Source organism: Medicago sativa, chromosome 7, assembly GCF_051527215.1.
Source record: "Medicago sativa cultivar Bolivia chromosome 7, Bolivia_mono, whole genome shotgun sequence".
NCBI lineage: Eukaryota > Viridiplantae > Streptophyta > Magnoliopsida > Fabales > Fabaceae > Medicago > Medicago sativa.
In genome coordinates this window covers 55,144,792-55,216,880 of record NC_140755.1, presented here as the reverse complement: position 1 = coordinate 55,216,880, position 72,089 = coordinate 55,144,792, and the positions used below count along the sequence as shown (strand labels likewise).

Sequence of the window (72,089 nt, the reverse complement as noted above, 5' to 3'; positions counted from 1 at the left end):
TAAAGTAGATCAGAAGCTGTATAGAGGTATGATTGGTTCTTTGTTATACCTCACTGCATCTAGGCCTGATATTTTATTCAGTGTATGCTTGTGTGCAAGATTCCAATCAGAACCTAGAGAATCTCATATGACTGCTGTCAAGAGAATCTTCAGGTATTTGAAAGGAACAACTAATCTTGGACTCCTTTATAGGAAATCCTTAGATTATAAGCTAATTGGATTCTGTGATGCTGATTATGCTGGTGATAGGATTGAAAGAAAGTCAACCAGTGGCAATTGTCAATTTCTGGGTGATAATCTTATATCCTGGGCTAGCAAAAGACAAACAACTATTGCTATGTCTACAGCAGAAGCAGAATACATTTCAGCTGCAAGTTGTTGTACACAACTACTTTGGATGAAACATCAGTTGGAAGATTATCAGATAACTGCTAACAGTATTCCCATTTATTGTGATAATACTGCTGCTATTTGTTTGTCTAAAAATCCAATTTTGCATTCAAGAGCCAAGCACATTGAAATCAAACACCATTTTATCAGAGATTATGTTCAAAAAGGAATTTTAGATATATAATTCATTGATACTGAAAATCAATGGGCTGATATATTTACTAAGCCTTTAACTGTTGAAAGATTTGATTTTATAAAGAAAAATTTGAACATGCATTACGTGTCTGATTAGATGTTTGCTTGCTCCTGAATAGGATTTTAGGTTCTGAAGTTAGTTCAGAAGCAGTAGTCCATCAGAAGCTCTTTATTGAGGTTCTGAGGAAAACTCGCTTCTGATGACGTCAGCATCTGAAGTCCAGAAGCTGGATTTATTGCTTCTGAATAGTTGAATTAGTGGAAACGTTGGGAGTTACCTTTTAAAAAGTAACTTCTGGCCCACTAACTTGGTAGTTACTCTGTGAACTTCTCACGTGGCCTGTATGTGTTGGTGTATAACTAAAAGGGCAATGATGATTTAATAGCTTTGAAAGTACTTTTCACGCGCCCCCAATTTTGTCATTAATGTTATGTTTGTTTGTCTCTTTTGAATTGCAATCGTTTTACTTTTAACACTTTGACAATTCACACACTACTCACTCACAACAAACACATTTGCTCTCAAACCTCTTGCGAAGTAAGCGCATTCTCTCAAACCTTAGAACCCTAAAATCTTCATCTTCTTCAAATCTTCGTCAATCATCAAATGGCATCATCAAGCTCAAAAGTTTCAGAATCTACATCAAACAAGCAAAGCATATCAGAATCTGGGTCCATCTACAAAGAGAAGACTATGGATATTCCATGGAAATCCTTAATCGTCCAAGTAGAATCACCAGTGGACTTCACTTCACTCAAGAAGTACGAAGTGGACATGGAAGGCTACGTAGAAACTCAGAAACTGTCTGGCTACTTCAACATGCTAAATGGGCCAACATATGTGAACTTGGTCAAAGATTTCTGGTTAAGGGCTGAAATTGTCAATAGAAAGCCTGTGAAGGCAGCAGATAAACCAGCTGGGTCGAAGAAAGGAAAGAAGGAGATTGAGTTGAATCCCACTTCCTTCAGTAGCCTTGAGATAAGGTCTGAAGTGATGGGTATTCCCGTAATCATCACAGAGGAGATAGTTGCTAAAGCTTGTAGAATGGATGCAGAAGGAAGGTTTCAAGAAATTGTTAAGAAGGATGATGTCCTGCTGCAAAACTACTACAACACTCTTCTGGGTGGTAACAAAGATGCTAAGCCTTCTGAAATGGAGATTCACAATAGAATGTTGGTGAAATTCAGCAACGATTGCTTCTTTCAAAGAGCAGGTGGGTCTGATCAACCCAACAACCAACAGAAGCTAGCAATCTATTTCATGACCAATCTGGAAAAGATAAACTTTCCAAGATATGTATTGGATCATCTCTGCTGGGCTATTAATGAAAGCACAGTCAAAGGAAGGAAACAAGTGCCCTATGGAAGATTGCTCTCTGAGATCTTTTATCAAGGGAAAGTGCTGGATTTGTTGAGAAGAACAAGGGATGCTTCTGATAAATGCTTCGAAGTTTCTACTGCAGAGAAGACTATCAGTAGCAAGACTTTGCATTCAATGCACTTTTTCAAGACAGCTCCTAAAGATGAGAAATGGTTGGAGTTGACCACAGAAGAATCTGAGATTATCAGGGACTTTCCTTCCATAGTTAAGGAAAGTAATCCTGAACACTTAGCTAGATTAGTAGCTGAGTACGTCTTGGAGGAAGATGCGAGGTCTCAGGAGGAAGCTGCTCTTGCTAAAGGGAAAGGCAAGAAGGCCAAAGCAGTTGCTGTGTCAGAAGCTGCTGTTTCTGATGCACCTAAAGGGAAAAGGGCCAGAACTAGTTCTGAATCTGATGCTGCTCCTACTAAAGGAAAGAAGGCCAGAACCAGTACTGAGTCAGAAGCTGCTATTGCTAAAGTTGCTAAGTCTGAAGCTAAACCTGTTTCTATCAAGGATAAAGGAAAGATGCAGAAGATTGGTGCTGCTTCTATTCCTCAGAAGAGAAGAAAAGGTAAGGCAGACTTGGTAATCACTCAAGAGCAGCTGGAGGAAGCTCTTGAAGAAATGGAGAAAGAAGAGGCTGATCCCAAGCTGAAGAAGAAGAAGGCTCCCCTTCAACTTGTGAGTCCTATGGTTGAGATGACTCCAATAAGGAAAAGGATGGCAGATGAACGTGCTTCTGAACTTATTTCAGACAAAAAGGATCTAAAAGCACAATACACTCATCAAAGAGATGAAAAGCTCAAGGCTTTGGGATTGGAAGACTGTGATAGGTTCTACAAAGATAAATTGGCTGAAGTAAGAGCCATTGCTGGTAAGCCCACTGAAGACAATGAGGAAGACGATATGATGCTCATTTGTGAAAATGCTCCAGAAGAGGGAACTTCAGAAGTAGTTCCTCAAGCTGCTGATCCACAGAAGATCACTTCTGAAGCTGGCCCTGCAGATCAGGTAATTCAGATTCCAGTCACCTCTATCCCCATTTCACCTTCTTCACCATCAGTACCTGAACCAATAGAAGACACTTCTGTCTTAGACAATCTTGCTCTCCACTACTCAGGTGAGTTACCCATAGACAAATCTACTTCAGAAAAGGCCTCTGAAGCAACTCCAGAAGCAGCTGCTTCTGAAAATGTTGTTTCAGAAAACCCCCATCAACAAACACCTGAACCACATAAACCCACAACACCCCCACAATCACCAACAACTACCATTGACCCCCAACTCAACACTCAAACATCAACTTCACCACAACAACCATCAACAGAAACTGACTTTCAACCTTTACCTGAACACTCCCCAGAACCAACTCCCATGGATGTTGACATCTCTCTAGTCAATGTTCAAGCCTCAACCTCCACCACACACATTGCCTCTGACCAGCCTTCATCTTCAAACACACAAACACACTTTACCATCCCAGTTCCTAACCCTGTTCAAGATTTGGAAATCAGTGATTCTGATCTTGAAATCCTTGAACAACCACCCTCAAACATCCTGGAATCTGGATATATTAATTCTGAGCTTCTCACAATCCTGAGTCAGTTGCATAATCTTGTGGATCAACGAAGGACAATTGATCTCACAAGTGCATATGAAGACTCCTGGGCATCTCTTCAGAACCGAGCAACTGAGCTAATTGAAAGCATAAGGGCTAAGTGCATCAGAAGCAAGGAAGCTTCTGTCAGGAAATTAATGGAGCATCTGAATCAGAGTCTTAGAGTAAGAAGTTCTACACTGCTCCTGGCAAACCAGCCTTTCTTCTCAGAAACGGACTACTTGACCAGAGAAGCCAGGTTGTGTAAGCTTCTGAAGAAACAGATGGCACAGCAGCAGCAAGAAGCTAAGGAAAGGGAACAGGCTCTTCTCCAGAGGCAACAACAGCTTGAAGAACTGTTGCAGAAGAAGATTGAAGAAATGGAGGAGATGAAGAAACAACATCAAACCAACACTTAGTTGCACACCCTTGTGGTTTTCTTTTTGTTTGTTGTTTGTTTTAAATTCCTAGTCCTTGCTTCTGAAACCATTCTGTTTTAATTCTCTTTGCTTCTAAATGCTTACTGATTCTGACTGTTTAGCTGCTTCTGATATTTTTTTTGGATATTCATGTTCATATATTTTTGATCTGATTAATTTCTTGTATACTCTCTTTTGTTTGAGTTTTTTTCTCAAATCTTTTTGTCTTTTATGCTTATTTTTTTATCTTTTTTGATAATGACAAAAGGGGGAGTATATGTGACAAGTATTTAAAGGCTCTGAGCCCCATTAATGGCATTTGAAATTTTTTGAAAAACTTCTATCATTTTTTTTTACCTTATTGGTATAAGCTATGAACGAACGAAGGAGTATCAAAATTCAAGTAAAATTAATTGAACCATTCTTCTTATCTATAAGTTAATTCTTTCAATGATTCAATTTTGTTTTTAAGCTCTGATATTTTTTATTGTGCGAAAAATGAATTTAATTAACCTGGATAGAACTTAGGGGGAGCTTACAAACCTCACCTTAAAGACTATCAGACTCAGGGGGAGTTTGAGCTTACAAACCTCAGATTCTGAGCTTACAAACCTCAGAACCCCAAAGTCAACTTGTTAATTAGATTAACAACAATTGATCAATTTTAAATACTTTTGTTTGTCATCATCAAAAAGGGGGAGATTGTTGGAACAAAATGTGTTTAACAATGAACCTTAAAGAGTTTTGATGATAACAAGGTATTAAAAATTGTAAATTGGACTAGCTAATATTTGTTCAAGTGTACAGGACCATAATTATAAAGTTACATCATCATTGGTTCTGAATGAGCAAATAAAGAGCAAAAGAAATGAAGCTTAGATGATTCTGAAGGCAAAGCGCTCCTGAAGTCAAGCTGCTCCTGAAGAAATACCGCTCCTGAAGTAAAGCTGCTCCTGAAGAATAATGCTTCTGAAGACAAGAGGTCCAGAAGCCACATCATCAGAAGCTGCGTCATCAGAAGCTGCAGAAGTCATATCATCAGAAGCTGCATCATCAGAAGCTGCCTCATCAGAAGCTATTTCACCAGAAGCTGAATCTCAACTGGATTTGCAAAAGATTCAAGAATTGAAGAATTATCAATGCAAAAGCTGTCCATTGGATTCGAAAACACAAACAAAGGATTAGTGGAATTTTGCAACGGTCATTTCAAAGGTGTTTGAAGGCTTGTGCTTGCATTTTGGACGAAAGCGTTGACATTGTACTTTGTACGAATTGTACAACCACGTTCTCCACTACTCTGTTTTGTGTCCACGCTTCAAGACAAGAAAACAGCTCCAGAATACGGTCTCGCCTGCATATATGTTCCTTTGGATAAGGAATGGATTTCAAATTGGTTCTTTATAGGACAACAACCAAATCAAGCAAAAGATCATTGGTGAAAGATCAAGCTTCAACTAACGACTCTTTGGTGTGCTGGCAATTTCACAACGTCTCTTTCACACCTCTATATAAAGGAGTGAAGACCTAGAGATTTGGTAATGCAAGAACGCTGAACGAAAGACTCACAAGATTTTCACAAGTACCAAACCTCTGCTGAAATTGTTCTGCATTCACTTAGAATTTCTGTGTCTCAAAGTCATATCTTAGAAATTCTTAAGTCCATTGAGTCTGTATCTGATTTGTATTGTGAGCACCTCTGATTGTATATCAAGTGTTCAACCTTAAACAATTTTCTGTGTAATTTTGTTTAGTTAGGAAGTCTCTTGCAGTTGTGCTTGAGCAGGAAGTCTCTTGATTGTGTTCTTGAGCAAAGGAAGTCTCTTGCTTGTGTGCTTGAGCATTGGATGTCTCTTGCTTGTGTGCTTGAGCATTTGTAATCAGATATTACTCATAGTGAAATCTCCTTGGAAGTGCAAGGGGGACTGGACTACTTCCGGATTGTGGAAGGAACCAGTATAATTGCTTTGTGTCGTTCTTCTTCTCTCTCTCTGTTTTATTCCGCTGCATTTAGATTCTGATTATCACTTCAGAAGCTGTCTCACCTAGCTTCTGATCAGTGTGTTCAGTTTTTGGGAGAAACGAAGATTTTTTCAAAACACAATTCAACCCCCCTTCTTGTGTTTTTCTCACCTTCAGTAAGCTACTAGTCCGATACGTTTGAGTATCAAAAACGGTCCTATATATCTAGGACACAACTTCTTGGTCCTAAAGACTCCTCTTAAACCCAGTTTAGGCGTAACTTTCAGGAACACATGATCACCTTCTTCAAACTCTAAAGGTCTTCGTCTATTGTCCACATAACTTTTCTGACGACTCTCTGGGGCTGCTTGTGGGGGTGGGTGGGGTTGTATCTCCCCTTCCTTCCCGGTGTGGCTTTCGGGGTTTTTCTTGTGTTTCTTTGTTTCTTGCAGGTGTTGCTGGGCTTTCTGTTCTGATTGGCTCTCAGCTTTTTGGTGTTCCTTTTTTCGGCTGTTTCTTTTGGTGTTTTGCTCCTTGTGGGGTTCTTTGGGGTGTGCCTCTAGCTCCGTCTGTGGGGTCGGAGGTGTCCCGTTAGGTGGTGTTTTGTGGGGTCCCGTTTGATGACTCCCCTTTGTATCTTTTGTAACTCTATCTCTATTTTTATCTTTTTATTATATATAGTTTGCCATTCAAAAAAAAAATAATTTTCTAATATTGAATAGCTTCACCTGTTACTGACAGCGTGTTTGTTTAGAAGTCATGGTTAATAAAAATCAATTTTTAGGTTCATTGAATACTTAATGTATTTGGTATATATTATAGACCAAATACATTAGGTGTTGAATGAACCTAAAAAATATTTTTTTGCTTATAAATATGACCGGAGGGAGTACTTATAATACCAAATACATTAGATGTTGATTGAAACTAAAAAATGTTTTTTTGCTTATAAATGTGACCGGAGGGAGTACTTATAAAGAACCTTCGAGAATAAGAAACGTTTTATGTTGAAGCTTTGTACAGCAAAAAAGTAGACACGCAGATAATGTTTTCCTAGTATGTGTCGCAAGCTTATGCGTAGGTGACATGGAAAGGAACACAAACATGTGTTCATATGTGACACCTGTTAAAGCCAATTCCACTTTGTTCTCAAACAATTTAACAAAACACCAAACACGCACCCCTATCCAATCCACTCTTTTTCTTTAGAAAAAGCCAAAATTAATCATTAATTTATTTTTAAGTCATAAAAAATACAACACTCCAAATACACTTATTAATTGACACATGCTTAGACCTAAAAGACGACAAAATTTTGGATATAATTATGTGATATATCCACACCAAAATTAATTATGTGATAATATCTTAATTTCGAGCGTAGCTAGGAAGTATATCAACTCATTGATTTATTATGTGACTGCATTGATTTTCCAACTTTAGTGAATCACGTTCCCATTTTAGTACTGTTGTCTTTCATTGAATGATGGACTTCCTTAATTATTTTCCCCTTTATATACATGCAATTAAGTAGCTCACAATCTTGATGAATATTGTATTTGGTCTTTTTCACTTTCAATCTTTCTATCATTATTTCTTATAGATTTTTTTTTATTTTTTTCTTCGGGGGAGGTTGTGAATCTATGACTTGTGATTTAAATTGGCATGCTATAGCATTATTTAATGAACCATCAAACTATATAGTTGTGGTATAATTGATTGTATGAATGTGTTTAATTTGCTAATTTGAAAATATTTTCCAAATTGAAGTTACATTCAAAGTAGGCTATATACCATGCATTGTTGTTGATGAAATTATACCTTATTATTCATATCATATATTTGTTGTCTGGAATTTTGCAGGTGATGGAAGAATGAGTTTATTTTAACGATGAAATGTCTAAAAGCTTCTTGCATTTGATATATTACAGAGGTATTTTGTCAAGTTTAGTATGTATTTCTTTTTTTTTTTTTTTTTGTAATAGTATGAGTTTAAGGAGGTATTTTGTCAAGTTTAGTAAAATACATACTAAGCTTCATCATTTGATATATTCAAATGAATAAAAATACCTCTGTAAAATACAAAAGAACAATATATTCTGTAAAATACAAAAGAATATATCACTTAGTATTATTCAAATGATATAAGCTTATATCATTTGAATATATCACTTATGTACTTTGTCAAATCGTTTATGAAAATAAATCAGCTTATTTAATAAGCTTATTCAAATGATATTTATTTGAATATAAGCTTATTTTAATACTTATGTATTTTTAAAAAATATATCATTTGACACTTATTCATCGTTTACGATTTGACAAAATACCTCTGTAAAATACATACTAAGCTTATTCATTTGATATATTCAATAAGTGTTATTACAAAAGAACAATATTTTAAGGAGTTCTTGTGAAAATAATAATGGTCTAAAGGAAACGATTTGTTTTTTTTCAAATATTAACTCTCTATCCTCGTGAGCTTAACTCAGTTGGTATGGACAATGCATAAAGTAAAACCATCAATTTATTTCTATCTTGCCAATTCTACTTTCCCTCCTCATTTAGCTTTGATGGAGAATCTTGATTATTCGTCATTGGTGTGGGAGAGCTACGCACCATCAAAAGTGATAGTTTTCTCTTGATAATTGCTTCAAAAAGCTACCAACTAGGAAGAATATGTCTAACAATTTGTCAATGTAATGGTGTCTAATGAATGGTTGCGGGTAGAGTGGATTCAAGGTGTGTTTAGAGTGCGAAGAAGTAAATGAGTCGAAATCACGTCTTTTTATAACGTATGACCTTGCTAGTGCAATTTGATATGAGTGTTCAAGTGGATAGGTGTGATGGTGGTGCTTCTAGATAATCCTAAAACTTTGCTTCAATTTTTTGCGGGTTAGGGAAGAAAAGGGAAAGGGTTAAAAGGTTTTCTGTTGATATGGCACACAATTGTGTGGCAGATTTGGAAGGTAAGAAATTATTGAATCTTCAACTCAAAATTGACTTCGGAGGGAGAGGTTCCTGATGCAATTAATATCATATCTTCTTCTTCTTCTCCTTCTTCCCTTTCTCCTTCTCCTTCTCATCCTCATGCTTCTCCTTCTTCCCCTTCTCCTTTTCATTCTCATCCTCCTCCTTCTCCTTCTCCACCTTCTCCTTCTCCTTCCTCTTCCTGAAAAGCTTGGTTTTACAAAAAAAAAATCAATTGATAAAAGAAATGTTTCACCCCATTCTAATCCTTTGTTTTTTATAAGCTTGGAGAAAGGACAAGCATCAAGAGGTAGCACGTCATCCCAACTAGGTTGGCATCCCGATGGACCTCCATCCTATGCCGCCAAACAAAAAAAAATATTAAAAAAAAGGGGATTTGTAAAAAAAAAACTCAAGACAAGAAAGAAAAAGGAAAAGAAAACCAACAGACTTAGGGAATCTGTAATAGGCAGACCGCATCTGTCCCGAAAGAAATAAAAATTAATACTAATTTATGAAACCAAAATAAATCTTTTAAAGCAACTCTTGTGTTCGAGTTACCAATACCTCTAATTTTTTTTAGTAACTCGTGTCCGAGTTACTAATCCTTTGTCAAAGCTCATATATATTATTAAAAAAAGGGGGGAGTGTATGGACCCATCGTCGAAACGAATGGGGGGTGTGTACCTGCAGGCACTCCGACGCTCAAGTCAGTAGAGATCAGAGAGTGAGGGTTTAGAGGCCCCTATTTATAGAGGTGGAGGGCTGCAGAGCCGTTGTAATGGCACACCTGGCTCTGGCGGTTACGAAATCGTGGAAAGTGTAACCGCCGGAGAGTTTATTGCGGGAACGTGCAGAGAGACGTTGTGGCTCGTTTGAACCGGTCTCGCTCGCTCCGTGCACCCGCCTCGCGGAAAGGGGGTGTGTCGCAAGTAACGTTGCCAAACGTGGAGTTTGGGTTTTGGATTGTATTGGGCCTTAGAAATGGGCCAAAGATCCTTTTGGCCGGTCCAGAACAGTAGCTCCCCAAGTCGTTGCTCTTGATGAAGAGTGATGACTTAAGTGCGGGCGTTTTGATCTTTCGTGGTCGGCCACAGGAGGAGATTTGTCTCACGTGCTCTCTTGTCCGAAAGTGGAATGAGTCTTGCTTCGCCAGACATGAAGGTATCGCCGACTTAAGGAACTGTTTGCAGGGATGGTCGAGTGTTATGAGGACTGGGCGAGCAAGTGTGCGAACGGGCTTGCTATCCTCAAAACTCCACTTGTCCTCTAGCTGAGTAAGTTTGCCCGAGGGATGAGTCATGTTCGGTCTTTGAGTATTCGGTCGAAGCAAGATAAGACATGAAGATTCCCTCGCCAGGAAGTTTGGTCGAATGTCATTCCGCAATTAATGCCCACGTCTCGAGAGAAAAATTGAAGAGACATGACCTTTGGTTTCTGCGTGACACGTGTAAAGGCTTCATCGTAAGTGTTTTTGGTATATATTATAGACCAAATACATTAGGTGTTGAATGAACCTAAAAAGTGTTTTTTTTCTTATAAATATAACCGGAGGGAGTACTTATAATACCAAATACATTAGGTGTTGATTGAACCTAAAAAGTATTTTTTTGCTTATAAATATGACCGGAGGAAGTACTTATAAAAACCTTCGAGAATAAGAAACGTTTTATGTTGAAGCTTTGTACAGCAAAAAAGTAGACACGCAGATAATGTTTTCCTAGTATGTGTCGCAAGCTTATGCGTAGGTGACATGGAAAGGACCACAAACATGTGTTCATATGTGACACCTGTTAAAGCCAATTCCACTTTGTTCTCAAACAATTTAACAAAACACCAAACACGCACCCCTATCCAATCCACTCTATTTCTTTAGAAAAAGCCAAAATTAATCATTAATTTATTTTTAAGTCATAAAAAATACAACACTCCAAATACACTTATTAATTGACACATGCTTAGACCTAAAAGACGACAAAATTTTGGATATAATTATGTGATATATCCACACCAAAATTAATTATGTGATAATATCTTAATTTCGAGCGTAGCTAGGAAGTATATCAACTCATTGATTTATTATGTGACTGCATTGATTTTCCGACTTTAGTGAATCACGTTCCCATTTTAGTAAACAATAATTTTTATAACATAATTACAAAATACATACTAAACTTGACAAAATACCTCTGTAAAAATCATTTACGATGAAGCTAAACTTAGTATGTATTTTACTAAACTTGACAAAATACCACTTATTCATTTACGATTTGACAAAATACATAAGTGATATATTCAATAAGCTTATTCATCGTTTTTAAAAAAAATAAGCTTATTTAATATATCATTTGAATAAGCTTATTTAATAAGTTTATTCAAATGATATATTTTTTAAAATAAATATCACTTATGTATTTTACTTAGTATGTATTTTATTCAAATAAGCTTATTCAAATGAGTTTACTTAGTATGTAATAATTTGGTATTCTGTAATAACACTTATTGAATATATCAAATGAATAAGCTTAGTATGACTTTAATGAATAAGCTTATTGTAATTTTTTTGTAATAGTATGAGTTTATTTTGTCAAATCGTTTACGATGAAGCTAATGAATGGTTGCGGGTAGAGTGGATTCAAGGTGTGTTTAGAGTGCGAAGAAGTAAATGAGTCGAAATCACGTCTTTTTATAACGTATGACCTTGCTAGTGCAATTTGATATGAGTGTTCAAGTGGATAGGTGTGATGGTGGTGCTTCTAGATAATCCTAAAACTTTGCTTCAATTTTTTGCAGGTTAGGGAAGAAAAGGGAAAGGGTTAAAAGGTTTTCTGTTGATATGGCACACAGTTGTGTGGCAGATTTGGAAGGTAAGAAATTATTGAATCTTCAACTCAAAATTGACTTCGGAGGGAGAGGTTCCTGATGCAATTAATATCATATCTTCTTCTTCTTCTCCTTCTTCCCTTTCTCCTTCTCCTTCTCATCCTCATGCTTCTCCTTCTTCCCCTTCTCCTTTTCATTCTCATCCTCCTCCTTCTCCTTCTCCACCTTCTCCTTCTCCTTCCTCTTCCTGAAAAGCTTGGTTTTACAAAAAAAAAATCAATTGATAAAAGAAATGTTTCACCCCATTCTAATCCTTTGTTTTTTATAAGCTTGGAGAAAGGACAAGCATCAAGAGGTAGCACGTCATCCCAACTAGGTTGGCATCCCGATGGACCTCCATCCTATGCCGCCAAACAAAAAAAAATATTAAAAAAAAGGGGGATTTGTAAAAAAAAAAACTCAAGACAAGAAAGAAAAAGGAAAAGAAAACCAACAGACTTAGGGAATCTGTAATAGGCAGACCGCATCTGTCCCGAAAGAAATAAAAATTAATACTAATTTATGAAACCAAAATAAATCTTTTAAAGCAACTCTTGTGTTCGAGTTACCAATACCTCTAATTTTTTTTAGTAACTCTTGTGTCCGAGTTACTAATCCTTTGTCAAAGCTCATATATATTATTAAAAAAAGGGGGGAGTGTATGGACCCATCGTCGAAACGATGTCGAGAGGTTGTGAAAACGGCGAAGGCAATGATATAACAATAGGAACAACCGGAGAGAGCATCTAACTTTTCCGAGGGCGCATTGGACGTCGAATCCAACCTCGACGATTTCTTTATAGCCCCCAAACCTACTTCTTTGGACACAATAAATAAAAATATTATTTTTGCATTATAAAAAAAATATATTGTGGAAAGACAGACACATTAGTGTTCATCTTTTTCTTTTTTTTTAAGAACGTTAGTGTTCGTCTTGACTAAATATATTTTTTTTAGGGGAAAGAATAAAATATATTATTAATTATAAAATAAACGACAAATATGTATATTATTCTAAAAATATTATATGGCAATAATATATTTTAAAAGATATTTCTTATAGTTTTTCCATGACTAAAAATGATTAAAAACTCATTAATAATAATTGAAAGTGATCGTACCTGATCAGAAGGTGACTGCCGGTGCTTTGAATGCGGTGGTTGTGATGGTGGTGAAATACGTTAGAATGCTTCTTGGAGCGGATAGGGGGTGTGTACCTGCAGGCACTCCGACGCTCAAGTCAGTAGAGATCAGAGAGTGAGGGTTTAGAGGCCCCTATTTATAGAGGTGGAGGGCTGCAGAGCCGTTGTAATGGCACACCTGGCTCTGGCGGTTACGAAATCGTGGGAAGTGTAACCGCCGGAGAGTTTATTGCGGGAACGTGCAGAGAGACGTTGTGGCTCGTTTGAACCGGTCTCGCTCGCTCCGTGCACCCGCCTCACGGAAAGGGGGTGTGTCGCATGTAACGTTGCCCAACGTGGAGTTTGGGTTTTGGATTGTATTGGGCCTTAGAAATGGGCCAAAGATCCTTTTGGCCGGTCCAGAACAGTAGCCCCCCAAGTCGTTGCTCTTGATGAAGAGTGATGACTTAAGTGCGGGCGTTTTGATCTTTCGTGGTCGGCCACAGGAGGAGATTTGTCTCACGTGCTCTCTTCTCCGAAAGTGGAAAGAGTCTTGCTTCGCCAGACATGAAGGTATCGCCGACTTAAGGAACTGTTTGCAGGGATGGTCGAGTGTTATGAGGACTGGGCGAGCAAGTGTGCGAACGGGCTTGCTATCCTCAAAACTCCACTTGTCCTCTAACTGAGTAAGTTTGCCCGAGGGATGAGTCATGTTCGGTCTTCGAGTATTCGGTCGAAGCAAGAACAGACATGAAGATTCCCTCGCCAGGAAGTTTGGTCGAATGTCATTCCGCAATTAATGCCCACGTCTCGAGAGAAAAATTGAAGAGACATGACCTTTGGTTTCTGCGTGACACGTGTAAAGGCTATTATAGTACTTGAGTACCTATAATATGCAGGATGTTCTTGGTTTGTGTTTCCAAGGTGTCATCATTACCGTTGATTTAATCCTGACATTTAGAGAACCGCTACGAATGATCAGGACCCTTAGACGGATGGCTTGATTTAATCTGGACCGTAAAGGTGTCACTTGAAAAGAGAGTCGTACGTGAAGAGCTGTATTGGATAGAGCTTCGCGACTTTTGAGTGGTTTTATGAACGAGTATAAATAGTTCAAACGTTGTTTGGAACATCACTGTGTTTCATTTTCTCAGAAACTTGGAGATTTTTTCCCCAGAGTCATTTCAAAGGCGAAGTCTGTCCGAACCTTCAACTTCTCACTTTCAAGTCCAGTTCATCCATCGTAAGAGGTAATGCTCTGATGACTCCCTTTCTTCCGTTTTTGTGCTTTTGATTTTCTTAGTTTCTGTTTTTAGAAACTGTAGTAATGCATGCTTTTAGGGTAGAAGTTACTCCGACTCGGTGGTTTCCGCCGTTTGGCTACGGCGGTTTCCACCGTGCATCAGGAGTTTTTAAGATTTGCTGTCTGTTTTCTGTATGTGTTTAGAAAAATGTTGGCGACAGGTTTTAGCTTCCTTCATAAGCTTTGGGTCCGTTCGCCAGGAGTTGGTTCCCTCGATGCGTGAATTAGATATGTTGCTTCCTTTTACCCCTTAACTTTTAGCGGTGGCGCTCGACCCCTTCCTCGCCGTGGTTGACCTGATGGGTGAAGGAAGGGTGGAACTGAATGTTGAATTCACTTTTTTCCTTGCTTTTTCAGGTCTTTTATGGCGAACGAGGGAGCTGTTGCGCCTGCTGCTTCTTGGCTGGGAGAAGAGCCTTTGGAAACGGAATCCGTTTTTGCTGCTGATGTAGTGGGTGAGGTTCCTCTTGGGACCATCGGCGGAGTGGAAGATTGGGAGTTGATTCTTCCGAGCACGTCTGACCGGGTGTGTTCGGAGTACGAAAACTATGTCTTTCCCATGTATGAAGTAGTTTTCAAAGACATGGGTTTCCGGCTCCCTTTTTCTGACTTCCAGCGAGAGATGCTCCGTTGGACTAAGTTGTCCCCTTCTCAAATTCATCCCAACTCTTATGCCTTTATGAGGGTTTTTGAGTTGTTGTGTGACTACCTCCGCATTCCTGCTTCCAAAAATGTCTTTTTCTCCTTCTTCACCTTGCAACGGGGCGCATATTGGGTTTCCTTTCGTCAGACCCAGAAGATGTTTGAGATATTTGCCGGGAAAGTTCGGAGTTTCAAAGAGCGTTTCTTTTTGGTTCTGCCGAAGAGTGTGGCCGCTTTAGATAATCTTTTGGAAGTTGTGAAGAACGGTGTTCCGGAGCGCCGTCCTTTTTTCCATTTGTGTTGGTCTCAAGACCACTTTGCCTATGAGACGAGGGATTTTGGTCGAACCTTCGCCAATCTTACAGAAGAGGAAAAAGGCCTGCGTTAACAACTTTGGGCGTTTGTTTAGTCTCTTCCGCGGAGGATCAAGATTGACAAACGGGGAAACCCATTGATGAGCGCGGACGGGACCCAAGTAACAGAGGCCCGCCTCATCAATACCCATGAGTTGTTGACTTCTGAAGACTTTGAAGATTGCCTTGGTAGTTTATACTTTCTTTTCGTCTTTCATCTGCTTGCCCTCTTGCTTTATTCTTGTTTGTTTCCCCTATCTGATGAATTTTCCCTTTCAATGTTTTGTAGGAAAAATGAAAGATTTGGGGGCTCTTGTGAATGCAGCGAGCAAGAAGATCTCTGCCAAGAAGCGACATAAGAACGTTCAGTCCTTGGAGCACCTCATAGCTGGTTCTGGTCCCGGCTCAACCTCTAGTCCAGTGGTCGACTTGGAAGGAGAGGATCCTTCTGAAGAGCTGGTGCAGGAGTCTGTGAAGTGGCAGAAAGTAGGAACGCCCTCTGAGCAGCCGATGACGCCGATCAGAGCGGTTCCTGTTCGTTCCGAGAGAGGAGACTTCCACGGAAAAAAATTTCAAAATAAAAAAAAGGTCAGATTTTTTGAAAAAATTCAGATTTTTTATTCAAATTTTTTTTATAAAATATTGGGAAAAAAATCATTTTTCCACGACGATGGCAAACCCTCTATATTTGCATCCAGTTTTTTAAAAATTTAAATTTTTTCCATAATATTTTTTAAAAAAATCTGACCTTATATAATTTTTAAATTTTTTTTCTTCATATTTTAAAAATTAAATTCCAGAATTTTTTAAAATATTTTTAATTTTAAAAAAAAATCTGATTATATTTTCTAATTTTAAAATTTCAAAATAAATCATATGGTTTTTTTTTCTGATTTTTTAAATTTTTGAAAAAAAATAGATTTTTAAATTTTTTGGAAAGAATCCGACTACTTTTCTGTTTTTTTCTATTTAGGAAAAAATCTTAATAATTTTTCTTAATTTTTAATTTTTTTTCGATTTTTCAAATTTTTGAAAAAAAACATGAATATTTTTATGATTTTTTTATTTTTTAAAATTAATTTTCAAATATTTTAAAAATAAAATCTGATAGTTCTCCATCATTTTGCTTTGTGTGTGTAAGTTTATAATGGCTCTGCCATTTCGTCTATCTACCAAAAGAATAAATGTATTATGATCTAAATATAATGGCCACCGTTATGATTCTTAACAAAATGAAAGATATTAATCTTTCAACAGCCTAATAGTAAATATCTTCAGCCGAAGTCATCTGATACTTCATACACCCTCCGATCATTGTTATAAGAAAAAATTAAAAATTTAAATCCATTCAACTAATGATGTATATAGCGTGCTTTCATCTAGCATCGTTTAGCCAATCCAGTCGGTGATGAAATATCCTTTTCGCTTTGGCTCGGAACTTTGGGAATTAGTGGTAAGATTTGTTTCTTCTTATACAAAATGAACTATATTTCTTAAATTGTAGTAAATTGTCAAAATGCCTTTTTTACAAATAAAAATGCATATAACTTGGGTCAACCGGAGTGGTAGTTCTATCTGTTCAACAAGTATATTTGGGTCCATCTTAATGAATTTATGGTCATCTAAGCTACTCAATTTTTCTAACTACTCATCAAAGTCACAGAAAACTTCCTAATATTGTACATTATTTTATTGCAATTAATCGATTGCATTGCACACACATCATCAGAACGTAATTTTAAACTCAACATTTCTTGCATAACCATAAGTCATAAATGTAGGATAGAAGAAATTCACCATAAATTAGAAAAGAGAATTTCATAGACACTAATTGATGAACAAAGCTCAAACAATTTTACATTGCTTCACACTCAAGACACTTGTTCTTAAATCTTTTACCTAGCATCAAAAATTAGAGAAACTTCATACTATTTTCCAACTCCTGTTTCTTGAATTCAAACTCATCAATTTCTGCCAATTGGTTTCTGTCAAGCCATTCTATACTTTCCTCCACTGCCTTCTCAAGCTTCTTCACTCTCTCCCTCATTTCATAAACATAATTCTCAAACAAGTTCTTTGCTTTCACCTTCTTCCTAACCTCCTCATCCTCTACCTTATACTGCTCGGCATCCCTCATCATTCTTCTCATCTCTTCAGGACTAAGCCTTCCCTCAATGTTGGTGATAGTGATCTTCTTTTTCAACCCTTGTGTCTCATCTTCAGCAGTAACTTCCAAAATTCCATTAACATCAACATCAAAACAAACATTGATATTTGGAACCTTTCTTGGTACTACTAAAGAGCACCCTGCTGCTGAGAGCTCAAATTTACCGAGCAAAAAGTTGTCCTCGGTCTTGGCATGTTCTCCTTCATACACTTTGATCAATACACTATCTTGATTATCAGAGGCGATAGAGAATACATTCTCCTTTTTCGTAGGGATCATAGTATTCTTCGGAATCAAAACAGACATGACACCACCTTTAGTTTCAACACCAAGACTAAAAGGCATAACATCTAACAGCAACAAATCTTCAATTTTCTTGTCTCCTTCAGTATTCAATATTGCTGCTTGAACTGCGGCGCCATATGCTACAGCTTCATCGGGATTAATGCTTTTGCAAGGCTCTTTGACTTCGCCGTTGACTCTAAACATTTCCTTCAATAGTTGTTGAATCTTTGGAATTCTAGTAGACCCTCCTACAAGAACAAACTCATGAACTTGGCTTTTACTAATTTTTACCTCAACCAAACACTTTTCCACAGTTTCCATGCATTTTTTGAACAAATCCTTGTTTATTTCCTCAAAAAAAGCTCTAGTAACAGTGAAATGTAGATCAATCCCTCCACATAGTGAATCAAGCTCAATAACTGTTTGTGATGATGAAGAAAGTAACCTCTTTGCTTTCTCGCATGCTGATCTTAACCTCCCCAAAGCTTTGGAATTCTCACTGATCTTCAAATCCTTCTTGTACTTTCTATGAAATAATTCAACAAGACGGTTCACCAAATTGTTATCAAAATCAACACCACCCAAATGAGTATCTCCCAAAGTGGCCTTAACCTTGAACATTCCTTCGTCAACGGTCACTAAGGAAACATCAAAAGTTCCACCACCAAGATCAAAGACAAGAACATTCTTCTCGCCTTCTCTCCACATTTTCTTGTCCAAACCCATAACCTAATATACAAATTTTTATTTTTTTGAATTGATGTCGAGACTCATAACCTAATAAAAATTTGTACGAACGCATTGGTTGTATAATATATTCATTCGAAGTAGTTATTGTTGTAAATTTTTAATGTATTCAGTACTAAACTAATGCACATGCTAGACTTTCTAGATACGTCTAGTGTGGGTGTTACATTTGGTATCAGAGCAGGTCGATTCAGACCGTGCCTTGGGTCGATTCATATAATTTAATAGGACTCATATGTATGGACCCATTGTCGAAACGATGTCGAGAGGTTGTGAAAAAGGCGAAGGCAATGATATAACAATAGGAACGACTGGGGAGAGCATCTAAATTTGCCGAGGGCGCATTGGACGTCGAATCCAACCTCGACGATTTCTTTACAGCCCCCAAACCTACATCGTTGGACACTATAAATAAAAACCTTATTTTTGCATTATAAAAAAATATATTGTGGAAAGATAGACACATTAGTGTTCCTTTTTTTTTAAGAACGTTAGTGTTCGTCTTGACTAAATATATTTTTTTATGGGAAAGAATAAAATATATTATTAATTATAAAATAAACGACAAATATGTATATTATTCTAAAAATATTATATGGCTATAATATATTTTAAAGAAACTTCTTATAGTTTTTCGACTAAAATCGATTAAAAACTCATTAATAATAATTGAAATTAAAAGGTTTAAATGGATTTGTGACCCCTTAACTTTTAAAAAGTTAAGATTTTGGCCCCCTAACAAAAAAATAACAATTTTACCTCTTAGTTTTACAAAACGATGCAAAGCTACTGAGAAGACGCCACGTGTCCCAAAACAGATAGGCAAGATCTCAATTTTTTAAAAGATAAAGGACCGAAAGAGCTTATTTCCCTAATGATAGAGGATCAAAAGATCATATTTCACTAAAGTTAGAGGGTCAAAAGAACAAATTTCCCTAAAGATAGAGGGTAAAAATTTAATTTTTTTTATTAAGAGACCAAAATCGCAACGTTTTGAAACATAAGGGAGGAAAACCACATTTAAGCCGAAGTAAAATTGTGATTCATTTACCTTAAAATTGTATATTTCCATATTTAACAATAAGATTACATATAACCGAATATTAAATAAAACTCCCCCCAATCTCAATTATAATCAACATTTCACTTTTTAGATTTATTGTATAAATAATGTATATGGTCTATAATTGAGACTTTATACATCATTTATTCAATGGATCGAAAAGGTGAAAAATTGTTTATAATTGAGACCAAAAAGAGTATATAATTTGGAGTGGGTAGACTAATCTTCTACAACATGAGATATTAAGATTTGAGTCCTTGTAGTGAGGTGCCCAAAATTATTGATCGACTGTACCTTGAATAATATTGCCTCTAATGGAACCGTAAAGAGTCCATCATCAATGAAATAAATAATAAATTAAATTATAATATATATTGAAAAAAAACATTATTTTATTGCGTTTATATTTTAAATTTAAAAAATTTTGACTAAGATATTTTATTTTTTTGGCAATTTTCTAATTGTGAAAAGATTTTATTTTCAATATAAAAACTAAATTATAAAACTATAATTAAGATTGAATTCAATTTATTGGGTACTTTACAAATAAATAGTAATGATAAAACTTTCAAAAAATTTGACCAAAAAAAAACTTTCAAAGAAAAACATTAATGATAAAAGAATATAATATGACTGATATAAAATTAAAAATTAAAAATATTGACCATAATAATCAATATTGACCTTAATTTTTTTTTGAAGAAGCTAAACTATCACACTCAAATTGACATCAAGGAGTATTGAACTTGAGACCTTGAAGATGAGTAAACTCCAAAGTCCCAAGTTAATACCATTAGACCAACCCAAATAGGTTAATATTGACCGTAATTAACCGTAATTTTTTTCAATCGTACAATATTTAGTAATAAATTTGACCATATTATACCTTGTATTTTTTTTTTTGAAAGAACCTTCTAATATTTTTTTTTATTTTTCAAAATCAACCTCCTAGTTTTTATTTTATTTTATAACTATCATTAAATATCGTTGAATACTTTTTTTAATATCTAGACCATGTAATATTATTATTTTAAAATATAGTATTTACTAAAATTCATTAAAAGGATTATCCTTAGTTTTTTTTATTAAATACTACAATTAATAAAATAATATATGTATTGATCTTTTTTTCAAGAGACTAGCGATGAAAATAAATATTGCTCACTATAAAAGCTGGAATGCATTTTCAAACACAAAGCAAATAAAAAACAATTGATTCCTTGTCTTTTTCCTTGCAATTACATTGCGAAGCCATGACTAGGAAGAAGGTGAAACTCGCCTTTATCTCCAATGATTCAACAAGAAAGGCTTCCTACAAGAAGAGGAAGAAAAGTATCATCAAGAAGGTTAGAGAACTCACTATTCTTTGTGGTATTCCAGCCTGTGCTATAATTTCCGATCCTTTTGATTCTAAAACAGAGGTGTGGCCAAATCTGGAGGAAGCAAAACAGATGATTGAGAGATATCAGAACTCATATATGAAAGATGGGAGAAAAAATGTGGACCAGGAAAGTTTCCTTTTGCAACAGATTACTAAAGCTAGGGACCAACTGAGAAAGCAAAGACAAGACAATCATGAAAATGAGCTGAACATTCGTATGAGTTGGTACCTGCAAAACAACACGGTGCCAGATGATATGACTGTTTCTGATTTGAATGACTTGGATAAGTTAATTGCAAAAAGTATGAAGGAAATTGATGACAAGATGGCTTCACTTAGTTTATCAAACTGATGTTTTCTATATCTTTATGTTGTGATTTTTGTTGATGTTATTTCAACTGGAAAATTCTAATAAAAAGTAAACTTGTCAAAATAAATGTTATTATATATCACCAGTTTTTCGCTTGTTCTATTTTGTGTGCTTCAATGATTGATCTAACATCATCAATTTTTCTTGTTGATAAATTAAAGAACTGATCTTGAATCTGATCTAGAATTAGGTAGGAAATTGATCTTTATTTCATTTAAGGTTATCACTTTCATTTCAAACAAACTGAAAATCTTAGAAGATTTTGGTTGGCTTGTAAGGTGAGGAAGCAATCAAGTTCCTCACAAGTGTATTTTTAATAATATATCATAAGATCTATTAAAGGGTCTAGGTTTGTTGAATGAAAAAAAAGAGCAAAACATATGCCTTGACCCACCCACCTCATTTTTTTCTTCAACAAGACCTTCCATGTTAGAAAGTTAGGTTCATCGATGATTCCGCTGAGAGAGAATATAAACCCATCAAGAGGGGGGATATTAAGAATGTTGGATATCGATTGATGCAAAGAAAGCCATGGAAAACTCTTACTTGTATGAATTGGATGTAACACCCATATATGAAAATATCTAGAATATTCATAAGAATGCTAGAACTGACATTGGATACATTAATTTTACAATATCGGAACAACGTTAAGTCTTGAGTCTTGATACAACAACACTCCAAAGTTCTTATGTTACATTATTACACCAAGATTTTTGTCACAACAAAGTACAAATACAACATATATAAAATATCACAACTCATAATGTAAGATATGCATCCTTAATCTACACCATGGTGGCTCCAAGAGAACACGATCATTCCACGACCTTTTCTTTACCTTTACCTTGCGTAACCTGTGAACCTGAACAAATAAGGAGTTGGATGAGACATAATGCCTCAGTGAGTTCCACCTAGCCCTAGGCTAGTGATAACCTTGGGGAAAACCTACGGTTACCACGTGTCTAAGATACAACTTATCGGTTGATTATACGTGTGTGGACATTTTTGTCTAGACGGATGTGCACACTAGAATCCGTCTCAGAACATTCATTTCATGTTATAGGCTTACTATTATCATACGTGTCATGGCGGTGAAGGAATCCTAATACCGCTTCGCTAAGATACGTTGAACGCACTGAAGCCTACACTTATAATTCATGACACAACCTATACCGGACGAATAGGGAACCTAAGTTCGTCTTCGGTATAACATCCATTCCATGTTCTATTCCAACACTTGTTCATGTCTAACACAATCATAATCATGCATGTCAAATTCATTAAATCATTATGTTAGCGTGAATCAAACAACATTATCTTGGTTCGTTTTACGGAGAGCCCCGGGTGGAGTAACCCCGAGAACTATCCCATACATGACCGATGTACGTACATCGGACTCCCTCGGTGTCGTGCGGGTCCCTTACGGCTTAAATCGTTCCCCTTAGATCGGGAACCTCTCGTATCCCCCTGACGTGGATAACAAGAGACACGAGCACCTACATCTTATAACTTTCTTGATCAAATGCATACATGTTTATTCTTGTACATAGACATAGAAAATATTCTTAGCATCATAACTCAAAGTACCTAGAAAGTAGTATGACATTCTATTCTCGACAACTATGTCGATTCTCTAGGTTCAAACCCTTCCTTAGAATATCACTACCCCATCGTGCTTAACTCTCTTGAGTCATCCTTGTGATACATGTTAAAATTGCCATGTCTTTTGATTCAAAGTTCCATTAACGATTGGTACATCTTTTTATTAATTTCTATGGACCGAAAACGTCATAAACCCAATTATCAAGCCATTTAGAAATTCAAAGATTGGTCCAAGTCAAGTTTGTTCCAGTTGTAATATAAGTGAAAACAGCAAAAATATACTTCAAAACGATCGCATCGGACCCCTACTCGACTGGCCCCAAGCACCCGAACACAAAACAACACAAAAGTTGCCCTGTCTGGGGCGCCTGGCGCCAGGATCAGGGCGCCTAGCGCTAGCTCTCTGTGTGTTGGGCGCCTAGCGCCCTTGTACAGGCGCAGCGCTCCGAACCTGCGTTTTTCGGCTGCGGGTTTTTGGCATTTTCGACCCAAAACTCCAAATTTTGATCTCCTAAATGCACCAACTCATTCCAAACATTGTTAACAAGTTTATGTACTTAAAATAGCTTACAAAAACATATACAAGATCATGTTCCATGGCAATTTATCATGTAATCAACAAGGAATGACTTTAGGTTCACTACAATCTCATAGGAGCAAAACTAACACAAAACATGATTATCAAACCCAAAGGTAGGTTACTCTATCTATAGAACTCACCTTGAGAAAGGTTGATGTTGGTTACAAGCCTCTAACCATAAACCCTAGGATCACTACTCTTGATTGAGAAAGGAAAACTAGTTGAAAAGCTTGCTCCACTACACCCAAAGCTCACTTGATCACTTACTCCATGAATCTTGAACAACTTAAGCCAAAAGAATGAAGGATTGGATCGGTTCTAGAGAGGGAAGAGAGAGCAAGAAAAGTTTGCAAACCTAGAGGGAGAAAATTGAATGAAGAATGAAGATTTTGGGCCTAATTTCCTTATATAGTCCTTAAACTCAAATGACTCATATACCCTTATGCTTAAACGTGCGTATTTGTATCGTTTTCAGATATTACGTTAATTCCTAATACGCGGGATGTTACATTCTACCCCCCTTAAAAAAATTTCGTCCTCGAAATTTAGAGAATACCATAAAACAAATGCGGATACTGGTTCAACATCTCTGACTCAAGTTCCCAAGTAGCTTCCCCGTCTGGTGACCCCTTCCAAACCATTTTCACTATAGGAATCTCTTTGTTCCTGAGAAACTTGACATCCCGGTCAACTATGCTTTCTGGTTCCGGCTGGAACGTCAAATCTGATCTTAACTCAATAGAGTCTAATTCAATTGGTTGAAAAGGATCCGGAATAAACTTCTTCAATTGAGATACATGAAATACATCGTGCAAACCCGACATAGCTGGAGGTAAAGCTAACTGGTAAGCTACTAGTCCGATACGTTTGAGTATCAAAAACGGTCCTATATATCTAGGACACAACTTCTTGGTCCTAAAGACTCCTCTTAAACCCAGTTTAGGCGTAACTTTCAGGAACACATGATCACCTTCTTCAAACTCTAAAGGTCTTCGTCTATTGTCCACATAACTTTTCTGACGACTCTCTGGGGCTGCTTGTGGGGGTGGGTGGGGTTGTATCTCCCCTTCCTTCCCGGTGTGGCTTTCGGGGTTTTTCTTGTGTTTCTTTGTTTCTTGCAGGTGTTGCTGGGCTTTCTGTTCTGATTGGCTCTCAGCTTTTTGGTGTTCCTTTTTTCGGCTGTTTTTTTTGGTGTTTTGCTCCTTGTGGGGTTCTTTGGGGTGTGCCTCTAGCTCCGTTTGTGGGGTCGGAGGTGTCCCGTTAGGTGGTGTTTTGTGGGGTCCCGTTTGATGACTCCCCTTTGTATCTTTTGTAACTCTATCTCTCTTTTTATCTTTTTATTATATATATTTTGCCATTCAAAAAAAAATTAATTTTCTAATACTGAATAGCTTCACCTGTTACTGACAGCGTGTTTGTTTAGAAGTCATGGTTAATAAAAGTGGTTATTTTCGTCAAGATATTGTTTGCATTTTATTGTTTGCTTACAGTGCAACGTACCGTTAACATGACAGTGTTGCACAGAAACAAAACAAAAACATACTCCCTCCGGTCACATTTATAAGCAAAAAATCAATTTTTAGATTCATTGAATACTTAATGTATTTGGTATATATTATAGACCAAATATATTAGGTGTTGAATGAACCTAAAAAATGTTTTTTTGCTTATAAATATGACCGGAGGGAGTACTTATAATACCAAATACATTAGATGTTGATTAAAACTAAAAAGTGTTTTTTTGCTTATAAATGTGACCGGAGGGAGTAGTTATAAAAAACCTTCGAGAATAAGAAACGTTTTATGTTGAAGCTTTGTACAGCAAAAAAGTAGACACGCAGATAATGTTTTCCTAGTATGTGTCGCAAGCTTATGCGTAGGTGACATGGAAAGGACCACAAACATGTGTTCATATGTGACACCTGTTAAAGCCAATTCCACTTTGTTCTCAAACAATTTAACAAAACACCAAACACGCATCCCTATCCAATCCACTCTTTTTCTTTAGAAAAAGCCAAAATTAATCATTAATTTATTTTTAAGTCATAAAAAATACAACACTCCAAATACACTTATTAATTGACACATGCTTAGACCTAAAAGACGACAAAATTTTGGATATAATTATGTGATATATCCACACCAAAATTAATTATGTGATAATATCTTAATTTCGAGCGTAGCTAGGAAGTATATCAACTCATTGATTTATTATGTGACTGCATTGATTTTCCGACTTTAGTGAATCACGTTCCCATTTTAGTACTGTTGTCTTTCATTGAATAATGGACTTCCTTAATTATTTTCCCCTTTATATACATGCAATTAAGTAGCTCACAATCTTGATGAATATTGTATTTGGTCTTTTTCACTTTCAATCTTTCTATCATTATTTCTTATAGATTTTTTTTTATTTTTTTGCTTCGGGGGAGGTTGTGAATCTATGACTTGTGATTTAAATTGGCATGCTATAGCATTATTTAATGAACCATCAAACTATATAGTTGTGGTATAATTGATTGTATGAATGTGTTTAATTTGCTAATTTGAAAATATTTTCCAAATTGAAGTTACATTCAAAGTAGGCTATATACCATGCATTGTTGTTGATGAAATTATACCTTATTATTCATATCATATATTTGTTGTCTGGAATTTTGCAGGTGATGGAAGAATGAGTTTATTTTAACGATGAAATGTCTAAAAGCTTCTTGCATTTGATATATTAGAGAGGTATTTTGTCAAGTTTAGTATGTATTTCTATTCATGTTCAATAAGTGTTATTACAAAAGAACAATATTTTAAGGAGTTCTTGTGAAAATAATAATGGTCTAAAGGAAAACGATTTGTTTTTTTTTCAAATATTAACTCTCTGTCCTTGTGAGCTTAACTCAGTTAGTATGAACAATGCATAAAGTAAAACCATCGATTTATTTCTATCTTGCCAATTCTACTTTCCCTCCTCATTTAGCTTTGATGGAGAATCTTGATTATTCGTCATTGGTGTGGGAGAGCTACGCACCATCAAAAGTGATAGTTTTCTCTTGATAATTGCTTCAAAAAGCTACCAACTAGGAAGAATATGTCTAACAATGAATGGTTGCGGGTAGAGTGGATTCAAGGTGTGTTTAGAGTGCGAAGAAGTAAATGAGTCGAAATCACGTCTTTTTATAACGTATGACCTTGCTAGTGCAATTTGATATGAGTGTTCAAGTGGATAGGTGTGATGGTGGTGCTTCTAGATAATCCTAAAACTTTGCTTCAATTTTTTGCGGGTTAGGGAAGAAAAGGGAAAGGGTTAAAAGGTTTTCTGTTGATATGGCACACAGTTGTGTGGCAGATTTGGAAGGTAAGAAATTATTGAATCTTCAACTCAAAATTGACTTCGGAGGGAGAGGTTCCTGATGCAATTAATATCATATCTTCTTCTTCTTCTTCTCCTTCTTCCCTTTCTCCTTCTCCTTCTCATCCTCATGCTTCTCCTTCTTCCCCTTCTCCTTTTCATTCTCACCCTCCTCCTTCTCCTTCTCCACCTTCTCCTTCTCCTTCCTCTTCCTGCAAAGCTTGGTTTTACAAAAAAAAAAATCAATTGATAAAAGAAATGTTTCACCCCATTCTAATCCTTTGTTTTTTTATAAGCTTGGAGAAAGGACAAGCATCAAGAGGTAGCACGTCATCCCAACTAGGTTGGCATCCCGATGGACCTCCATCCTATGCCGCCAAACAAAAAAAATATTAAAAAAAAGGGGATTTGTAAAAAAAAAAAACTCAAGACAAGAAAGAAAAAGGAAAAGAAAACCAACAAACTTAGGGAATCTGTAATAGGCAGACCGCATCTGTTCCGAAAGAAATAAAAATTAATACTAATATATGAAACCAAAATAAATCTTTTAAAGCTACTCTTGTGTTCGAGTTACCAATACCTCTAATTTTTTTTAGTAACTCTTGTGTCCGAGTTACTAATCCTTTGTCAAAGCTCATATATATTATTAAAAAAAGGGGGGAGTGTATGGACCCATCGTCGAAACGATGTCGAGAGGTTGTGAAAACGGCGAAGGCAATGATATAACAATAGGAACAACCGGAGAGAGCATCTAACTTTTCCGAGGGCGCATTGGACGTCGAATCCAACCTCGACGATTTCTTTATAGCCCCCAAACCTACTTCTTTGGACACAATAAATAAAAATATTATTTTTGCATTATAAAAAAATATATTGTGGAAAGACAGACACATTAGTGTTCATCTTTTTTTTTTTTTTAAGAACCTTAGTGTTCGTCTTGACTAAATATATTTTTTTTAGGGGAAAGAATAAAATATATTATTAATTATAAAATAAACGACAAATATGTATATTATTCTAAAAATATTATATGGCAATAATATATTTTAAAAAATATTTCTTATAGTTTTTCCATGACTAAAAATGATTAAAAACTCATTAATAATAATTGAAAGTGATCGTACCTGATCAGAAGGTGACTGCCGGTGCTTTGAATGCGGTGGTTGTGATGGTGGTGAAATACGTTAGAATGCTTCTTGGAGCGGATGTGGGGTGTGTACCTCCAAGCACTCCGACGCTCAAGTCAGTAGAGATCAGAGAGTGAGGGTTTAGAGGCCCCTATTTATAGAGGTGGAGGGTTGTAGAGCCGTTGTAATGGCACATCTGGCTCTGGCGGTTACGAAATCGTGGGAAGTGTAACCGCCAGAGAGTTTATTGCGGGAACGTGCAGAGAGACGTTGTGGCTCGTTTGAACCGGTCTCGCTCGCTCCGTGCACCCGCCTCGCGGAAAGGGTGTGTGTCGCAAGTAACGTTGCCAAACGTGGAGTTTGGGTTTTGGATTGTATTGGGCCTTAGAAATGGGCCAAAGATCCTTTTGGCCGGTCCAGAACAGTAGCCCCCCAAGTCGTTGCTCTTGATGAAGAGTGATGACTTAAGTGCGGGCGTTTTGATCTTTCGTGGTCGGCCACAGGAGGAGATTTGTCTCACGTGCTCTCTTGTCCGAAAGTGGAATGAGTCTTGCTTCGCCAGACATGAAGGTATCGCCGACTTAAGGAACTGTTTGCAGGGATGGTCGAGTGTTATGAGGACTGGGCGAGCAAGTGTGCGAACGGGCTTGCTATCCTCAAAACTCCACTTGTCCTCTAGCTGAGTAAGTTTGCCCGAGGGATGAGTCATGTTCGGTCTTCGAGTATTTGGTCGAAGCAAGATCAGACATGAAGATTCCCTCGACAGGAAGTTTGGTCGAATGTCATTCCGCAATTAATGCCCACGTCTCGAGAGAAAAATTGAAGAGACATGACCTTTGGTTTCTGCGTGACACGTGTAAAGGCTATTATAGTACTTGAGTACCTATAATCTGCAGGATGTTCTTGGTTTGTGTTTCCAAGGTGTCATCATTACCGTTGATTTAATCCTGACGTTTAGAGAACCGCTACGAATGATCAGGACCCTTAGACGGATGGCTTGATTTAATCTGGACCGTAAAGGTGTCATTTGAAAAGAGAGTCGTACGTGAAGAGCTGTATTGGATAGAGCTTCGCGACTTTTGAGTGGTTTTATGAACGAGTATAAATAGTTCAAACGTTGTTTGGAAAATCACTGTGTTTCATTTTCTCAGAAACTTGGAGATTTTTTCCCCAGAGTCCTTTCAAAGGCGAAGTCTGTCCGAACCTTCAACTTCTCACTTTCAAGTCCAGTTCATCCATCGTAAGAGGTAATGCTCTGATGACTCCCTTTCTTCCGTTTTTGTGCTTTTGATTTTCTTAGTTTCTGTTTTTAGAAACTGTAGTAATGCATGCTTTTAGGGTAGAAGTTACTCCGACTCGGTGGTTTCCGCCGTTTGGCTACGGCGGTTTCCACCGTGCATCAGGAGTTTTTAAGATTTGCTGTCTATTTTCTGTATGTGTTTAGAAAAATGTTGGCGACAGGTTTTAGCTTCCTTCATAAGCTTTGGGTCCGTTCGCCGAGAGTTGGTTCCCTCGATGCGTGAATTAGATATGTTGCTTCCTTTTACCCCTTAACTTTTAGCGGTGGCGCTCGACCCCTTCCTCGCCGTGGTTGACCTGATGGGTGAAGGAAGGGTGGATATGAATGTTGAATTCACTTTTTTCCTTGCTTTTTCAGGTCTTTTATGGCAAACGAGGGAGCTGTTGCGCCTGCTGCTTCTTGGCTGGGAGAAGAGCCTTTGGAAACGGAATCCGTTTTTGCTGCTGATGGAGTGGGTGAGGTTCCTTTTGGGACCATCGGCGGAGTGGAAGATTGGGAGTTGATTCTTCCGAGCACGTCTGACTGGGTGTGTTCGGAGTACGAAAACTATGTCTTTCCCATGTATGAAGTAGTTTTCAAAGACATGGGTTTCCGGCTCCCTTTTTCTGACTTCCAGCGAGAGATGCTCTGTTGGACTAAGTTGTCCCCTTCTCAAATTCATCCCAACTCTTATGCCTTTATGAGGGCTTTTGAGTTGTTGTGTGACTACCTTCGCATTCCTGCTTCCAAAAATGTCTTTTTCTCCTTCTTCACCTTGCAACGGGGCGCAGATTGGGTTTCCTTTCGTCAGACCCAGAAGATGTTTGAGATATTTGCCGGGAAAGTTCGGAGTTTCAAAGAGAGTTTCTTTTTGGTTTTGCCGAAGAGTGTGGCCGCTTTACATAATCTTTTGGAAGTTGTGAAGAACGGTGTTCCGGAGCGCCGTCCTTTTTTCCATTTGTGTTGGTCTCAAGACCACTTTGCCTATGAGACGAGGGATTTTAGTCGAACCTTCGCCAATCTTACAGAAGAGGAAAAAGGCTTGCGTCAACAACTTTGGGCGTTTGTTTAGTCTCTTCCGCGGAGGATCAAGATTGACAAACGGGGAAACCCATTGATGAGCGCGGACGGGACCCAAGTAACAGAGGCCCGCCTCATCAATACCCATGAGTTGTTGACTTCTGAAGACTTTGAAGATTGCCTTGGTAGTTTATACTTTCTTTTCGTCTTTCATCTGCTTGCCCTCTTGCTTTATTCTTGTTTTGTTTCCCCTATCTGATGAATTTTCCCTTTCTATGTTTTGTAGGAAAAATGAAAGATTTGGGGGCTCTTGTGAATGCAGCGAGCAAGAAGATCTCTGCCAAGAAGCGACATAAGAACGTTCAGTCCTTGGAGCACCTCATAGCTGGTTCTGGTCCCGGCTCAACCTCTAGTCCAGTGGTCGACTTGGAAGGAGAGGATCCTTCTGAAGAGCTGGTGCAGGAGTCTGTGAAGTGGCAGAAAGTAGGAACGCCCTCTGAGCAGCCGATCACGCCGATCAGAGCGGTTCCTGTTCGTTCCGAGAGAGGAGACTTCCACGGAAAAAAATTTCAAAATAAAAAAAAGGTCAGATTTTTTGAAAAAATTCAGATTTTTTATTCAAATTTTTTTTATAAAATATTGGGAAAAAAATCATTTTTCCACGACGATGGCAAACCCTCTATATTTGCATCCAGATTTTTAAAAATTTAAATTTTTTCCAGAATATTTTTTTAAAAAATCTGACCTTATAATTTTTAAATTTTTTTTCTTCGTATTTTGAAAATTAAATTCCAGAATTTTTTAAAATATTTTTAATTTTAAAAAAAAAATCTGATTATATTTTCTAATTTTAAAATTTCAAAATAAATCATATAGTTTTTTTTTTCTGATTTTTGAAAAAAAAATAGATTTTTAAATTTTTTGGAAAGAATCCGACTACTTTTCTGTTTTTTTCTATTTAGGAAAAAATCTTAATAATTTTTCTTAATTTTTAATTTTTTTTCGATTTTTCAAATTTTTGAAAAAAAACATGAATATTTTTATGATTTTTTTATTTTTTAAAATTAATTTTCAAATATTTTAAAAATAAAATCTGATAGTTCTCCATCATTTTGCTTTGTGTGTGTAAGTTTATAATGGCTCTGCCATTTCGTCTATCTACCAAAAGAATAAATGTATTATGATCTAAATATAATGGCCACCGTTATGATTCTTAACAAAATGAAAGATATTAATCTTTCAACTGCCTAATAGTAAATATCTTCAGCCGAAGTCATCTGATACTTCATACACCCTCCGATCATTGTTATAAGAAAAAATTAAAAATTTAAATCCATTCAACTAATGATGTATACAACGTGCTTTCATCTAGCATCGTTTAGCCAATCCAGTCGGTGATGAAATATTCTTTTCGCTTTGGCTCGGAACTTTGGGAATTAGTGGTAAGATTTGTTTCTTCTTATACAAAATGAACTATATTTCTTAAATTGTATTAAATTGTCAAAATGCCTTTTTTATAAATAAAAATGCATATAACTTGGGTCAACCGGAGTGGTAGTTCTATCTGTTCAACAAGTATATTTGGGTCCATCTTAATGAATTTATGGTCATCTAAGCTACTCAATTTTTCTAACTACTCATCAAAGTCACAGAAAACTTCCTAATATTGTACATTATTTTATTGCAATTAATCGATTGCATTGCACACACATCATCAGAACGTAATTTTAAACTCAACATTTCTTGCATAACGATAAGTCATAAACGTAGGATAGAAGAAATTCACCATAAATTAGAAAAGAGAATTTCATAGACACTAATTGATGAACAAAGCTCAAACAATTTTACATTGCTTCACACTCAAGACACTTGTTCTTAAATCTTTTACCTAGCATCACAATTAGAGAAACTTCATACTATTTTCCAACTCCTGCTTCTTGAATTCAAACTCATCAATTTCTGCCAATTGGTTTCTGTCAAGCCATTCTATACTTTCCTCCACTACCTTCTCAAGCTTCTTCACTCTCTCCCTCATTTCATAAACATAATTCTCAAACAAGTTCTTTGCTTTCACCTTCTTCCTAACCTCCTCATCCTCTACCTTATACTGCTCGGCATCCCTCATCATTCTTCTCATCTCTTCAGGACTAAGCCTTCCCTCAATGTTGGTGATAGTGATCTTCTTTTTCAACCCTTGTGTCTCATCTTCAGCAGTAACTTCCAAAATTCCATTAACATCAACATCAAAACAAACATTGATATTTGGAACCTTTCTTGGTACTACTAAAGAGCACCCTGCTGCTGAGAGCTCAAATTTACCGAGCAAAAAGTTGTCCTCGGTCTTAGCATGTTCTCCTTCATACACTTTGATCAATACACTATCTTGATTATCAGAGGCGATAGAGAATACATTCTCCTTTTTCGTAGGGATCATAGTATTCTTCGGAATCAGAACAGACATGACACCACCTTTAGTTTCAACACCAAGACTAAAAGGCATAACATCTAACAGCAACAAATCTTCAATTTTCTTGTCTCCTTCAGTATTCAATATTGCTGCTTGAACTGCTGCGCCATATGCTACAGCTTCATCGGGATTAATGCTTTTGCAAGGCTCTTTGACTTCGCCGTTGACTCTAAACATTTCCTTCAATAGTTGTTGAATCTTTGGAATTCTAGTAGACCCTCCTACAAGAACAAACTCATGAACTTGGCTTTTACTAATTTTTACCTCAACCAAACACTTTTCCACAGTTTCCATGCATTTTTTGAACAAATCCTTGTTTATTTCCTCAAAAAAAGCTCTAGTAACAGTGAAATGTAGATCAATCCCTCCACATAGTGAATCAAGCTCAATAACTGTTTGTGATGATGAAGAAAGTAACCTCTTTGCTTTCTCGCATGCTGATCTTAACCTCCCCAAAGCTTTGGAATTCTCACTGATCTTCAAGTCCTTCTTGTACTTTCTATGAAATAATTCAACAAGACGGTTCACCAAATTGTTATCAAAATCAACACCACCCAAATGAGTATCTCCCAAAGTGGCCTTAACCTTGAACATTCCTTCGTCAACGGTCACTAAGGAAACATCAAAAGTTCCACCACCAAGATCAAAGACAAGAACATTCTTCTCGCCTTCTCTCCACATTTTCTTGTCCAAACCATAAGCAATAGCAGCTGCAGTAGGCTCGTTGATGATCCTCATCACATTAAAACCAGCAATTTTCCCTGCATCTTTTGTAGCTTGTCTCTGTGAGTTGTTGAAGTAAGCAGGAACAGTGATAACAGCATTGTTCACTTCTTCATGATCATGACCCAAATATGTTTCAGCAATTTCCTTTAACTTAGACAACACCATGGAAGATATCTCTTGAGGTGAAAAATGTTTTTCTTGGCCTTTGTAATTGACAGCAATCACGGGTTTGTCTTTGTGGTTTGGAACAACCTTAAAAGGCCAAAACCTTATGTCTTGTTGGACTGATTGGTCAGAGAAGCGACGACCAATCAAACGTTTGGCATCAAAAATGGTGTTGTGTGGATTTTTGGCTAATTGGTTTATGGCAGCATCACCTATTAATCTTTCAGTGTCGGTGAAGGCAACGTAAGAAGGGGTCACACGGTTCCCTTGGTCGTTTGGAATGATCTCAACACCATTGTTTCGCCACACTGCAATGCAGCTGTAGCTTGTACCAAGGTCAATGCCTATGGATTTGCTTTTTCTTGTTGCCATGGGACTTACGACGAATTTGAGAGGAGAGAACAAAAGAAGAAGAAGAATGGTGTCTTGGTTAGTGAACTGAGAATATGGATCTGATTGATCAAAAAGTAGTAGTATCTATAATTATAGGCATAGAAATTGTATAATTACTATGAGAGGTTTGGTCATGTATTTTTTTTGTGTGCACACAACGTAGTTACGTAGCAAAACCATTAATCTTACCTTCTAATCATGACTAACGAACCAAAACGAGTGGACACAATTATTGGTGCGAGTGTCTTCAAGTCTAGAGTGAAGTTTCTGAGAAAGAGATAAGAAAGGGACAGACACTAAGGTGATAAAGGCAGGCAACTAATGGATGAAGCACATATGTTGAGTCCATATGTCACGACAATAAGTGGAAAGTTAAAGTCTAACAAAGTCTTCCACTAGTGTCACATCAATATATTATAAACTCTAAAATAAGTTTAATTGGTGCACACATGTGAATAATGAATTCCTATACACCATGAACCAAAAATCATAAATGTTTTATTCATTAATTATATAATAAACATAAGGGAAATGTTAACAGGTGGTTAAGGATATTAAAAAAGGAAATTTTATAGTCATTAATATAATGAAAATTGTGTAATTAATCCATAAAAAGTTAAAAAAAATTCGTTTTTAGTAATGCTTTCTTTTTATGGTGTGCTTAACCAGTGCCCCAGGGGCACCGGTTAGCATGACCCTAAACATAATTCTTTTTCTATAAATGTACAGCTGGAAAAAACTATTAATTATACCTTACTATTCTAAAACATCCATGTATTAGAAAATTAAACCGAAACATGTAAATATAAAGCCAACACGAGTTATTTTAAGCAATTAGAAGTAATTAACACACAACAAAGAAAAACAGCTAGAAGTAAGATGTGAATGCTTGTAAAAAAAAAAGGTAATTGATGTCAACGAAATAAAGATTTTCCTTTTTATTTTTTAATTTATAATCCCGTCATTTATTTTATTGGAAAAACAAAGGCTCACATTGAAAATATAAGACTTTAGATACAAGTTTATAAAGAGTGGCTTTCAAACCAGTTTTATGAAGTTGTGTCAGACATAAGGGAAAAATTCTAAAATAGTATCAAAGTCTGTTCTAGATTCGGTGAATCATCTTGTAACAGGTTTTTGCTATCTGACAACCAAACATTTATATTCAAGCATCACATTCAATAGTTTTGAGTGTGTGTGTTTGTTAAAGAGTTTCACATTGGACAAAAGATTGACATGAACATGTGTTTGTTAATGGCGACACATTCCACAAACCGGGTTTATAAGGATGAGTTGAGACTAATATAAAAATCTAATATGGTATCAAACACGTACCAAACACAATAGTGTTGGGTGTGAGAGGTGCATTGAGAAAAAACGGAAGTCTCACATAAAAAACAAAGGACACTAGATAAGAGTTTACAAAGATACATGTATCACCTTATAATTTGATTTTGTAAGGTTGTATTAGATCCGACGAAAAACGGTGTTATTGATCTTCTCTTTTATTTTACTTAATAGTATGTGTTTTGTTATTGATCTTTTTTGTTTGGTTGTTGCTAGTTTTACTCCGTACATTAAAATATTGGTGTAAGTTTTATTCGAACTCGGAACAAAGACATGTATTTTTTTTTTGAGGAAAAGAACAAAGACATGTATTAATTTTGTTTGAAAATTGTAAATATGAAAATTGTATTAATTTTGTGTAAAAAACGTGATATTTTTTTAAGAGAGGTTATGTTTTGATACATGTGAAGAACGAATTATACAACATTTAAGATTAGAGTATTACTTTTTCCACCCTATGCCTTTCCTCGCGTGCCCTATTTTTTTTCCAATTTTACCCCTGGTCCGGATTTCGTATTCCGGATTGAATTGTTAGAATTTTTCAGATGTTTCCGGATTTTAAAATCCGGAATAGTATTTTAGCAGAACTTTTGCAATTTTAAGCTTTACAGTTCGTAAAATAAAATGCGAATAAAAATAATAAACAGAAATAAAAAGACTTAAGAATAAAAAGAAGTCATTTTATTAATATATGAACAATACATTACAATAATTTTCAAGCTTTTTAAGCTTATTACATAAGATCCTAAAACTATTTCTATACCAGTGGCTCCAGCCACTCGTGGAGAGGAAAGAAGGTGGGAGGAAAGAAGGTGGGAGGAAAGAAGATGGCGGGGAAGAAGAAACCAATGCTTCCTGATGGGATATACCAGTAGCATTGGTGTTGGTGGGAAGACAGAGGGGGCACAGGGGCTCTAGGGAACAAGAGACCATGATGGTCAACATGACACCCAGGCAAAACAACCACACACCCAGACTGACCCCTACCTTATTGACCGATCATATGACCCCTGATGGATTTCCAAAGAGATCTCTTTCTATGAAAGACCAACGATGGAAACACATCGTTGTAGAAGAGGAGAAGAGAAGAAAGAAGAAGGTGTGAAAATTTTTGAGAAAATGTAGCCTATTTGTAGGGGGTGAAAAGAAGGTGGGAAGGTGGTAAAAACCGGTCAAAAAACATGTAAAAACACGTTTTTACACGTTGACCACCGCCCAAAACGTTTGAAAAATGTTTTCTTTGTGGTGCAGACCATCGGCCAAAAGCTTCTGGTGCAATCCGGAATATATAATCCAGAATGCACATATATTCCGGAAAAAGACGATAATGGGGTGTACCAAAGGGAAACTTCGGCCTTTGTGTATGGTGAGGGTTGGTTCGGATTTTAGAATCTGGATTGCTTCAGCATTGGATTCTTCTTTGTGGCCCACATTGCACCGACAATTTTTGTGGTCCACAGCGCCCAAATACCTCTATAAATAGGGGTCCCTAATTTCATTACAAGTAAACTACACCAGAAAAAAAAATCATGGAATTCCCTGGCTTTGATCCGAACACCAAGCTAGCGGCAGTCTACTACAACGGTGGAACACCACCCCTTCTATTTAGGATTCGCGATGATGTCACCCTCTCCGGGCTGAAGGATGAGCTGGATCAAATCAACCGTCAACTCAACCACACAGACACGAGGAGGGTGGTCAGTGTTGAATATCAATGTCCATTGTCCTACTCAGCCGGATCTCTTCGCTTCAGCCGGATGAAACTCACAAACGACGGCGACGTGAGAACCATGTTCTCTGTCTTTGGTCAGCACAGCACTAGAGGACCGATCGAGTTGGACGCTTCGTTAGTTAGATATGCTGAACAAATTCTGAAAAGTTTGCACCGGCCCAGGAACTACGAAGAGATCAGGGCTCTGCTGGAGGGACTAGAGGATGAAGAAGTTAGTTTAGATGATCCGTGATAATGTGTTATGTTTTATTTAATCGCGTGTTTTATGTTGTTTTAATTGCGTGTTAGTTATGTGTTGTTGAATTAAGTTGTTGAATTATGTTTTTAATAATATATATTATTTAAAATTTCATTATGTTTTAATTTACGTCAAAGATGTTCATTTAATCAATAAAATAACCAAAGCTATGCGTTCCGGATTATGAAATCCGGATTCACATAGGGCATAAGTGTATTCCGAAAAACGAAATCCGGAATGCCTCAACATAGGATTCTTTTGTATGGACCACATTGCACCAAGAGTTTGTGTGGTCCACAACATCCAAGGACCTCTATAAATACATCCTCTCCGGTTTTCACCTTGAATACCATCACAACACACAAACACACCAAAGAAAACCATGCAAATTTTTGTCATTAAGCTGAGGATCTTTCTTATGCTGTCGCGAATGGATGAGTTAGCTCTCTATTTGACGGCATGATGAAGATCCTCAGCATGCTGTAAAAAATATATAGATAGTCCTTGATGTCTCTTTGATAGATAGGTAACTCAAAAATATCAAGAGGTTTCTATGAGTTAGATCTTGCTGCCTGCCAGATGAATATGTCATTTGGGAAGGCAGCAGAATCTAACTCAAAGAAATCCTCTTGAAAACACCTTGCCTTTCTTCATTGTGTTGCAGATCTAACACTCCAAAGAAGAGGTTCTTATGAACTCGATCATGTTGGCCTGCCGATCATAACATGTCAGTTGACAGGCCGGCAGGATCGAGTTCAAAAGCTCCTCTTCGAACACCTTCCCAAAAGATTCATCATTTATGTTATTATGGTTTTTTTTAACTGTTTATTTGTCTTATGTTGCTTTTATTTATGTTATGTATCTTTGATCTATTTTTTTCCAAGGCATTCGCAACGAAAACGATCCAAATAAAGGGTCAGGTGTAGTTCGGACTATATAATCCGGAACAACTGCATGCACTCCGGATTGTATTTTCCGGAAACCCTCAGTAACATTTTGGCCGGTGACGTTTCACCAAAGGGTAGGCCGGTTAGTGGAGTTTGAATGCATTTTTTCACGGTTTTCAATGTGGAACACGTTTTATTTGACTGTAATTAAGACCTATGACTTATATAAGGCTATAAAAAGGCTTGGATCTTCAAAATTTTCCTTCATTCTTCTTCACCTCCTTTCTTGCATTTTCTTCAATTTTTTAAAGTTTTTTAGGTAGCTTTTAGGAGTGTTTGTGGTGTCATGGTCATTGTTGACAGCTCATACGACCCCTGCAATTGCGTTGCAGCTTATGCGGGGATCGTATAACGGTCAACAGAGACCGTTGACATCAAAGAAAGGCCCAAAATATTTATATCGTATTTGTCCGGATTATGTTTTCCGGAAACGCTAACAATTTGGTCCGGATTACGTAATCCGGACCAGAGGTATTTTTGGAATTTTTACAGGGCGCGTGAGAAAGCAATAGGGTAGGAAAAGTAAATCTCTTCACAATAACATTTCTAATGGAACTGTGACCAACAACTCAGTGGACCCATTAGATGGTGTGGTTTATGCCAAAACCTTGGCATGCACTTATCTTCACTAAGTGGTTTTAATGAAGCTGGCTCGCAGGTAATCTATTTCTTCTAGGTTTCAATAAAGTTAATTGTATTAAAGGGTTTCACACAATTGTCGAGCTGGACCGTCTGATCGAGACCGGAGATTTATGTCCTAACTTTTGTATTTTAGACCTAATTTGTAAAGTTAAAATGTGGACCATCTAATCATTGATAAAAAAATCCCAAATTGTATGAATTATTATAAAAGTGAATTGTATTCCCTTCATTCACTTAGTTTCCGGTCTGAACCGTCAAATCAAGATTAGTGGTTCACATTCCGACTTTATATTTTAGGTATAGTTTATAAAATTCAAACGTGGACCGTCTCAAAATAACTCGAAAATTCAGATTGTGTGACTGTGTCAAATATGTGGTTTTTAGATTGAACCATATTCAATTTTTTTTTTTTACCATTCTAGTTTCAAGCACTTTTTTATTTAGGGTTAAATATGTTTTTAGTCCCTATAAATATGTCAACTTTTCGTTTTAGTCCCTCTAAAATTTTCCTTCAACTTTTAGTCCCTATAAAATTTTCAATCACTACTTTTGGTCCCTATTTTTAATTTAATTTTTGTATTTTTCAATGAAATTGTGCAGAAATGTGTAGAATATTCTAAATAAATTTCCTAAAAAAAATTAGAATTTTTTAACAAAACACAAATTAAAATATGAATTTTTAACCGTAAAAGATATAAAAATTCATATTAAATTCATGTTTTGTTAAAAAATTCTGAATTTTTTTTGGAGTGATTCTTATAATATTTTGAATTTTTCTGGAAAATTTTATTAAATTATATGAATTCTACATATGAGTTTACATTAAAAGAGGGACCAAAAGTGAAGATTGAAAATTTTATAGGGACTAAAAGTTGAAGGAAAATTTTAGAGGGACTAAAACGAAAAGTTGACATATTTATAGGGACCAAAAACATATTTAACCCTTTTATTTAACTATTATTAATATCCAATGATTTTCATTTTTCAGTATCCATTAACATTCTCTGAAGATGACCTCAACACAATTGTTCAGATGGGATTTGGACAAACTGACAATAGAAAAACACCAATACAATTTCAGAATTTGAACGGTAATAAACCAAACATAAAAAAGGTATATGTTAATATGATATCATTTTCAATAGGCCTTATAAAAAAAATTATGTTGACATCAACTTGTTTTGTCCAAATGCAGGCACAAATCAACTCCCCTTATGAAATTAAGCTTTGATCACCATTCATTACGCCTGAATTGAAGCAAAGATGAATAGGAACATTGCTGTTGTACACATCAACAAGAAATTTAATTGGAACAACCCTATGTATTATTATTAAGCCATTATTATTATTATAATTAGGACTAATAGAAGCCTCTTTTGTCTTCATGTTATCCCTTTCTTCTTTTTCCTTTCACTTTCCATGATTTTAATTTTTTATCTTGGGGGTGGTTTCTTTTCAATATTATTTTTTTTAATTTTTGTAAAACTATTCACTGTAAAATCTTTAGGATCTTGATTCTGTATTCTGTTGGTCCAGATTCTTATTATTATGGCACCAATTGTGAGATATAGTGCTAATTAAAGGAGTTTTTGTACCACCTATCATTATCCCTCTTCACTTTGTCAATTATTTTATGTTTTGTGTATAATTCACACATCTAATCAATTCATAAAAAGAATTTTGATGGGTCTTCATCAAATTCTCATTATAGGTCATGTCAATTAACCTTATGCTAATATTTGTTGGTAACCAGCTGTAATATATAGTGTAATAGTGGGATCCTATTAATTTAAATTTTTTTAATTTCAATGATCATGACATTTGGTAATTAACTTGTGCTGGGGTCAACCATAATTTCTGGCATTTTCTTGATGTTTTTTACATGTAACTTTTTTAGGTTCACCAACAGCGGAAGCTTCTGTACCCTTTCACTATCTTTTTACTATATGAAATAAAAAATAAAAAAAAGGATAAAAGGAATAGAGGATTAGAGATTAGAGTTATAAAGTTATAACCACCCCTTTTAAAATAAAACATAATTTTTTTTAACTAGTATTAAAGGAATCCCATGTTGGCACAGTGTTGAAATTCTGAAGAGGCCTAATGAATCATTGAGCTTTATAATTTCGGCGCCTTCTAGGGTGAGCGACCTTGATAGGTCTCTCACGGTGAGAGAGTGTTATTAACCGTTAGATTGTAAGCTTTCAAGATTGTTATGATGCACTACCAACACCTTATCAATTTCCATTCTCAATCTTCTCTTTCTCCTTCTTCAACTACTTTAGTTTTCCAGAACAAATCTTTCTCTCTCCTTGCGATAATCAATCCATAATTGATTGTGAAAATTGACAAGGAATTGGAAAACAAAGGAAGGGGATTTGTCCCAGTTCAAGATTAATATAATGAAAGGAAATTGTAAAAGAAAAAATAAATAAGCTAGCTAATTAACTTGTGTTCCTTTATTAATATCCAAACAATGGATTTTCTGCTTGTTCAATTGCATCTTCTGCAAAAAAGAAAAATGGTGTTTGCTTGCGGTTCCTAAAAGCCCCAAAAGGTGGTTGAGAGGTTTGAAAGATGTGTGAAGCTTTCGAAAAATCAAAATTTTGTCACTAAATTTCATTTTTTTTTCTTTCTTAAACTATTAAAACTTGAATCTTTCACACTTAAATTGGTTAAATAAATTCATTAAGTTTTTTTTAAAAAATTATCTCATTACTCTTTCATGGAAGCGCGTTGGTATTTCAAAGAAAAATATATTGGTTTCAATGGCAGTGCTCCAGATCAACGGAAGATGCGTTCGACCAAGCTTATATGTCAACTCTGTTTGAAACTCATGTTGCTGCCAATCTGAATTTTTGGGTGAGAAACAGAGAAAGAAGGTTGAAGATGGAGAAGAGAGAACAAAGTGAAAATTTAAAAGTATCCGGTGTTGTTGGTGTATGTTAACAATCATAGAATTTTAATATCTGACCGTCAAAAGTTGTTTTTTTCGCTTGCTCACGGTGGGAGACCTGTCAAGCTTTCCCACCCTAGCCTGAGCCTATAATTTCACAACTTTTATTATTAACTAGTTACAAACCCGTGCTTCGCACGGGTTGAATAACGTATCTTGTAAAAAAATTGTTCCAAAGGAAAAATGATCAAATTAAGGAATATTGCCCAAACATTAAAAATATTTATCAAAATATTTATGAAAGCTCTATCAAGTCTTGATTCATGAAAAGAGGATATACTTTGTTCATGAAACTAGGAAAACATGATAATAATTAAGATGAAACTAATTGGAACCAATGCAGGGTAAATGGCATAGAGATAAATTTGAACTTCATTGAGTTTCTTTCTATTTTTTAAAGAGTTTCACTTATCACCTATAGAAGTTGAGATTTGATTAGATAGACTTCTTTATATAATTGGTATCACTCTCCCCAACTTCCTTCGATTCTGCAATAGACTTCTTTGGATGGAGATGCAAGAAATCTTCATCTATTGATGGTCTACCCCTCAGACCAATAAGCGGCACAATGGAGCTGCTTCCAATTGAATTAACATCCAAACTGATATTGGGGCGTAAGCAAACACAACACACACATATTTAATTAACGTGTATCAGAATCTAAACATATATTAAAAACCACAACAATCCAAAAAAAATAACTAACCCTTTCTTAAACTCAGCAACCTCTGATATATCCGGATTGATCATAATTCGGGTAGTATTCATTACATTTTGCAGGGATGCATTCTCTACAAAAATTCAACCAATGACAAAACTGATAAGAATATTCATACATTAAAATTTCAAAATGTTTAGAAGAAATAGACCAAAAACACACCTCTGAAAATCTTCACTTTTGCAAATTGCATAACCAGCACATGCATAACCAGCACAGGCACACCTTCATCAACTTTGGCCATGAGTTGTTTCAAGTGATCCACATAATCTCCAAACAGAGCAGTCTCACATTTCCCATTTGTGACAAAAACCAAACAAAAGTTTAAACGATGGTCCCTTCTATAAACAAAACGAAGATAAATCTTGACATGCCTCGTAAAATAAGATATCATCCTGTGATCAGTTAGCTGAAGCAAAATCATCTTGGTGATCTTCCCATCCTTAATATACTCCCTTACCTCCGATATTACAGTCATTAAGCCAATGTCATCTAAACAGGAAAAACTATTAAGAAAAGAAAGAGGTAATCATAATAAAAAAAATGAACAATAACAAAGGGAAGCATAAGGAAAATAAGCAAATTAGGAAGAGATGTAGATAACTCTATGAAAACAACAAACCAATCAAATAATTGTTGTCCACAGTTTGATGGTTAACCTCAACTATATTAGTCAAAGTTAATCCAAACATGGGAAGCAAGGGACCCTCAACAACATTCACTTTGGTCCTCACCTGAAAAAACAACTTATAAGTACTGGTAGTTGTCCTGTAAGAACCACTGCTAGGAGCAACTGAAAAATAGGACATCTTATACACCTGACCTTCAACCAACTTCTTATGGAAAAGGTACAACAATTGTTTTCTGACAGTCGCGTGAATCTTAACACCCTTTTTAGATAAACAGACAAAAAGGCGTTAAAACAAAATATTAAACAAAACCAGATAAATAGCAATACAAACCTAGCCTTCTCATCAACAAACACCATCTCAATCGAATTGATCTGCCCTGGATGAAGAAAATTTGGCACCTCCCACAAACGAACAACACGAAGCATGAATCTCCAAGACCGATCCCTTCCAGGAACAACATCAGACAACAAATTAAAGCTGCAATCAGACTCACACAGTTATATGATTGTGCACATTTTTATCCTTTTTCTAAAGTCTTGTAGAATGTCATGACGTTTAGGCATAAAATGAACTAAAAATCAAGTTGAAAGAAAAAAGATATTAATATTTGTTGAATTTTTATGGTTGTGCATATTGTTTATCCTTTTTTCTGCCATGAGATTTCAATTCATTAACCATGGCAATTTGAGAAACAATGGCAGAATGTGAAAAAAGAGTAAACAATACAATATTTTTGCAACAACAACACACAAGAGCATGCTAGAGCAATAGCCGCAAAACAATTATATTGTAGTGAAAGAACAATATGAAATGTATCAATCAAATTCTCTACTGAATCAATCCAAAAATAATTATATAAGTAATGAAGCTATTCATAAACTGTGTGTAGCAGAATTTGTATCTAGCAAGAATAAATTTGTGGTAGAAGTAAAAAAAAAATCCTGATATGAATAACATAGCTATGGCTTGCCACGGTCATTGCAATAGGAGCTAACATTGATAAATTTTGGAATGATATGAATAAAAAATTTGTTCGAGATATTCAAATGATTAAAGAAAAAAGATACTATAAAGGTGATGTCAAAAATAACATGTACTCCTAAGTAGTGTAACTAATTTAGTGTATTTTTTTTAATGTAGGAGCAATGGTTGATGACAATTCAATCAGGTAGTTGTCTTCATTCCAAATTTATGACCATATAAAATTTATAAATGAGTAAAGATATCTTGAAAATAATCCCTTGCATTATCGGTAGTGCTTTGAATTTGAGTACATCCACTGTCAAGTGTTCTGCTTATGTAGCATTTTTAGGTCTGGAAAGCACAAACAATATAAGAGTATTGTTTTATCAAACTTATAAGTCAAGATTTTTAAATAGTGGTTGTGATAACAGTGGAGGTCGCAATCGTTGATGTCATAAAGAATGATGAAGCTGGTGTAGCTTCAAATCGCAGAGACATAAAAAACCATGATGTATTGTAATAATAGATTTTCTTACCATAGCCTTGACATACAAAAGCACCAGAAGTAACACACAAAAATTCTTCAATCTCTGAACTCAACGGTGCAACAACCTAACAACCCTCTTCAATCTCATTTTCCTACTGCAACAACCTAATTCAGAATATCAGAAAATTTCTACTGAACATCTATCAAAATTCATGACAACACAAAACATAAAACATGCAAAGATGCAAGTGAAAACATCATCACAACACAAATCCACAATCACGGCACAAAATGCAACCAAAGTTCAAACCGAAACCCAAAAAAAAATTGGAAAGGGAAAAACATCAACATGCAATCGAAGACACATAACAATGATTATACAAATAACAAATAAAGTTAATTTAATCTTTTTTTAAGCAAAAAGGGTGCAGATGGAGAACCAATTGCAGCACCTGGATACATATATAAAAGGAAACAAGTACAAAAGGAGAAGGGGGACCAAGACCAAAACCCTCTCAAGCGAAAAAAGCTAAAAGAAAACAAGAAAATGAGAAGAACAGAAACCAAAAGGAAATAGAAAAGAGCAAGAAAAACAAGTCAATTAGGTAACCTACCCTTAGAGCGGGTATTGTGAACCTGAAAACCCTTCTTCAAATTCTTTTTCCTGGCCTTTGAAACCACTTCAGTGAAGGGCTCCTCTATAGTAGCAGCACGATTCCTCAGATAATTGATAGCAGCCGCTCTCTCTTCCTCATCGGTATACACCTGAGGCCCAATGTATGTAGCTTCGTTTCCCTTCCAAACATATTGCCTCAAAATCTCCAAGTCGTGAGCAACTCTGGGATTTAAATTGTCATCAGTGACAATTTCATTCGATTTTGTCACTGGATTACTCAAATTTGTCACTTCATCACTCCATGAACCAACCAAGCGCATATCAGGATAATGCTCCCTTTGATGTTCATTGTTAGTTGAAACAGACGAGTTGGATCCAAAGACATCATGAATAGCCTTTTTACAACGCTCTTCACTAGAAGCACTCAAATTCTCATTATCGTTGGCACCAATGTTATCTGGATGCAAGGCGTCAATACTCACAACTTCACCATCAACAGTGGCTTTCAGTTTAGTACTATCAACAAATCCTAAAAGAGGATTATTATCAACGCATGCTTCAGTTGCATTTGCTACACATTCAACTGATTCCTTTCCCAAATCTTTCTTCTGAACATGAATAGTTTTATTTCCCAAACGCTTATGTTTCTCATGGGTGTCCAATTTCTCTTGAACCACTTTTACAAGTTTGCAAGACGAAAAAGTGTGACCAATGTTACTACAATGCGAACAAAAAAGTGGCAGATTTTCATAATGAACATTAACCAGAAAAGCATAACCTTCTCTTTCAACCCATAATTTATGTCTAATTTTAGCGGATAAATCAATGTCAATTAGAACTCTCGCAAAATGACCAAAAGATATCTCTAGAGGGCACTTACTTGTTGCAGCATCCAGAATAATTGGTGTTTCGAGACAACTAGCAATTGCAAAGAGAATATTGTGACTCCAATATTCCTGAGGCAACTCCAGTAAACGAACCCAACATTGCATTGTTGTTTGTTTGTGATTGTTCGCATTAAAATCTGGAGTCCAAGCAAATAGTTTGAGAAAACCAGGCTTTAGACTCCAAGAATGCATCGCACGAACCTGTTGAACATCCTCAGCCGAGGAAAAAACAAATTCATAGAAACCTCTTCCTAAAGAAACGATAGCCCATTGACTTAAAGGCTTCCATAGATTATTCAATTTCGCCCGCAAGACTTCAAGTTTCAGGGGAGTGTCTCCTTTGGACAGAATCAACCTTCCATAAAGGTGATTTTTGCTCGATTCAACATTAACCTTGTAATCCTCTTAAGGGATTTTGACAGCGAGGTCATCTCCTTTTAAACTAGGCTTCGGAAATCGAAAATGAGGGGTACCACATGTTTTACCCAACACTTGAGCAAAATACTTTGCACTAATATCCTTCACATTATCCTTCACATTAGGAACAACAACTTCTTTGAAAGTCGCAACACGAATGAATTCATTGGAAACCGGTTTTTCAATTGGACCAGCAGCCAAAGCCAAACCATTTGATAAGTTGGAATCCAACATAGCCATACACAAAGGTGCCCCAGCAAGTTCAATCAAGTTCAATTGTGAGCCAGAGTAACAAGTCTCTGCCAAGGTAACGCTATACCGTAAAATCAACAAAACCCAGCAAAACCCCAATTGAAACAAACCCAGCAAAACCTCAACAAACCTCACAAAATCAGAACTTGAAACAAACCCAGCAGTCAAGAATCGACCTAAAAACTCACCTTGAGAAAACCCAAAAGCGATTGGCAGATTTTGACTACAGTAGTCGTAAACAAATTCATACCAGATCGGAGTTGAACAAAGCTGAGCGAGCAAAGATTGGCTAATTTAATCATGATTCTCAATTAATCAAAGGAAGAGGAAGTAACCTTTGATGAAGACGAAACCGAAATTGGAGGAAGAAAATGGTGGAGATCGGTATGTTCGACAGCGAGATCGACGGTAGAGACAGCGAGGTCGATGACGGTGAGAGCAAGATCGCGGGTGAGAGAACGCATTTTTTTTTAAGATTCTATGAAAATTAATATAAAATTTTGAATATATTTATAAATTGGATAAAAAAATATGAGGTGGCAAGAAACCAATCCTCATATTATTGAATTACCAAAATGCCCCTATGGAGGGCATAATGGTAAAATCAGCTAGTATTGATTTTAATAAATAGTTAAGCTCTGTTTAGTAATGGTATTTTACCACGAGCTTATAGCTTATTTCACGAGCTTATAAGCTATTTTTCAGAAGCTATTTCAAGTATCGTTTGAGCTTATAGCTTATAGCTTATCATTTTTTCTTCCATCTTTACCCTTGCTATTTTCTCTAAAAACCAATTCTACCCCTATAGTTTTAAATAAAATATCTATGTTTTTTTTGTAGATAGAAGAAATGGCAAAGCCATTATAAACTCACACACACAAGTGAAGGTACCGGGGTTCGAACCCTGGTCATGGCATCCGGCCTAACAATTTCGGCATTTTGCCAGTTGAGCTAGGACTTCTGGATAAAAATATCTATGTTTTAAATGCTCACAAATGAAAGATTTTTTTTTTAAATATTCGTTTTTAATGTTACATTTCATTTTACATTTTTCTAAGGACATTTAATTGTATATAAGTACGTTAATTGTTTTTCGAACGACGTAATTTTTTTTTGTTTGGTTAAATTCTTTGCACATAAACTGTACCCGTTACATTAAATTTGCTCGCATCTAGTTTTATTTTTATTTTTTTCAGAAAGACTCACGTCTAGTTTAATTGTTTTTTTTTACAAATAGTTTTATTGTTATTTTTTACGTCTATATAATTTACTTTTTTGTTATATTCTATCATTATATTTATTTTTTTACAAAGTATACTGAAATGAAAATAAATACTAAAATATAAAATAAAGATATATTAAATTAATAATTTAAATTAGCAAATTTTAAATACTTAAATATTAATGGATGCTAATTTTGTTATACATTAAGAATGTCTTTTTATGTCATTTTACATTTATCAGCTAATTGAACCGCTAATTTTACCAAACACTTCAATTAGCTTATCAGCTGTTTTATCTTGGTTTTTGGGTGTCAAACATTGATTACGTTTGAACCTTTCTAACCGGTGATATCTTATTTTTTCTTGAGAAGGGAAAAAGTAAGCAAAACCCTTGAGAATCGAGGTCCGGGAGTTGTTTTCGCTACGGGAAGGTGTTAGGCACCCATAACGACTATAGTATCCTATAGGAACCGTCTTTAATTTCTACGCGCGCGCTTTATTTTTTAAATGGTATTTGAAAATGTTATTTACACCTAAAAGTTACTAAATGAAGAATTGGAGGGAGAAGAATGTGTTTGGATTTTTATTTTATTTGAATTGAAGGAATTTTGTTCCTTGCCTACGTACCCGTTTAAGGGATCAAATCCACCGTAGTTCTCTTCCAAAAATGTTTTTGTTTTTGTTGGTTGATTTTAAGTTTGAAAATGGAATTTGAAGAATGAGAGAAAGAGGCCTCAAGGGCATGAGACTTATGAAATTGTGAGGTTGGATTAGTCATTTTGCAAAAGAAGTCAAAGTTTGATTATTTTTCATTGAAGTTTGATTAAGAAAATAAAAGGGAAAATTACAATGGGATTTTGATCCCAAGGTTTATTTTGAAAATGATTTGAGTGAAGTTTGTTCATATTTTTGGAAAATTGATTTTTTCTAAGTATAAAGCCTAATCATTCATCTAAACATACAATCCTAAACATACATCTAAACATGCATATTCTAGCCATATACCTAAAGTGATGTGTGTGCATGTGTCGGTGTACATTATTAGAGTCCATTGTCCTTTACATCATACCCTAGATACATTCTATGGCCTCTTTGCCAAGGAATTAAAAGTGCATAAAGGAAAATATTACAAAATTCCTAAGTCTTTACATTCTAAATCTTTGTACAAATTAAATTGCAAGAAAATAAAGAGAAAAATATAAGAAGGAGATGAAATGCTCATGGATGAATGAAACATGAAATGAAAGGGTTAGTAGCACAAATGACATGGAAACTAGTATTAAAAAGCATAGTAAAGCTATTGTAACTTGCAAGAGAAGTAAACCAATTAAACTTAATAAAAAGTGCTAAGAGAGCTTGGAATTCAATGTAAAACTAAAACAAAATCAAAGCCTAGGTTCTCATAATATTGGAGGAGTTTTAGATGACTTATTTCAAGAGAACCAACATGAGAATCTAGGGATTTAACTATGCCAAAATTTACAAGATTTTCAAGTTCTTTATGCACTTTTTTCCGCATTATTTATCAAACACAAGGTCCACAAAAATCTAACTCAAAACAGCAATCATACATCACATTTAATAGGCAAATTCACTCAAATAGTTACATGTTCAAAGCCATTTTCATGCACCAAAGACCAAGTTCCGAATCGCACCATAATGTCACAAGAACTCAACAAAAAGTGGACTAAAAGTAAGAAAAGGTTACACATGCTCTTATAGTGGACTTTGGCACGGAACCACATCTTAAATGATAGGTTTCAAGTGCCAAAATCACTACAAGAAAAAAAAAAGCACCAACACTTAAAAGTTTTTAACATAAATCTAACAAAAATCAAAGCATTGAATTAACAAGACCACCAAAAAAATTTTCCCTACACTCTAATCAATTTTCAACATGGAAACAGCATCAAGATGCATCAAAAAGCACGAGAAAATTAACGGAAAATTATTTGGAATTTTTAAAGAGCTTTTTCGGTGCACGGGGGTGTAAAAATCGGTTTGCAGTGTACGAACAGCAAGTAAATTCCCAGAAACGATATCCACAACTCATGAGGGCCCAAGCCCAATCATGAGAGAAGGGCTGGGTCATGGGTATGGATCGGTTTGGGTCATGGGTTATGGACATGGGTTAAGAAAAAGGGTTATAATATAAAAAGAAAATTGATGGTAAAAAGACATCTTGTTTGTTACCCTTTTCTTTTTCAAAAACGTGAGAAAACTTCTCCCCATGTTAACAGAACAGCGCCACCCTACTCCTCCTTCTTCTCCGTCGAGTTCATGTTTTCCGGCACGGTGGCCGGTGGTGGCACCACCGTGCCGGAGTTTCAAAACTCCACCAAATTTAGAAAAAAAATACATGTTTCGAATCCTCTCTCCTTCCTCTATTCAAATCCGCGAACGAAATTTTCAATAACTAAACCACCGAGTCTAGATCTACGATTTGAAAACGAAAATTGCTTTAACGGAACATGGAAGAAGAAACGAAGTGAGGACGTTACCTTTACTGCCTTTCCTTCTTGCAATTTCGAACCAGTGGTGTTGCCGGAACGTGTTCGAAATCCTCGAATCCTGCTTCTGTTCCTTCTCTTTCACGACCTCTTTCACGAACCAGTGGTGTTGCTGCTTGAGTTTGGTTCGTTTGGAACAAGGCTTGATTCGTTTTCCGCTTTCTGGTTCGGATCTGCTCACTTCATTTCAGGTTCGAATTCGCCGTTGTTGAATGGATCCGATGCTGTTGTGGTTTTCCGGTGATGGTTTTGAATTCGGTTTCTTCTTTGATGTTGGTGAATTCGAATACGGCTGAAGGTTGTGGAGTTGGAAGGTTCGTTACGGTGGTGTTGTGACGGAGATAGCGGTGGTTAGGATGGTTGAGTGGTGGAGGAAGTGGTGGTGGAAAATTGTTGTGGTGGTTGGAGGTTGTTAGGGATGAAGAAAGTGGTGGAAAAATAGTTGGTTATGGTGGTTAGGGTGGTGGAGAAAAGTTGTTACGGTGGAGGAAAAAAGAGATTGATTTTTTATTATTTTTGTGTATTTTGTGAAAAGTGATTGAAAAAATAATTGGTGAAAGAAAAAAAAATGATTAGTTGTTAATTTTGACCAAGGCTTTGACCTATTTATAGGTGATGTGGGAATGTACGGACCAATTGGAGTGGGACATGTGGCACTAGACTTGTAACAAACTCTTAAGGACCAATAGCATTTGGACACATGGCACTAGAACTCTAACAAACTTTAAAAGGGATTAAAATGCAAATGACAAAAGTACAAGGACCGAAATGAAAATTAAAACTAAAATTGAATTGAAAAAGTAAATTGAAAATTAACGTAAAGCGAGACGATTAAAACAACAAAGCAGATTAAAATGAAACAGAGATATTATGTGAAATGACCAAAATGCCCCTAGGGGCTTAAAACGACTAAAAATGACTCAGATGAAATTTTAAAAAAAAATGGATTTTTAACAGAGAATTAAAGCAAAGACTTATACAAACAAAATTAAAAGACTCAGAGACAATTTTAAGAATTTAAACAGGGTTTTGACACTTGAAAAGACTAAAATGCCCCTGGGGGCAAAACTGACTCAAAATGACTTCAAATGCGATTTTAAAATGGATTTTGACATGAGATTGAAACAACGACTTATACAAACCAATTTAAAAGACTCAAACAATTTTCAAGGATTAAAATGAGTTGAATGCAGGAAATGACTAAAATACCCTTTTTCATGAATTTTGCAAATAACATTGAAATAAAATGCAGAGAAAGATGCAATTGATCAGAGACATATCAAATGACTTATAATGCAAGAAAAGAAGAATTGAACAAGTATTTTTAGGTCCAAAATTAGGGTATAACAGCTGCCCCTATTTAAGTTTCTTTGTCCAGGGAGTCAAGAGACGAAGTCTTAGAGTTGACGGGACGAAGATACTTAAATATTAACATTTGCACTGCTTTTGGACATAAAAATACGTTTTCAGATTTTCAAAAAAAACATGAATGCCATGCAACATTTCATTTATGAATGCAAGACAATCGAACCGGAATCTACGGGCTGTGTCACACCACCAAGGGATTTATAGACATCAAGGTAGAAAGAACGGGCAACAAATAGACAGGTACAAGCTGTTCTTTGGATCGAACTTGCCACTTGACCGAGAGATACAAACAAGAGACGGGTACAAGCTGTTCTTTGGATCGAACTTGCCACTTGACCGAGAAAATACAAACAAAAGATAGGTACAAGCTGTTCTTTGGATCGAACTTGCCACTTGACCAAGGAAATACAAACAGGAAATGAATACAAGCTGTTCTTTGGATCGAACTTGCCACTTGATTGAAAACATAGCCATATAGGCAGATACAAGCTGTTCTTTGGATCGAACTTGCCACTTGATCAATACCACAACATGTAAGTAGGTGCAAACTGTTCTTTGGATCGAACTTGCCGTTTGACCGAAAACATAACATAAGCAAAGGGTACAAACTGTTCTTTGGATCGAACTTGCCGTTTGACCGGAAACATAGACATATAAGCAGGTACAAGTGGTTCTTTTCGGATTGAACCTTGCACTTGACCAGTAACAAGATACAAATTGAAAGTCTGGTTTAACAAGATACCAATTGAGGGTAAATTGGCATTGACTTGATTTGAAAAATAGGCATGACCATTTTTGTTGGCCCAAAAGTAAATTGACATTGATTTGAATTGAGTTGAAAGTTGAATTTGACATTGGCATTGACTTGGAAATTGAAATTGACATTGACATTGACATTGGCATTGACATTGACATTGACATTGACATTGACATTGGCATTGACATTGACATTGGCATTGGATTGGCATTGACATTGACATTGACATCTGTTAGCCAATATATTTTACTAGCTGTAATAAATGTGGTCAAAGTATAGTTGACCTAGATTTAAAGAAGATTCGAACAGAGTGTTGTATTGAAAGCAAATTTAGGTTCGAAGATGGTAGAAGACTTCGACAGAGCAGTTTTTGAAGGCGGTTATCAACAGTTATTCTTTAAGTCAGTTTGTATTTTAAGTTTGTTTTCAAATAAGCAAAACTGTCGACTTGTGGCAGTTGTAGTTTGAATTTCAAAGAAGTGTAGTTATTTCTAGACTTAGTATAAATAGTAGTTTTTTATAGGAAAAACGGGTCACAATTCCATCATACAAACTTACACTCAAAGTATCCGTATGGAAGCGAGAAACGAGTCACAAGTTGCAATGTATGAATCTGTGTACCAACTTTTGTTTAATCAATACAATTTACCTTTTTTTCTTTAAGTGTTCTTGCACTTTACTTTATTAAGTTCGATTGAGTTCAAGTGGATTGAATTCGATTGTTTTTATCATATTTCTTATATTTTCGACACCAGAGACACAGAATTTCTAACAACAAGAACAAACACAATATGTCCTTAGATTTACTGGTTGATCTTGCAAGTTACCATTTGTAAACCAGCGGTTGTTTACGAAAATCCAACGTAAACAAATTGGCACGCCCAGTGGGACTGTTTGTGCTTTTTGTTTATAGTTTTTGTTAGAGTTTCTTTTAATTCTGGTTTGTTTTGTTGTGTATGCAATTAAGAAACAAGAAATTGCTTTTTAATATGACACGCGCTAACAACCAAAAGAAAACAAATCCAACATCTTCAAATGAAGATGTGGATCAAGTGACGGTTGAAGATGATGTTCCATCCCCAGAGAATGTTAGAACATCACAGGCTGTTCCAACTAGTAATACAGCCACTCAAATATCGTCTCAGGCCATGCCTTCGATGGCCACAGTAATTTCTCAAGCCATGCCTTCGATGGTTACCCAAACTTCCCATGATTATCCAAATAATACTTCTATTCAAGGAGTTTGGGATCATAGATCAATGCCATATGGTATGCCATCATCATTGATGCAAGGCTTACAAACTAGTGGTAATATGTTTTCAGAAAATTTAAATGTTTCATTACCACAACTTTTTGGTCCTGGGGTATCTACCACATATAGAAGTCCCCAACAAAATTTAACCAATGCTTCTATGGCTGCCATTAGGCAAACTATGGAAGAAACTAATCATGATATGGTTAATATGATGACCCAACAAATTGGTACTGTCATAAATCCTTTAATTCGAGACACCAGCATTAGTTATCAAAGGTTGTCTGATCAAATGGAAAGAATTGCTAATTTCTTTGGCGCTCCACCAATCCAAAATACCCAATTGCCTCAAAATCAAAATTTGAGGGCAATTGAAATAATTGCTGATGAACCAGTGGTTCGAAATCATGAAAATATTGTCCAACCACAAGTAGTACAACCACAAGTTCAGGCAGAACCTGAAAGACAACCCATTTTGGTTAATAGAAACCAAGATGCCGATCAAGTGGTTTTACAAGCCCGTCGAAACAATTTCGATGGTCAGAATAATATAACGGGTATTGTCGAGGCTTTGTTAGCCCAAAATGGTTTTAATATGGGTTTACATAGACCAAATTTTGTGTCTCCTTTGTCTGAGTATGTTTTAGACGCTGAATTGCCTAGAAATTGGAAAATTCCAAAGTTTACCGAATTTGCTGGAGAAACTAATGAATCTACTGTCGAACACATTGCTAGGTTTCTCATGGAAGCAGGAAATATTGCAGAAAATGAAAATTTGAGAATGAAATATTTCCCAAGTTCTTTGACAAAAAATGCTTTTACTTGGTTTACAACTTTACCTCCTCATTCAATTTATAGTTGGAACCAATTAGAAAAAGCCTTTCATGAACAATTTTACATGGGTCAATCTAAGATTAGTTTGAAAGAATTGACCAGTGTTCGACGTAAAAGTCATGAGTCAATCGATGATTATCTCAATAGGTTTCGTCTCCTTAAGGCTAGATGTTTTACTTCTGTTCCAGAATATGAATTGGTCGAAATGGCTGCTGGTGGCCTCGATTATTCTGTTCGAAAGAAATTAGATACCCAGTACTTAAGAGACATGGCCCAATTGGCAGACAGAGTTCGACAAGTTGAAAGACTTAAAGCTGAAAAAACTAGAACTCATAACAAATTTCCTAAAAAGGAAAAAATTGCCTATATAGAAACAGGAGATAGTGAACCCGAATTCGATTGGGGTTTAGATATCGTTGAAGACAATGATATAAACCTAGCAGAATTAAAAGATGGACCTCCATATGCTTGTAAAATGTTGAGGCCATCCAATGGAAAAAATCCTGAAGATCCCAAGAGTGACAAATATCCTTCTAAAACTTATACTTTTGATATTACTAAAAGTGAAGAAATTTTTGATCTTTTAGTTAATGATGGCATAATATTAGTGCCACCTAATATGAAGTTGCCTCCTTTGGAACAAAGGAAGAAAAGAGGATTTTGTAAATTCCATGGTTTTTTAGGTCATAACCTATCTCGATGTACTCGTTTCAGGGATTCTGTACAAAAAGCTCTTGATGAAGGGAGGCTGAAATTTGGAGAGAAATCAAAACAGCAAGTGGATGGAGATCCTATGAAAAAGGCAGAGTCCATGTTTGCTGATGTTTCTGCCAATGTGGCAGAATCCATGTTTGCTGGTATTTCTATCAATATGGTGGAAATTTCAGAGAATATTGATGCAGAAATGGTTACTGAGGACCATCAAATTGAAGAGCCAGTGGTTACTGAAGATCAATTGGCCAAGGAAATGGAGAAAGCATATCCAAAGGCTGAAGAAGATTTGGTTGATTTTTTAAACCGATGTAAAATATCTAACACCAATGCTATGCTTTGTCCTCGATGCAGTGCAGTGTTCGATAAAGAAGCTGCGAAATCAGTTGAAGGATATCAACCTCAAACAAAACGTAAAGGAGGGTGGTTCGAGAACCGTTCTAAATTTGGCTTTAACAAAAGAGGTGTTCCTTACAAGATGAAAACTTCAGAGAAGTATCAAGTGAAGAACCATAAGAAGACGTTCGTTCCTTCATCGAAGTCTCCTATTGATACTTGGGTTTTCTCTGGGGGCAAGAAAACTGGTCATTCTGCGCCTCCAGCACCACCAACAAAATGGGTAAAAAGAGCTGTCAAAGTTCCAGACCAACCAGAGAGTTCTAATCCTAACAAGTATGCTTACAAAAATAACTATAAAGGTAAGAATCCTATGACTAGAACTCAATGGCGCCGTTTTCAACGCCAGAAAAAGGAAGGAGTTTTGAAAGATGTCACTAATGATGACAAAAGTAAGGGAAAACAACCAATAGTTTTCGAAATGGTTAAAAAACCAGCTACTGAAAGAATTTTCCCTCCATTATCTTCTGCTTTAAACATCCCCAAAGGGGATGATGATATTCTAACTTCTACTTTTTCAGATTCTGAATCAAGTCTTGACATTATATGGGTGGTTTCTGTACTACCAATTGAATATGCATATGATGTATCTTCGAAGGCCAATCATGATGATGAATGTGATTTCACTGAGGAAATGGCTCGTCATAGGCCTCTGTGTTATTATGTTATGAACAATGGCTGCATCGAAGATCAACATGCAGTGTTCGAAAAACCTGATGATAGCATGAAGCTTCATTTAAAGCCTTTGTTTATTCAAGCTAAATTAAATGGTGTTGGAATTAACAAAGTGTTAGTAGATGGTGGTGCTACTGTTAATCTCCTACCACAATCTTTTCTAAGGAAACTTGGTATTTATGAATGTGATTTGAAACCACATAATGTAGTGCTCACTAATTATGAGGGATCTACTGGACAATCTCTTGGTGCTATCGAACTAGAATTGGTAGTAGGAAGCATAACCAGAGCAACTGTGTTTTTGGTAGTTCCTTCTAAAGCCAATTTCAATGCATTATTAGGGAGGGAATGGATCCATGCTGTAGGTGCAGTTCCTTCTACAATGCATCAAAGGATTGTGATTTGGAGGAAAGATGGTTTGGTAGAGAATATTGAGGCTGATCAGAGTTATTATTTCAAAGCTGAAGTTGATAATCAAGATATCAACAAAAAGAACTTTGACAAACAGCTTCAATATATTGCACCATTCATGGAAAATGATGCATCAAGTTCTATGACTAAAGAAGAAAAATTCTTTGTAAAACTTGCACCAGAATGGGGTTTTCGTTGGAAAACTGCATTCGACGATGACTTCGTAATGGTGAACAATGAAGATTGCCATGAGAAGATACCTGTAAAGGAAACAGATTTGCTGAAGACAAGAAGTACTTCGTACAAGAGGGTTACTGATGACCAAGGATATTCAGCAAATGGAATCTCACCAACTGGGTGGGATATCAATAATTGATCAATGGTTGAGCCCAGCATATGGGAAAAGATTACGGCTTATGTAGCCGAGAAAAACTTCGATTTGGCTGAAACAGCCAAAGAAGAAGAGGTCTTCGATGCTTCAGTAGAAAATAATTCTGATGACCTCGTTGATGATCAAAAATTAGACTGTATTTACGATGATGAACCTTTGGGTTTTGAAGAAGATCCAATGGAATCTACAATAAAAATGAAGGCCCAAGATCCTCTTGAAGAAGTGGATATAGGAGATGGTTCTGTAAAAAGACCAACATACATAAGTTCAAAGATTCCTAAGAGCTTCAGAGATCGAATTGTGGCGCTTTTGAAAAATTACAAGGATTGCTTTGCTTGGGATTATCATGAAATGCCTGGTTTGAGTAGAAAGGTTGTAGAGTTGCAATTGCCAATCAGGACAGACAAGAAACCAGTGAAGCAAATTCCAAGAAGGTTTGCACCAGAGATTCTACCAAAAATAAAAGAAGAGATCGAAAGACTCCTCAAATGTGGCTTCATCAGACCTGCAAGGTATGTTGATTGGTTAGCTAATGTAGTTCATGTTAAAAAGAAAAATGGAAGTATAAGAGTTTGTATTGATTTTAGAGATTTAAATCTCGCCACTCCTAAAGATGAATATCCTATGCCAGTAGCAGAAATGTTGGTAGATTCTGCAGCAGGTTTCGAATATTTGAGTATGCTTGATGGTTATTCAGGTTATAATCAAATATTTATTGCTGAAGAAGATGTTTCTAAAACAGCATTTCGATGCCCAGGGGCATTAGGATGTTATGAGTGGATAATAATGCCATTTGGTCTTAAAAATGTTGGTGCTACATATCAAAGAGCAATGAATTCAATGTTTCATGATTTAATTGAAGATTTTATGCAAATTTACATTGATGATATTGTTGTGAAATCATCTTCTGAAAACAAACACTTAGAACATTTACGTTTATCATTCGAAAGGATGAGACAATATGGATTAAAAATGAATCCATTAAAATGTGCGTTTGGTGTTTGTGCAGGTGATTTTTTAGGATTTGTTGTCCATAAAAAGGGCATCGAAATCAATCAAAATAAGACTAAAGCTATAATGGAGGCTAAAGCACCCTCTACCAAAAAAGAGTTGCAGTCTTTATTAGGCAAAATAAATTTCCTCAGAAGATTTATATCTAATCTAAGTGGCAGAGCACAAACATTCTCGTCATTACTTCGATTAAAGAAAGAGGAAATTTTTAGATGGGAGCCTGAACACCAAAAGGCATTTGAAGACATAAAGTCATATTTATCTAATCCTCCTATTCTTTCACCTTTGTTGAAAGACAAAAAGATGAAGTTATATATAGCATCATCTGAAAGAACTATAGGGAGTATGTTAGCACAAGAGGATGAAAATGGTGTAGAAAGAGCCATTTATTATCTTAGTAGAGTTTTAAGTGATGTTGAAACAAGATATCATCCTAGTGAAAAATTATGTCTTTGTTTGTATTTCTCATGTGTGAAACTTAAGCATTATATAAGACCTTTTGATGTTTATGTTTATTCCCATTTCGATATTATTAAGCACATGTTATCTAAACCTATTCTGCATAGTAGAGTTGGTAAATGGGCTTTGGCACTCACAGAATATTCTTTAACTTATCAATCTTTGAAAACTGTGAAAGGCCAAATAGTGGCTGATTTTATTGCTGATCATTCCATTGAAGAACCTGTGACTGGGGGCATCGAAACATTTCCATGGACATTGTATTTCGACGGGTCTAGTCATAAAAATGGTTCTGGAATAGGTATAGTTATTGTTTCACCAACAAATGAAGTAACCAAATATAAATTTCGAATTAGCCAATATTGTTCGAATAATGAGGCAGAATATGAAGCCTTAATAAATGGTTTAGAGATTTTGCTCGAACTGGGGGCAAAATGTTTAATTATTAGAGGTGATTCTGAATTAGTAATAAAGCAAATAACAAAAGAATATAAATGCCTCAAAGAAACTTTGATAATGTATTACACTATAGTTAATGCATTGCTTAAACATTTTGTTCAAATTGAAGTTCAACATGTTCCTAGAGTAGAAAATCAAGAAGCTAATGATTTAGCTCAATTAGCTTCTGGATACAAACTTTCGAAGGAACAAGAGCAAGAGGTTATTGAAATTAAAACAAAGCGTAATTCGATAGACATTGTGCCTAACAAATTGTTAAGACCAAAACTTGGGGGCATGGAAGCATCTCAAGGATACCTTCAGAGTGCAAAATTTTCTGAAATTTTGGTCATTAACAATTTGGATGATAATGATTGGCGAAAACCCATAGTCAATTTTTTGGAAAATCCAGATGGCACAACTTGTAGAAAAGTCAAATATAGAGCCTTGAGTTATGTGATAATAGGCAATGAATTATTTAAAAAGACTCCAGAAGGAGTTTTACTTAAATGCCTTAGTGAAGCAGAAGCATATTTGGCTGTATCGAATACTCATAGTGGTGCTTGTGGTACACATCAAGCAGGCCATAAAATAAAATGGCTTTTGTTTCGACAAGGTGTTTATTGGCCAACCATGTTAAAAGATTGCATAAATTTTGCTAAAGGTTGTAAAGAATGTCAAGAACATGCTGAAATTCAAAAAGTACCAGCTAGTGAATTACATTCAATAGTGAAACCTTGGCCATTCAGAGGATGGGCTTTAGATGTAATTGGGGAAATCAAACCTAAGTCATCCAAAGGCTACAAATATATTTTTTTTGGAATAGATTATTTCACTAAATGGATAGAAGCTGTTCCACTAAAAGATGTTACTCAAGATGAAGTTATAAACTTCATTCAAAAATTTATTATTTATAGATTTGGCATACCAGAAACTATTACTACAGATCAAGGATCTGTATTTACTGGTCGAAAGATGGTAAAATTTGCTGAAGAAATAGGATATAAATTGTTGACTTCAACACCATATTATGCTCAGGCAAATGGTCAGGTAGAAGCAGCAAATAAGAATTTGATTACTATAATCAAAAGAAAAGCTAGCCAAAAGAAAAAACCCAAAGAATGGCATGAGTTTCTTTATGAAGCTTTATGGGCAGTTCGAACTTCTCCTAAAGAATCTATAAATACTACTCCTTTTCGATTAACATTTGGCCATGATGCTGTATTGCCAACAGAAATCTTACTTCAATCTACTCGAATTCAAAGACAAATCGAGATTCCAACAAATCAATATTTGGATATGATGTTGGATGAATTAGTAGATATTGATGAAGAAAGATTAATGGCTTTAGAAGTGCTTACAAAGCAAAAAGAAAGAATAGCAAAAGCCTATAACAAAAGAGTTAAATCGAAATTATTCCTGCAAGGGGACTTAGTTTGGAAAGTTACCTTGCCTATGGATAAAAAGGATCGATGTTTAGGAAAATGGTCTCCTAGTTGGGAAGGACCATGGAAAATTCTAAGAGTTTTTTCGAATAATGCGTATGAGATCGAAGAACTACAAGAAGATCAGAGAATTCTACGCATAAACGGTAAATATTTGAAAAAATATAAACCGATGTTACAAGAAATTAAAATTACACAAGAGTAATTTGATTCGAAATAAAAACTTGGCATTAATTTAAAAATGCCAACTGATGGGCAGGTTACATCGAAATGCTTAAAATGGAAAAACCATTACAAAAGAAAACATAAAATACTTAAAGACTAAAAAGCATTTAAAGATGGTTTTCACCATTCAGTTACAATCCCAAAACGATCGAGAAACCAGCGAATTTCCGTATCGAGACGACACCTGAAGCAAGCATTGACCAAGTAGTATTCATGATCTGGCCCAGGTAGAAGTGCATACCAGCCTCCAATTCTCCCATCTCCTGCACAGTTGTGGTAGTTGTTGCAAAAACGACGCCTAGTAAGCCAAATAGGCATGGGCCTATTCCACCAAGGACAGCGAAATCGATAAGTTGAAGTCCCTCCCAAAATGTCGCTTCGAAATTCTGCCAATCGATGTGTCCATGCAAGATCTTCGAAGTCTTCGAGGATGTTTTCTGGCATAGGCATGGAGAGTGCATTGATGAGAAGACGGTAGTACCTTGCACTCAGAGAGCCAGTGGCATTGATAGCAGTAGTGAGGAGGCGTTTCATTTCTTCAAAGTTTGGATTAGCATCCAACATGTGTTGAGTGCTTCGAAGAATACAGAACATGGCGTTGCCATGATTCCAGAGTCTAAGTTTAAAAGCAAACTTAGAATGAGCCACCATAGCATTGTTGTACCATTCATTGGGGTCGTAGAGGAAGTAGAGGACATTATTTCCAAAAGCCCTAGAAACTTCAGAATCCTCACTGACACGCCAATGCCTGCTACTGGTATGGCGAAAGGCGAAAAGATCTTTCCTGCTTTGAGCAGCAATCTTTGCAGCAATCTTGACTAAAAGATCATCACTCAGATTATCAATGGTGGTCATGATGATTTGGGAAAGAAAGCTTTGAGTAAGAAGGATTTTTCAGACGAAGACGAAACAAAGAAAATAGTGATTTTTATAAAAGGAAAATCATATTTATAGGGGAGGGAAGTTGAAAGAAGTGGTTCAATCAGACGGTTCTTCTTGCTTTGAAGATGATGACACGTGGGAACAGTTATTCTGATGGCCAATGGTTACTTAACTTTGTAATCTGAGGGAAGTTTTAAAGGTTTTCTTTTAAAAGGATTAATCTGTGTTAAAAGGTTATTTATTTGTTTTATTTCTTTTCAACTTCCTAGACAAGTTTAACTTGTTGGGTTAAACAAAAAAGTTACTTTTTTGTTTCCTCATCATTAAAATGTCTTGGAAATTGTTCCAATCTTATTTGGATTTAAATAAAATTTGAATTCGATATAAGAAAATAAGAAAGGAATTTCGATGATTGAAAAGAAATTGTCATTCGAAACAGAAAATGGTCCATAGAATTGTTATAAAGACATTACAGACCAAGATATTCGATAAGGCTGAAATAAAATAAAAGTCTTAGAGAATAAAATAGAAACAGAACTAAATCTCAAATGATGAGATGAGTTTCTCGATTTGGCTCTTGTATTCAGCCAGTTGAGTATCGAGAGCATGGTTGTCACTTGCAAGTTGAGCAATGGTAGACTCTAGTTCCTTGGAGAGCTTGAATTTGTTAACAGCTTCATTGGCTTCTTGATTTATGGCTTCATCCTTAGCCAAAATTTCAGCTTTCTGAGCTTCCAGCTCTTTAATCTTGGCATCGATGTCAACCACTTGCTGCTTCGCATTGTTTCTTTCTTGCTGAAGAGTTTTAAATTTTTCTTGGAAGAATGACAGTTCGATCACAATTTGATCATGATACGCTTTCTTCTCTTCCATTTGAGCTTGATCAGTTTTCCTCTTCTGGAAGTTTTGATTAGCACTCTCCAACATTGGTTCAAGATAGTTAAACAGGTTTCGAAATTTCCAACCAGTTGGGAGAGCACCAAGCTTTTCAAATAAACTCCTGATTTCAGCAAGAGCTCCAGCATCCTTTTCAATCAACTCTAGCAAGTTGGCTTCGATGATCTTCTTTTGAAATTCTGCTAGCAGGTTGTTCTTTGAAGTCTCAGAGGGATTTCCCTTGGATGAATCAGAAGTTTGGCCAGTGCTAGTTGAGAAAAGAGTATTACTCTTAGCTATCAAGGCAAAAGCGTTGAAAGGATCATCTTTGGAAAATCGATCGATTTCTTCCAGATCGATCATAGGAGTATCTTGTTGAGCAATCATCTCTGCATCACCAGGAGCATCTTGTCGAGTAGTGATTTTTGTATCTCCAGTAGCAAAGTTTGATACATTATCTCCAAGGGTGGGTGCAGAATAAGATTGATCATTGTTGAGTGATTCATCATTTACCAAGTCATCAGTGGGTGTTTCTGTTTGTTGTTGTTGAGAAAGATTCACTTTAAGACCTTCTGGACTGCTAGCATCATCATGCTCATCTTCTTTGTCTTCAGCAATTGGTGAAGTGGTCTTCGAAGAAGGAAGGTCTTGCCCATGTTGTGATGGATTAGCTTGTTCTTGTTCGATACCCTAAAAAGAATAAGATAAATGCTTAAAACAAGGCACTTAGAAATATTTCGTATAAAATATGGTTTTGATAAAATACCTTCGAACCATTATCACCAACATGTGAATGAGCACTAGAGTGAGAATTCTTTCGAAGACGTTTGAATGGTTTAGATGGTGAGATGGTGGGAGAACCTTCAGAAGCTTCCACTTCGACTTCCTTTTCTTGGACAAGTGATATTTGTTCTTGTTTTCTTTTCCTTCTTCCTTCAGTATTGACTTTGGGAAGTGTTACTTTGGAAGCTTCGATCTGTTCTTTAGTTATCTCCACCTCGTCATCATCATCAGAGAGATCGACAGTTGCTTGTTCTTTTTTGTTCTTCGATCTAGAAGGTCTTTTCGATGAAGTTGTTTTCACTTTGGGTTCCTTTGATTTAGGAGGTTCCTTCGATGCAGCCTCAGATTTCTTCGATTCAACTTCTTTAGTTTGGGAAGCTTTCTTTTTCTTCTTGTCAGACTTGCTTTTTGAGGTGTTCTGGGTGCTGGCATCATCGAGCTTTGTTTCTCCTGGAGTTAAAGGCAAAGCTGAAATATGTGATTATACAGATAAGTACTATTTTTTCTAAAAATAGTATTAATATATTTTAGTAAAGGAAAAAATCATACCCATGATACTGGGAGTTTCGATTCGAACTTGGGATAATTCATAGCCAAGTTCACCACTATATTGATATAAATTGCATTTAGCATAGGTTACTAAATTATTCTGTGGGATTTTGAAATTATAAAGTAACCATTTTGGGTATGGTGGCCTAAAGGCCAAAGCAAGATTACAAGATGGAAATTTTGCTAGTCTCATTTTCTTTTCTAAAACATAAAGATATTTATTGGGTGTTCCAGGGGGAAAAATTGTTTCTGGAATTTTTTCTCGAATTTTGTCTCTCAAAGTCTGAGCAGCATAATATACTGTCCTCCTTGGATGTAAAGGGTTATATGCTGTTTGATAATATCTTTGAAATTGCTGAATTTCTTTAATGTGCGTACCTCTAGTCTTCTTGTCTTTGTTCTGCAAAGTGTGAAAAGTACTGGTCAGTTGAGGCAGCAATTCATCAGGATTCCCTCGATTGGATTGGCGTATGTAATAATTTCGCCACCATCGAAAGAATGTTTCAGAGCATGCAAATGATGTTGAGAAATATGTAGGCTCGAACACAGTTGTTCTCTTGGCTTGAATTATGGATTTCCACACAGGTTCGATCAGAGGAATTTTCCATTCACTTATACTTTTGAACAAAGAGCTAGGTTTCGATTGAACCATACCAAACTGTCTAGCTACATGGTTAGGTTGGTAACCATATACTCCATAAGGGCTACCAGGTGTAAGTCTGCTAGATAGATAGGTAGGGGTCAAATAAGCTTCCCATATAGCATTGATTTCTGTTTTGTTGGCTGTTTTCGAAGTAGTGGGAAAATCCTCTTTGAACCAGTTAGGTCCATATTTCCTAGTGGTAAATGGTGCCATTATAGGGGTGAAAATGGGACAATCAAGCAAGGTTTTGTAAGCATTCTCAAAAAGTTGTTGCGAAGATTTGTTCCCATCAGGGTGAAACATAGCTAAGCCTATACCTTCAGTGGTCCTTTCTGAGTATGCTGATGTGTAAGAGGAAGGTAGGATCGAAGCAAGTTTTGATCCAAAAATGGCTAAAAGCCATAGTTGGAACAACCATATGGGTCCTGATACAACTAAATTCCCACCAGTTCAGGGATAATCTCTAAGATTATTAGTTGTATGGTTAAGGGTTTCATACAAAGAACCTAGAATCAGTTTGCTTAAACAGATATCTGTTCCTTCATGTAACTGATTAGCTAGACACATGAATTTCTTAGGGACTTGTACTGACCTTGAGCAAAAAACATGCATAGATAACCAGTAGGTCAAGAAAGCTACATGTTCATCTGCAGATACTTCAGCACATTTGGTATCATGGTTGTTAGCTATAAACAAACCATAGGCAGGGCTATCGAAATTTACTGAGTATTGAGAGGTGGTAACATCTGGATTAAAGGTGTATCCAGTTGGTTTTAAGCTAGTAAGGCCGGCCACATCTAAAAGGGTAGGAGTGAGCATTCCACATTTCAAGTGAAGGCTGTTGTTCGATGGGTTCCAAAAATGTAAAGCAGCAAATATCAATTCATTATGGTATTTTGGACCATATCGAGATATTTGGATGAGATCAAAAATCCCTTTCTCCTTCCAGAATTGTCCCTTTTGTTTTTGAACTTTGTCTAACCAAGCAATGTATTCTGGAGAAGGTTTTGGTTCAGTTCTAATTTTGGATTTTACAAAACTTAGGTCAAAAGGACCTTTTGTGAAAATTAAAGGAGGTTGAGTTTCAATACATGGAAAAAGAGAGTTAATTTCTGGAGTTTCAGGTTCTAGAGAAATGGGGCCTAAGAATGCATGTGGAGTATCAGTACAAGGGATGATTACCTAGGTTTTCCAGATAGCTTTTTCAGCTTCATTGATCTCTGGTTCGTTCACAAAAGCAGGAGCAGCATTGGCGATTTCTTCAGTGAAATCAATGGGTTCTTCGCGATTCACATGAGAAGTTCCTGCTGCGTTTGTCATTGTTTCAATGTTTTTGTGAGAAGTTGATGAATAGTGAAGATTTCGTGTTTAAAGATAGGAGTTGCAGAAAATTCGAAGTTTTTTCTTTGAGAGAATTTTGGCGGAGAAGAGGAACAGTGAAAGTGAAAATGAAATGGTGAAAAGTGAGAAGAGTAAAGGTGAGTTTGTTTCTATATGGACCTTTGATCATGACACATGTCAAGATCTTATTTTGACAGTTTTACCATTAAAAATGGCGTCCTTTCCAATATTAGAGAACGTGGCCCACTAACTAAGATTGTGGGGTCAGTATTTAAAGGAAATTTGAATTAGTTTTGAATTAAATACTGACATCATTCATTTCGATGGAGAATGTTAGTTATTTTTTCAAAAACGTCTTTTTCTTCTTCGGTGAAATCGAAAATGGCGTTTCTGGGGGGCAATTTGTTAGCCAATATATTTTACTAGCTGTAATAAATGTGGTCAAAGTATAGTTGACCTAGATTTAAAGAAGATTCGAACAGAGTGTTGTATTGAAAGCAAATTTAGGTTCGAAGATGGTAGAAGATTTCGACAGAGCAGTTTTTGAAGGCGGTTATCAACAGTTATTCTTTAAGTCAGTTTGTATTTTAAGTTTGTTTTCAAATAAGCAAAACTGTCGACTTGTGGCAGTTGTAGTTTGAATTTCAAAGAAGTGTAGTTATTTCTAGACTTAGTATAAATAGTAGTTTTTCATAGGAAAAACGGGTCACAATTCCATCATACAAACTTACACTCAAAGTATCCGTATGGAAGCGAGAAACGAGTCACAAGTTGCAATGTATGAATCTGTGTACCAACTTTTGTTTAATCAATACAATTTACCTTTTTTTCTTTAAGTGTTCTTGCACTTTACTTTATTAAGTTCGATTGAGTTCAAGTGGATTGAATTCGATTGTTTTTATCATATTTCTTATATTTTCGACACCAGAGACACAGAATTTCTAACAACAAGAACAAACACAATATGTCCTAAGATTTACTGGTTGATCTTGCAAGTTACCATTTGTAAACCAGCGGTTGTTTACGAAAATCCAACGTAAACAACATCGGCATTGGATATTGACATTGACATTGACATTGACATTGGCATTTGACATTAACATTGACATTGACATTGACATTTGACATTAACATTGACATTGGATATTGACATTGACATTGACATTGACATTGGCATTTGACATTAACATTGACATTGATATTGACATTGACATCGGCATTGGATATTGACATTGACATTGACATTGACATTGGATATTGAAATTGATATTGGCATTTGACATTAACATTGACATTGACATTGACATTGGCATTTGACATTAACATTGACATTGACATTGGATATTGACATTTGACAGTTGGATATGCAACATGTATGCATGGTATAGCAAGATTATTGGATGTATGAGCACATAAAATGCATGATTATGCATGTATGAATGCTTGAGATGCATGATTGGTTGGCAATTTGGCAGAGAAATTTCACAAAGGCAGACAAGACATTGGAAGATTGGGCACGTAGTGGCTCGTGCTGCAACATATTCACAGGGGAAAACCTTTTTGGAGAGACCGTCGTTTGAGAGACATATCAAAACTAAGGCTGAGGGCAATAAACTTGTAAAGGAGGACCCTTGGAAGGTTCTTGGATACAGGTCGCCGTTGCTAGGCGTGTCAGTGCTGGGTAAACATTGGATGTTCGCATCTGTGTTCAATGCTTTTCAAAAAAAAAATTTTATTCTTTCATTTTTCATTTTCAATCCCCTATTTTTGCCTGAACCGCCCTTTCGGGTTTTCGATTCACCGGGGAGTAAAGATTCTTTTCATTGCCCCATTTTTGCCTGAATTGCCTTCATAGGTTGTCAATCAGCGGGGTGCTCATTTTTGCCTAAGCCGCCCTTTCGGGTTTTCAACTTAGCGAGCTCTTTATTTGTATTTTTTCATTTTTTTCATTTTCATTCTGTTTTTTCATTCTTGCCATTAACCACAGATCATCCTGGGAGTAACCTGCTTGTAACATGTATTGAAACAGACATTGACATTCATTTATTCATGCATGTTTCATTGAAATGTACCCTATTGCTCAGGTTTGCTTTCAAAATAGATAGAAAAAGATTTTTCAATTTTCAAAAATGTTTGTTTCAGATATTTGACATTATCAAATTGAAAGAGAATATTTTGTATATAGCATTGAAAGTAGAAAGGAAAAATAGAGTTTCAAACAACAGAAAGGCTCAAATTGATGTAGAAGAGTGAGAGTCAGCCAAGGGCATGACTTCACGGATTTACAAAGCTTGGAAAATGGTAATTTTATTGGTTGGTGATACATTGAACACGATGACCGCTACATTTCATAGAAATTTTGAATTCACAAGTGCAGAAGCCTCTGATGAAGACGATCATTGACAGTTGCAGATGCCCCAAGGGGTGATGGTGATTTGCCAGATATAGTTACTTGTCTTTTATTGTCAACCTCATTTTTGCATGAACCGCCCTTTCGGGTTTTCGGCTCATCGAGGCGCTCATTCTTGCCTGAGTTGCGTACAATCTCAGCGAGCTCTTTCATATTCATTTTTTTTGTCCCTAACTTTTGCCTGGATCGCCCTTTCGGGTTTTCGATCCACCGGGAAGCGCATTTTTGCCTAGGCCGCCCTTTCGGGTTTTCGACCTACCACGCTGTTCTTTTCTTTTTTAGACAAAGTATTTCTTGACTATATCGGCATTAACAGGATTTGGAAGCTCAACACCATCCATGTGTGTAAGAATCAAAGCACCACCAGAGAAAGCCTTCTTGACAACATAAGGACCTTCGTAGTTAGGTGTCCACTTGCCCCTTGGGTCGGGTTGCTGACTTATCCTTCTTTTCAATACAAGTTCGCCTTCCTTGAATTCTCGAGGTCGGACTTTCTTGTCAAAAGCATTCTTCATTCGCACTTGATACAACTGTCCATGAGCCATAGCATCCATACGTTTCTCTTCAATCAGATTCAATTGATCATACCTACTTTGACACCATTCAGCCTCAGTCAACTTTGCTTCCATGATTACTCGAAGAGATGGGATCTCCACTTCCAGAGGGAGAACTGCTTCCATGCCATACACAAGAGAGAAGGGAGTTGCCCCGGTTGAACTGCGCACTGTAGTACGATAACCATGCAAGGCAAAAGGTAGCATTTCATGCCAGTCTTTGTAAGTAGTGACCATCTTCTGAACAATCTTCTTGATGTTCTTGTTAGTGGCCTCAACTGCACCATTCATCTGAGGTCTGTAAGGAGAAGAGTTGTGATGTTCAATCTTGAATTCTTCACATAAAGCTTGCATCATGCTATTGTTCAGATTGGAACCATTGTCAGTGATGATCTTGTTGGGAACACCATATCGACAGATGATGTTATTCTTGATAAACTTGACAACCACTTGTTTGGTCACATTGGCATAGGAAGCAGCTTCAACCCACTTGGTGAAATAGTCAATTGCCACTAGAATGAAAGGATGTCCATTGGAAGCTTTCGGTTCAATTCTTCCGATCATGTCAATGCCCCACATAGAGAAAGGCCATGGGGAAGAGATAACATTGAGGGCATGTGGAGGCACATGAATCTTGTCAGCATAAATTTGGCATTTGTGGCATCTTTTAGCATGTTTGTGACAGTCACGCTCCATCGTTATCCAGTAATAGCCGGCTCTTAGCAATTTCCTTGACATGGTGTGGCCCGAAGCATGGGTCCCAAAAGTACCGTCATGTACATCATGCATCAACTTCTCAGCTTCTTGTTTGTCAACACATCTCAGCAAGACCATGTCATAGTTCCTCTTGTATAGGGTTTCCCCGTCCAGAAGGAATCTGCTAGCCCATCTTCTCAAAGTCTTTTTATCCCTGTTGGAAGCACCAGGTGGATATTCACGATTCTGCAAGAATTGCTTGATGTTATAATACCAAGGCTTTTTATCATTCACATCTTCATTAGCCTGATCTGGCATATTTTCAACAGTAAACACATGAGCGGGTCTATCAAGACGTTGTACTTTGATTACGGGCACATCATTCCAGTGGTTGACACGAAACATGGAAGACAGAGTAGCAAGAGCGTCAGCCATTTGATTCTCATCCCGAGGGATGTGGTGCAGCTCGACCTTGGTAAAGTATGTCAACAGACGTCTTGCATAATCACGGTACGGGATCAGCTTCTCATGATGAGTCTCCCATTCACCTTTTATCTGGTTAATAACAAGTGCAGAATCTCCATAGATGTCAAGGTGCTTAATTCTCAGATCAAGGGCTTCTTCAATGCCCAAGATGCATGCCTCATACTCAGCTATGTTGTTCGTGCATTCAAAAGTTATTCGAGCAGTGAAAGGAATGTGGTGCCCCTGCGGAGTTACAATGATGGCTCCAATTCCTTTACCATAAACATTAACAGCTCCATCAAACACCAATCCCCATTTGCTATTGGGGTCTGGCCCTTCATTGATCAGTGGCTCTTCACAGTCTTTTGCCTTCAGATACATAACTTCTTCATCAGGGAAATCAAATTTAATTGGCTGGTAATCATCAAGAGGTTGACAAGCAAGATGCTCAGCAAGGACACTTCCTTTGATTGATTTCTGAGCTTTGTACACAATATCATATTCAGACAACAACATTTGCCAATGCGCAATCTTTCCAGTAACAGCGGGCTTTTCAAAGATGTACTTGATTGGATCCATTCGGGATATCAACCAAGTTGTATGATTCATCATATAATGACGCAGGCGTTTGGCAGCCCAGGCTAAAGCACAACAGGTCTTTTCAAGCATTGTATACCGAGTCTCGCAGTCAGTGAACTTCTTGCTCAGATAGTAGATAGCATGCTCTTTCTTACCAGTCTCATCTTGCTGCCCGAGAACACAACCCACTGAATCATCTAACACTGAGAGATACATAATCAAAGGCCTTCCTTCCACTGGCGGGACAAGGATAGGTGGCTCCAATAGGTATTCTTTGATGCTATCAAAAGCTTCCTGACATTCATCATTCCATACAACAGGCTGATTCTTTCTGAGCAATTTGAAAATTGGTCCACAGGTGGTAGTCATGTGAGATATGAATCTTGAAATATAATTCAGACGTCCGAGGAAACCTCTGACTTGCTTCTCAGTTTGAGGGGCCGGCATCCCTCTGATGGCTCGGACTTTGTCAGGATCAACTTCAATGCCCTTTTGGCTGACAATGAAGCCCAGCAACTTTCCAGATCTTACACCAAATGTGCACTTGTTAGGATTCAACCGCAGCTTGTACTTTCTTAATCTTTCAAACATCTTTTTCAAATACACAACATGCTGCTCTTCGTCACTTGACTTCACAATCATATCGTCAACATATACTTCAATCTCTTTGTGAATCATATCATGAAACAGAGTGGTCATACCCCTTTGATAGGTAGCACCAGCATTTATCAAACCAAACGGCATTACTTTGTAACAGAACGTTCCCCATGGAGTGATGAAGGACGTCTTTTCTCTATCTTCAGGTGACATCCGTATCTGGTTATAGCCGGAGAAACCATCCATGAAGGAGAACACTTTGGATTGAGCAGTACTGTCAACAAGCACATCAATATGAGGTAATGGGAAGTTATCTTTCGGACTGGCTTTATTCAAATCTCTGTAATCAACACACATTCGAACTTTCCCATCTTTCTTTGGTACTGGTACGATGTTGGCAATCCACTCAGGATATTCAGCTGTCATGAGGAAACCCGCATCAATTTGCTTTTGTACCTCAGCCTTGATCTTAAGAGCCATGTCTGGACGAGACCTTCTCAATTTCTGCTTGACAGGAGGACATTCAGGTCTTGTCGGTATCCGATGTTCCACAATCTTGGGATCTAGACCCGGCATATCTTCATAAGACCATGCAAAGACATCTGGATAATCGTGGAGAAGCTGAGTAATCTTCCTTTTCACTTCTGGCTCAAGTGCAGCACCAATCTTGATCTCTCGCTTGTTCTCTTCAGTACCCAGGTTGACGAGTTCAATCTCTTCTTGATGAGGCTGAATGGCTCTTCTTTCTTGCTCAAGCAGTCGAGTGATCTCATACGGTATCTCTTCATCATCATCATCATCATCTTCAGCTTCATATACAGGGAATTCAAAATTTGGAGGAACCATAGGGTCATTGGGTTCAACGGGTTTATTATGGTTCAA

The 72,089-nt window shown here is 36.4% G+C and overlaps 4 protein-coding genes, 2 long non-coding RNA genes and 1 pseudogene across 7 annotated transcripts; 3 read left to right on the top strand and 4 right to left on the bottom strand.

The window, feature by feature from the left end:
* Positions 1-16,842: 16,842 nt before the first annotated feature.
* LOC146906871 (heat shock 70 kDa protein-like) lies at positions 16,843-18,352 on the bottom strand. Its single transcript, XM_085728980.1, has one exon. The coding sequence runs from the start codon at positions 18,350-18,352 to the stop codon at positions 17,087-17,089; it is 1,266 nt and encodes a 421-aa protein (XP_085585106.1). The 3' UTR covers positions 16,843-17,086.
* A 2,272-nt stretch (positions 18,353-20,624) lies between these two features.
* Positions 20,625-21,241, top strand: LOC146906870 (agamous-like MADS-box protein AGL80 pseudogene; annotated as a pseudogene).
* Positions 21,242-21,762: 521 nt separating this feature from the next.
* Positions 21,763-23,750, bottom strand: LOC146906869 (uncharacterized). The gene is made up of 2 exons (XR_015018293.1): positions 23,513-23,750; positions 21,763-22,052 (listed from the first exon to the last, which is right to left on the bottom strand). It is a non-coding gene; the product is annotated as an uncharacterized LOC146906869 (long non-coding RNA).
* An 8,183-nt stretch (positions 23,751-31,933) lies between these two features.
* LOC146906868 (heat shock 70 kDa protein-like) lies at positions 31,934-33,957 on the bottom strand. Its single transcript, XM_085730676.1, has one exon. It carries the CDS (start codon positions 33,869-33,871, stop codon positions 32,042-32,044), a length of 1,830 nt encoding a protein of 609 aa, XP_085586802.1. The 5' UTR covers positions 33,872-33,957; the 3' UTR covers positions 31,934-32,041.
* A 2,811-nt stretch (positions 33,958-36,768) lies between these two features.
* On the top strand, positions 36,769-37,203 carry LOC146906867 (uncharacterized). Its single transcript, XM_085728979.1, has one exon. It carries the CDS (start codon positions 36,769-36,771, stop codon positions 37,201-37,203), a length of 435 nt encoding a protein of 144 aa, XP_085585105.1.
* A 1,422-nt stretch (positions 37,204-38,625) lies between these two features.
* LOC146906866 (uncharacterized) lies at positions 38,626-40,402 on the top strand. The gene is made up of 3 exons (XR_015020620.1): positions 38,626-38,814; positions 39,787-39,889; positions 39,994-40,402. It is a non-coding gene; the product is annotated as an uncharacterized LOC146906866 (long non-coding RNA).
* A 1,727-nt stretch (positions 40,403-42,129) lies between these two features.
* On the bottom strand, positions 42,130-44,871 carry LOC146906865 (uncharacterized). Of its 2 annotated transcripts, XM_085729585.1 has the most exons (6): positions 44,604-44,871; positions 43,296-43,548; positions 43,095-43,206; positions 42,635-42,978; positions 42,461-42,545; positions 42,130-42,355 (listed from the first exon to the last, which is right to left on the bottom strand). In XM_085729585.1, the coding sequence occupies exons 4-6, from the start codon at positions 42,948-42,950 to the stop codon at positions 42,190-42,192; spliced, it is 567 nt and encodes a 188-aa protein (XP_085585711.1). In that variant the 5' UTR covers positions 42,951-42,978; positions 43,095-43,206; positions 43,296-43,548; positions 44,604-44,871; the 3' UTR covers positions 42,130-42,189. The 2 variants fall into 2 exon arrangements, with proteins under 2 accessions (XP_085585711.1, XP_085585712.1); XM_085729586.1 differs by having other exon boundaries at positions 42,635-43,206; positions 43,296-43,581.
* Positions 44,872-72,089: the final 27,218 nt, after the last annotated feature.

Excerpts from the sequence above, each read along its gene's own strand:
- LOC146906871 (XM_085728980.1), bottom strand. The coding sequence starts at position 18,352 with ATGGGTTTGGACAAGAAAATGTGGAGAGAAGGCGAGAAGAATGTTCTT.
- LOC146906868 (XM_085730676.1), bottom strand. The coding sequence starts at position 33,871 with ATGGCAACAAGAAAAAGCAAATCCATAGGCATTGACCTTGGTACAAGC.
- LOC146906867 (XM_085728979.1), top strand. The coding sequence starts at position 36,769 with ATGGAATTCCCTGGCTTTGATCCGAACACCAAGCTAGCGGCAGTCTAC.
- LOC146906865 (XM_085729586.1), bottom strand. The coding sequence starts at position 42,950 with ATGACTGTAATATCGGAGGTAAGGGAGTATATTAAGGATGGGAAGATC. Across the intron at positions 42,546-42,634 it reads AAAAGTGAAGATTTTCAGAG|AGAATGCATCCCTGCAAAAT; the intron begins GTGTGTTTTTGG and ends GAATTTTTGTAG. Across the intron at positions 42,356-42,460 it reads GTTGCTGAGTTTAAGAAAGG|TTTGGATGTTAATTCAATTG; the intron begins GTTAGTTATTTT and ends CCCCAATATCAG.